General features: G+C 30.4%; 3 protein-coding genes across 3 annotated transcripts in view; 2 read left to right on the forward strand and 1 right to left on the reverse strand.

Annotated features, from left to right (window-relative positions):
- Window positions 1–11,292: 11,292 nt before the first annotated feature.
- Window positions 11,293–39,307, reverse strand: LOC111634354 (lysosome-associated membrane glycoprotein 1-like). The gene is made up of 5 exons (XM_023379110.1): window positions 39,131–39,307; window positions 23,315–23,643; window positions 18,356–18,563; window positions 18,125–18,292; window positions 11,293–11,799 (listed from the first exon to the last, which is right to left on the reverse strand). Exons 1-5 carry the CDS (start codon window positions 39,192–39,194, stop codon window positions 11,654–11,656), a joined length of 915 nt encoding a protein of 304 aa, XP_023234878.1. The 5' UTR covers window positions 39,195–39,307; the 3' UTR covers window positions 11,293–11,653.
- A 9,615-nt stretch (window positions 39,308–48,922) lies between these two features.
- LOC111634358 (mRNA turnover protein 4 homolog) lies at window positions 48,923–52,840 on the forward strand. The gene is made up of 4 exons (XM_023379114.1): window positions 48,923–49,011; window positions 50,695–50,753; window positions 52,458–52,561; window positions 52,639–52,840. The coding sequence occupies exons 1-4, from the start codon at window positions 48,984–48,986 to the stop codon at window positions 52,838–52,840; spliced, it is 393 nt and encodes a 130-aa protein (XP_023234882.1). The 5' UTR covers window positions 48,923–48,983.
- Window positions 52,841–52,849: 9 nt separating this feature from the next.
- The window catches only part of LOC111634351 (COP9 signalosome complex subunit 9), a 50,915-nt gene continuing 31,675 nt past the window's right edge, over window positions 52,850–72,089 (forward strand). The window contains exons 1-2 of the mRNA XM_023379106.1: window positions 52,850–52,957; window positions 65,085–65,176. Coding sequence (XP_023234874.1) covers window positions 65,102–65,176 — 75 coding nt within the window. The 5' untranslated portion in view covers window positions 52,850–52,957; window positions 65,085–65,101. The remainder of the gene's footprint in view (window positions 52,958–65,084; window positions 65,177–72,089) is intronic.

Consider the following 72,089-nt stretch of genomic DNA (forward strand, 5'->3'; position numbering starts at 1 on the left):
ACAATATATTTCTTGATTATATTTTTATGTGCATCTATGGAAATATTGTCTTATGTAACTGTTTAGAAACTCACATCTTAAAAACTAATTATAAAAACTGTGAACATGTTGTAATTATAAAATTTCAAGTAAATTCATAAAAAATTTGTATTAAATTAAAATTGTTTTTACTATTACATGCAGAATGAATAGATAATTACATTACCCATATTATGGAAAATGTACTGAATGAAAAAGTTCCTATTGACTGTCTAAATGATTAATAATGTTTGTTGTTTTATCTGTAAATGAACATACAATTTCTGTATAAGTTTAAATAGAAAGGAAAATTGTTTAACTTGTCAGTGATAAAACTAATAAGTAAACATTTACAATAAATTTCTATATTATTTTTTTAATACTAAATATAATTTTTATTATTTATAATTTCTCATCAAAGTATTTGAAAATTGATATATTGTTAAAAGTATTTCATTTAATTATCGTTTTTTATTTTTTTGAAACATCCTGTATAGTTAAAAAAACTCTAAATAGTTTTAATGTCACATATGGTCACATATCTTTATAAACAAATGTAATAAGAATTTTTGGCAGTTTAAGATATATTTGTCATTAGGAAGTATAACAATTCTAAAATTGCTTTTCTTTAATATTTTGAATTATAATAAATATTTTAAAAATTTATTATTTTTCATATGTATGTAGTTTATGATGGCTAAATCTATTCTGTAATTTTAACAGTGGAATATCATTACAGTATTATATTACAGAAAATTGAAATTAATGGAAATTTTTTACTGAATATATTTATAATTGTTATGCTTCTGAAATAATTTTTACAGTTTACTTAATAACATCTGTAACAATTTTAAGTATTTTTAATGGGTAATGATATAGATTTTTTTTGATATATTATAAACTTTAAATAATTGTGATATAAATAAAATATAATTCTTTAAGGACAATGAATTTGAATTTCAAAGAAATGTCTCACAGTTTTAAATATATAAATTAAAATTTACACATATATAAACTAATATATATATATATATCTTATGCATATGTATATACGTACATGCAATATAATCTTAGAAATATAATACTCTCTCCCAGTTTAAGTGCTACAAATAAATATGTATGAAATTATTTTATGTAAAAAATTTATATTAAGGCATTTAAAAATAATGTAAATTTTACAATATATAAGTTACAATATATTGTATATATAAATAAAATACAATATTAAAAGTGTATTTACAATTTCATATAAAAATGTTTGAACTGGATTTTCCACTGATTCATTGAAAATTTATGCACTGTATACTATAAAAACTAATGATATACAATATACATTCCTTCCATTTCCTGTGATAATTGAAGTGCCAAAATCTGTGATGATAGCTCTCAATTTTTATGATATTTTTTCTCTGTAATTGTTGCTATTTTATGCACAATTGAGAATCTGTGATCATTTTCTTATGATTGATTGAAATATTGGATAAGTTAAGCTGATTGTAAAATTTGTTTTAATTACTTGATTAAGAAAAGATGCATTGTAAAAATATTTGAAAATTAGATATATGTAGTTATAAATATACAGGTTTATATTAATAAAATTTTGAATTATTTTGCACTTAATAATGTTTCTTGTTTTATCTATTTTTATATATATATATTTATGCATCATAATTTATTAAAAAGTTGTATGAATGAAGACTGATACACTATTAAATATAATATTCTTTAATGGTATTTAATGCAATGGAATTACATTAAATACCATTTAGCCAGAACCTATTAAATATTCAGTTTGATCAAAATTTGATTTGCCAATTACTTTGATGTCATGGTTGTTAGAATTTTGAATTGCATTCGTGTTGAATAAAACCGCTATTCTTTTCACAAGTGAATTTTGTAAAGTTAAGAAAAGAAGACATGAATAGCATTTATGAAAATATTTAGAGATTTTTGAAATTCTTTTCAAAATTTAAGAAATAAATGGCATCAATGGAAACTGAAAGTTTTCAAAAATCAACTATACCTTTGACAAACATGTGCATCATGGCAATTCTCTTCTACTCTCTCAGATGAAATTATTTTCAGTAAAAATTGCAAGGGGCATGATTTTTTGATCATCTTGTATAATGTTTATATTATATAGCTTATACAATACTTTATATATATATATATAAATTTAATATTTACTGAAAAATTATAATCACTAATTTCTAATTACATAAGTACGATGTATCATATTATAATGTCCTACAAAGTCATCTCTTATGATTGAAGATAACTAAATGATAGTCTGTTTGATCAATTCCTTTGTTTTGTATGATTTAAGATATGCAGCAACCCTTTTTGTAAGTTCAAAATCTGTATTTCATGATTTCATTTTTTATATAGTGATAGATTTAAGAGAGAACCCTGTTTATTTTTTAAACTATAAAAATTATTGAAAATGAACTGAAGTTTAATTCTTGTTTTGTAGCTTTAATTAAAGATTTCATATTTAAAAAATTATTTGCAAGGAATACTTGCAATTTTTAAAACTACAGTATTACTGTTTGGTATAATTTTGATATAACTGCATAAAAAGTTAATTTTTTAAATAAGTATTTGTATTGAAAAATGAAAATGGCACAATAGTGCTGCTTCGATTTTCTGATATTTGTCTAGTTCCATGCATTCATAAAGAATTAGAATATCATATGCATTTTTTTCAAATAACCATTGCAGTTGCATAAAAATCCATGGATTTTATAACATTCTATTTTCAAAAATACTAAGAGATAATGTTTTGAGGTTACACTGAGAGTTCAAAACCATGCAGAACGAGAAGCTATTATTAGTTTGTTTTTATCATCCATATTGAAAAACGATATAGATACATGAAAATAAAAAAAGGCTTTTATTATGTTTTAAGTTCATTTCATCTTTTTCTATGTTAGTTTCTAAATGATCAACTACGAGAACAGCAATCATCATGAGTGTGTATTAGATAAAAAGAGATTGATTTGTTTTAAAATAATTTTATATGAACTTTTAATAAGAGTAGATCAAAGTTCACTGCTTTGGCAAAAATAACCGGTTTTGATAAAGCATTATTAATGAGATAATGTTATTGTCCTACTCTCTCGATTTATTTTTCAAGTGAAACATTTAACTTAGTGTTGCATTAAATTTTCAAATATTAAACAATTTTCTCGATATTAACGAATAAAATTTGATATAATTAAAAATACGAACAACAATTGAACAAAAATATCTGAACAAGTATCTAGTGAACTTTTAACCTAATTGATAATGCAGCATTTTATCTGTAAACTTTGGTAGCAAATTTGATAAATTGCTTCTGGTTTCGTAAATATTTATTCGTTTTATTCCATATTTGCTGGATTTAATGACGATTTAAATAATAATACATATTTAGGTATAAATAAATTATATATATATATATATATATAAAGNATATAAATAAAATACAATATTAAAAGTGTATTTACAATTTCATATAAAAATGTTTGAACTGGATTTTCCACTGATTCATTGAAAATTTATGCACTGTATACTATAAAAACTAATGATATACAATATACATTCCTTCCATTTCCTGTGATAATTGAAGTGCCAAAATCTGTGATGATAGCTCTCAATTTTTATGATATTTTTTCTCTGTAATTGTTGCTATTTTATGCACAATTGAGAATCTGTGATCATTTTCTTATGATTGATTGAAATATTGGATAAGTTAAGCTGATTGTAAAATTTGTTTTAATTACTTGATTAAGAAAAGATGCATTGTAAAAATATTTGAAAATTAGATATATGTAGTTATAAATATACAGGTTTATATTAATAAAATTTTGAATTATTTTGCACTTAATAATGTTTCTTGTTTTATCTATTTTTATATATATATATTTTAAAAGAAAATTTGTTTATATGTGGTACAGAATTAAATTTTTATGGTTATATTTGTAAATTTCGCATAAGAATCTCCTAAATATTGAGTGGAATGCTCAATATTTAGAAAAAAACGCTCAATATGTATAGCAGTTTTATAATGACGTAACATCAGGGCCGGCCCTAGTTCATATAGGCGAACTAGGTAATGGGCCTAGAGCGCTTGAATTCTGGGGGCGGCATGGCGAAAGTACATGCATAAATTACAATAAATAATTTAAAAAAATGTTTTTTTATCACAATCCTTTCTCACGTGTTGACCCGTGAGTCGCCATTTTGAAAGTAGCGCCGTAGTCTCACGATCGCGACATAGCGTGCTGCATATTGAATAAAAATTAGATACTCTATTTTACATTGGTGTTTTATATTATTGCGAATTTTTTTAAATGGTGCGATGTCAGTCATTTGCCTAGGGCGCTGAATTTGCTCGGGCCGGCAGTGCGTAACGTAACAATAATTTGCAATTGTATTGCGAACTACGCAATATATTGTTAAATAATTTGATGTTACGAATTAATTTTTTAAAATATAAACTTATATTATGCGCTTTACTGGAATTGCCAAAATATAAAACCATACTATACTCGGATGAATCCAAGTGGGCTACAGGGGCTCATGTCTCCCTGGATCCGCTATTGACTAGCGAGGTTGAGGCCGAAATTTTAAACGCGAAAACGTGTACGACGTACGTTCAGCGCCGCTTTCCTGTAAGCCTAGAAGTTTGACAATGGTGTTTGGAATGTCGAGCATGATTCCACTGACTATCCAAACACCGTTGTCAAACTTTAGGCTTACAGGAAAGCGGCACTGAACGTACGTCATACACGTTTTCGCGTTTAAAACTTCGGCTTCAACCTCACTATTGATCGCAAAGTTATTAAAATTTATTTATTATGAAAACCTTTTCTTTTCTCTCTTTCTTCTCTAATATGGAGATTCTGGCTGGTCACCTTTTCTCCGATGAAATGAAAAATGAAAACCTTTAATAATCAAACTTTACTAAACCGTTTCTATTTGTGAAATTTTTTACTTACCTGAAAAGTAATTTTTTTATACTGTACATATTTTACACAGCGTTATTATTTTGAAAATTGCAGGACGTACTAAGTTACTTAAAAATGAAAAGTAATTATAGAATAAATCTTAAAAATAATTAATTATATCCCGGGAAACAGTTCACGTTTATCTCGGAATTCCGGGACAAGCAAAAGACGGGAAATGAGAAACCCTAATTCATACTAATTGCTAGCAATAATCGTTCTCCTATAAAATTTCTCGATAAACAGCTACAAGCAGCATATATTATATCGGACAGTAATATATGGTTAATTTTATTTTCACTGGTTACAAGCGACCCAGATAAAGTAGCCATTTTGTAAAAATGTAGCGCCCTCTATAGTCCATGAAAAACGCGAATAGCTGTTTCAAAGTTCTAACTTATACTATTAGCCTCAAATTTCGCTTCATGGATGGGGCCGAGAACGCCAGCCAATCTTCTCGCCCATCCTGAAATAATTCATTCAATTCTAAATAACCCCCCGTACTAGTCAGTATAGGTAAATATGAATTGATTGCTCGCCAAATAATTACACGTTCTTACGTTTTCCTGCTTATACAGAACTGAAAATCGATTGCTAAACTTTAAAAATTAGCTTGAAGATAAAACCTGAAGATAACATCCCGCTTCACAATATTTCGCTCTATCTCTGCCCTCCCAAAATGAAAATCCAAGCGTCGTTACTGACTTCATATATTTGATAACGATTGAGTGTTATCAGTAAAGATTTACCGTTTAAAGCAGTAATCATTTTAGTCGTTATTTGCTCGTAGTTTAAATTTCTGGCATTTGTCACTTAAATTATAATTAGTAATTTTTAAATTGCTATTAATAACTTGAATATTTGTTTTAATGAGTTACCAGTTAAAACCAGAATTTTCCACCAAGTATAATTATCTTAATGATTACATGATGTAACTAAATATCTTAACTAGAACCGATATTAAGGGGGCACGAATTAAACGTGCAAATCTACATTCACCCTGTACTAGTATGGATGTGGCTACTTGCGCCGTAGATAGAATAAACTCACACAGTCGTACGAGTATACATCATATCTAATCTCGAGTACATAAAAATATCAAATAGGCACTTTACAAAAGGCAGTGGCTCGGGCCCAGTGTTGTGGAGTCGGCAAAACTCGACTCTTTACTATTGGTAAAATTTGAAGTAAAAAATTAGAAAATGGACATTTCGATAAATTTAGATATCAAAATGATATTAACCCATAATGGCCATTTTATAGCTAAATGTTATGCGTATCTCAGTAGAAAAGAAAGGCCCACCAGTGGCCAAGCGGTTCCCCGAACATGGAGTTCGGTCGTGGGTTCGCGCCCCGCCAGAATCGGGCTTGGCCACATGGAGTTTTCCTGGTTTCCTCTACGTTCATAACGCCTAAATAGGGGCCAGTTACCCTTAAAAAGAGCTCCCAGAAGGATATCGCCTAAGACCTGTATTGCGTTGCCGTAACTTAATTAACAAACAAACAGTAGAAAAAAAAAATAAGAAAAGTAAAATCAAGATCAGAATCTAACTGCAACAAACTAAAAGAGCGATATGAAACTGCAAAATGTAATTAATAGGATTGTTTCAGCTTATTCACTGGTTTCGGGGCACGATTGCATCGAGAACTTATGGAGGGGGAATATAATAGCAAAAGTTGCGGTTAGCTTCCCTTAATGGCAACATCACTACGAATAAATTTCACTTTTTATGGACAAGATAGAGGAATGTAAATGTTTGAAAAACGAACAAAAGATGATTTGATATTAAATATATAATGCTCTAATATATCATATATTGTATATTTAATTCTTAGTACTCTATTCAGTTCTAATACTAAACGCCACTTATTGTTGAATTTCAACACGCTTTCATCTATACATTTCGACAGTCTGAATAAACGATTACAAGTAAGGAGAAACATGGTTAGTCAACAGATTAGTCAGTCAGTCATTCTCCTCGACAAATTAGCTATTCATATTAGCATGTCGCTTCTTTTATTTTTAATTCCAATTGCAAAATTTTCTATTAGGCTATTATTTCTCAATTTTCTGTTCAACTTTTGAACTGAGATTTGATAAGCTAAAATGAAAGCAAAATTCAGAACTTAATTTATATAAAGCCGATTATTTATATGAAACCAAAATACAAAAGCATCAAAATGTGATGAGATCATAACATTAAAAGTATTATATATTCAGAATACATTTGCAAGCTAATGATTACGTTTAACACTAACAACAATCATTTTGATTACCTTTATTCCTTATCAACATAAATGATATGTTAAAATGCGAATAAAGGTTTTATGTAAACATTATTTCAATAAACATCCACAGTCATCGATGGATATATTAAAATATTACTAGTAAATGCAAGTAAATGTAATTATGCAAACAATTATTAACGTGATACAAATGGCGACTAGAGGAATGATTATATCTATTTTGCCAGATGAAAGCGAAAAATTAATCTTTGAGTAAGTTACGTAAAATGACACCATTTTACAAATCTGATTAGATAACCCGAATAATTGACTAATTAAATGTTGTAAATTGCTTTTATTTATATTTAATTTCGTAATTAATATTTTATGTAATTGTTATTCTCATTGACAAATCAAAAAAAAAATCTCTAAACAGCACCACTAAAAATGCCCTGAGATTATTGTAGGGAAAGTGGTGCTCCCGAGGGGTGGGCCAAGGAGTCCTGTTACCTTCCAAAGTAAGAAAAAATATTTTTGGAAAAATTTACCAATTAAATTTTTTAAAATATATAAAAACAACACGACACACAATACCTGTATTTATCTATAGCGGTCACAAGATGAGAATTTTATTGAGTTTGCATTAAAAATGTTTTTATCCGTTCAATTCGCTTCCCAAAATTAAATCTTGAGTTTGCCACTGGTGGAGAGAAAAAAATATGAATAATGGCTGTTCTAAAAAATTTTTTCTGTAACTTTGTGGATATAATAGAATCAGAAAACGAAGTTTAACGTTTCAAAATTTTAGAAATATCCACATTTTGTTTGAAATGAAGAAATTTTGTACTGTTGGAACATCAAGTTCACAAACGAAATTTGTTCTCAAACGAGCGAAATTCCAAATCTAACAGTTTTTCCATTTTACTAAGACAGATCGTTTGATTACGAGATATGAGTGATCAATGTCATTTCTGCATATATCTCAGATTCTTGACTTAAAATTATCAGAATGAAATACCCGACTCAAATAAAAAAACAGGATAATTGAAGACTAATGGACAGTGTTAATGAAAAAAAATATTCAGGGACAAAAGCGGCAAAACGAGACTTGATCTACCCGAGAAAACTTATGTTGCCGCAAAGCCACAATCCAGGTACCATGGCTAATGGGTAAAAGTAAAAATGGAATGCAAAAAATTCTCGAACGCAAAAGTTTTATCGATGTACTGAAAGTGTTTTGACAAGAAAACAATCCCTATGATCAAAGCAGAAACACTTCAATAATGAGAACACTATAAATACAAGACAATCCTTATCACATTTTTCCGAGAGACTGCGTTTGAAGCAAAATGCTAAGGGCATTTCGAATGATTGTTTTCTGATGAATATCCATATTTGAAAAATGCACACAGTAATCAAATGGGCAGTAAGTAAATCTGGGGCGAGGGCTTGGTGTCACTTACAACTTTTCCCTTTCCTCTTAAAACTGGCAAGAAACGTTGTGTTTAATGGTTTCCACATAGGGAGAATGTACGGAAGTGTGAGGTTCATAGAGAAGTTTTTCTAAGAATATTTCCAAGACTTTCTCACACAAAGAAAAATGGGTTAGGGGACGTTGGTATAAGTTTATGGAACGCATAGTGGCTAGAGAATGTTTGGTAATCACTAGTCTAATATCTAACTCTGCAAAATATTACCTTTTGGCGTAATGTTTCTCGGTGAAATCATGTTGAATTTTTTAAAAGTCTTTCGGATAAACTAGGCTTGGTTTTGCCGCCTTTAAAATTTAACTTACAGGGAAGTACAATCAAATTGTTTGGCAATCCTAGAAAAATGAAGCTGCTAAATGTTAGAAGCATCAAAATTTGACCAAAATGAGATTTTGTCAAATTTCAACATTACAATATTAATTAACACGAGGGCGATCTACTAAAGGGTTTCCCCAGTAGGGACTATGGCAAACTGAACCTTATTGAGGTGTTAGGCACCAAAGCCGATAAAAATTCAAAATTTTGTGGAGGATAGGCGCCAAAAAGTTATTGGCGAAATCGTTGCTTCTACGATGGCGGCTTCGAGATAAAAATGGTACTGGAATTGTTTAACAGATTTATAGCCGAGATGTTGTTCCTTGCTTTCTTTTTAATAACTTCGCATTCTTTGTGTATCTTCAAGCAGTTCAAATCTTAGACCAAGAATTTTTCAGTGTGCATAAGTAGTCATTATTATATTTTATATATATTATACATATATACTCCGACAGTTCCCGCTTTAGGGCAGGAGGGCCTCTAATCCGAAAGTAATAAAGTTACAAATAAAAAATAGGTTAATTAAAAAAATTATTAAAAATATCAAATACTTTATTTCTCCTATACGTAATTAAAAATGATCTTAAAAACTAAGCAAACTTACAAAATTTTTCATATTTCTTATTCACCATACCTCAACCGAAAACGGTACTTTCTTCCTGCTGCGCGGAAAGAAAATTCCACTTCCTGGCCGAGGGAAGTAAAAAATCGTACACAGTGATACCCCGAACTTACGCGGTTATCGCTCGGTCCCACCTATCGCGTACGTTCGGGGTATTAGGTCTATAATAATATACTATTAGTAATTAGTCCTAGGTCTAATATACTATTGTTTTTCATTAAGGGGCCCTATCTTTGTCCTAGGCCCAGGGCCCCTTACGTTCTAAATACGGCACTGGAACTGTCACTCGCGAACCAGGGACACTCCATTTGGGACTATCTTAGAAATGAGAGGAAGACCTAGGGGCCAAATCACAGAACTCTTTGCGACCCTCTTGACATTTACATCCCATGGCGCCATCTGTTATCTGATGGTTATAAACTATTTTAACTACTAAAAAAAAGGCAACGCTTAGTAAAGGGTGGGGACTTTTATAAGTAAAGATTTCCTAACATTAAGTCCTACCCCTCTCGACCTTTCACAAGTGTTTACTTGTGGGGGGAGAGGGGACAGTTCAGTGTTATTTCGGGATAGCATCTTATCCGCTCCGCGAAACAACTTCCAGACAAACTAACCACTAATTTTCAGAAGCACGTTTTTTTTTGGAAACTCTTGAAAAGAGTATATTTGAACAAGCTGTTTGTGTTTAGGGCTACATGCTCACCAAGTTTGACTGTCTCCGTTAGTATGCTGTAAATTTAGGATCGTGGAGTCAACTATATTAACTGTTTAAAAAACATCCGATCTGTTTTATAGTTACTTTAGTAATATTTAAAATCCGAAATAGATTTGTCATTTATTACATACTCTTCCATTTTTATTACAGAATAGCAATGCAAGTGCATAGGAAAAATACCAGCTTGATTTAATCTAATCAAAATATGAAAACTATAAATACATCTAGATAACTTCTAAATTTATAGTTCAAAAATCACATTTATATTGACGTCAAACTGAAATTTAATCATAACAGGTTTGATATTTTAAGCTAAAGAATGGTCACCGCTCTCAAATTACTCACACCTGTTACTTTATGTAACAATGATTCATAACTTACCTATTCACAAAAATCTTATTTGCAGTAAAAAAAAAAATTTAAGTTAAAAATCTTAAGGCTGTACGATCAAAATGTTTTACTTTGAAACTGTTTATATAAAGAGATTTTTCTAATGTCTTCCACCAATAGCTTTTAATTTAAAAGTTGCCTGTACGTACAGCCATCTGATTTCCATATTAGTTGAACAGAATAATTTAACCTGACCTAAATTCGTTTAACCTGTTAGTTTTTTCAGGACACTATGAACTGAAAACCGATTTAATAATCTTTAATTCACAGATCAAATTTGTTCTATTTCTCCCAACTATAATAATTAAAATCAAACATTAAGTGAATATTACAATTTGCATATAACCAGTAAGAGTTGGAACTTTTATTATTCTGATAACTGCCTCTAAAATACTGAAATTTACAGTATAAAACAATAAAAACTAGATTAGTAGTCAAAGTAAATGGTAAGTATTTATAGTTAAAGAATTTGATGTAAATTTTTGATAAAAATACTGTGTAATCAAATTTATAAAATCATAGGAAAAATCAAGATGAGTAAAAAACTCTCAAAACTAAATTTTATTGTTGTTGTTACACAAAAATTTACAAGGGCAAATGAAATAAAAATTTAAAAAGATTCTTAAATTCAAATATATTTTGGTCAAATTTAAATATAAATTAAAATTATGTGAAGCAAATTAGAATAAATGAATAACCAGATCTTTCAGTTTTTGGAATAACTGGATATCTAAATGACACTTGCCCTCAGACTATGTAATAGTTTAATTGTTTTCTATAATAAAACATTATATATGTTTGTAAACCCTGTAATATTCTGCTTTAAAGGAGCACTGCATGCCTTCAGTCACCCTCTTTATATTAAACTTTGTACAGCAAAAAGTCCACTTCAGACTGACTGGTAGCCTTGCTGACGACTTCGTTGACGTCCCACCAAATAAGCAATTAGCACTATAATTACCAAGACTGCCAAGGCACATCCAACAGCAATGGGAACAATGTCGTTGATCTTCTCATCCCCAGCACATTCTGTTGCTGTTGAAGAAATTAAAGAAATCAATTTTAAATTATGGTAAAAAATCACTAGCAGTTCTGAATTTACAATTAAATTTAGGGCTACCAAGTTTTCATGAAGTATATAATACTTTAGACACAATTGAAAAAGCTTATGTTAATGGAAATTTCAGATTTAAAATTTATTAGAAAAAACAAGAGTAAATTCTTCATATTTTGATCAGTCAAGCTAGTAGCAAAATTTCCAGATGATTTTGCCAACATTTTACATGTATGGTAAAAATTTCAAGCCCCTCCCACACAATTAAATATTTATTTATAAGAATTAAAAATTCTAAATTCATTTCTTTCCTTTATATATATATATATAAGGAAAGAAATGAATTTAGAATTTTTAATTCTTAAAAATAATTTTAAAAAATTTTATAAAACAAATTACTTTCCATCCTCTGTATACTAATAGGGTCTTTTAATCCATTCATTATGGGCTTAGCCAAGCCCACAACAGGATGGAAGAATGAAGAATGGGGTCTGACATCTGGGACAGACTATCCCAGAAAATTCATAGGGTTCTTCCAAATTTGATCCAAAGATCAGTAAGTTGATGTCTTAATGACCAGATGACTGATAAGATAGTTATAACTATTATTTCAACAAAATTATGAATTAGAAAAATTATTCAGCAATTTTCTGGAGCTGGTGCTGAAAAAAAGTGTTCATTGAGTCTGATTTTAAAAAAATTTGTTCAATCAGTAATTACTATCATTTTCAATTACCTTCTCCATATTTATGTTGATTCCTAGCCACAAATTTTAAGTTTTGCTTAAATTACCCTATTTCTAGAGTAGTATTTCAGTTTGCTCCTAGCTAATACATTTTTCTATATCAAAAATATTTGAGGTTTATGTGATATACAAGGTCTGTTCAAAAAGTATCGGACCTTTGGTTGGCAAAAATAAATTTATTGACTTTGAGGTACAAAACCCTAATCCCCTTCAAAGTAGTCTCCTTGGTAATGTATACACTTCTCCCAGCGTTCCTGCCATTGCTGGAAACACTGCTGGAACGCATCTTTTGGAATGGTTATCAGCCGGTCCGTCGCATTTCGCATGATGTCTTCTCTCGACTAAATTTGGGTTCCTTTTAGCGGCATTTTCAGCTTGAGAAATAGCCAAAGGTCACACGGAGCCATGTGGAGAGAGTACGGAGCGTGACGAACCACAGGAGTATTGTGTTTGGCGACGAAAGCCCGAATCAGATGCGCAGAATGGGCGGATGCGTTATCAAGATGGAGCTGCCAAGTTTTGATCGACCACAGATCCCATCGTTTGCATCGCACTGTATCGGAAAGACGACGAAGGACCTCCTGGTAGTACTCCTTTGGGATGGTTTGGCCTTGTGGTGCGTACTCACGACACACCACCCCACGAGAGTCGAAAAAACTGTCAACATGACCTTTGATATTGCTGCGGACCTGCCGCGCTTTTTTTGGCCTCGAGGATCGTCCTGCTGAATCTTGCGAATGGTTTACACTCGGGTATCGCCAAGGTTTTTGGCAAAATTTGATGTAATTTCGCTGCTCACGTAGTTCAGTCATTTTCCAGCTTAGTGAAATCCGACGAGAGCGCACTACATGACCTCACTCATACGCCGATTGCCAACGACTGACGCTTTCTGCAAACGGGAAAAAATTCAGGGCTGTGCATGACTGTCCCCTCCACAACTCCACCGAAGGAGGCCTCTCTCGCATCATTGGTTTACGCGGAAAAAAATAAGGTCTCCCCTCCACAACTCCACCGAAGGAGGCCTCTCTCGCATCATTGGTTTACGCGGAAAAAAATAAGGTCCGATACTTTTTGAACAGACCTTGTATATATCTACATATAGCTAAAAATGTACTATTTTATTTCAAAATGTTTACAAGGTGCCATACCAATCTTACATGTATTGATGGTATAAATGTTTGAAAACATTTATGACAAACATCACTCTTCAGAAGTTTAGTGTGGTTTATTGGACTGACTGATTTTGGAACAAACCTCAAATTTTCAATCCCTTTATTTTCTTTCTTTTAGCTAGTTTAGAAATTTATAATCATTGAAGAGCAAAAAAATATATACAAGATCAAGTACTTAGTAACTCAACAGTGCATCTTTGAAAAATTCACCTATCAGTCATTACAAATGAGATAGTGAGTCAGCCATTAAGTAGGAAAAATTATCGTTCTTTATAATGCCTAGTAGTAAATCACATTATCAATTTCACTTTAAATAATAAAGAAAGTTAAGTTACAAAATTATTTTGCAATCAATCAAATAAAATTCTGGAGATAAATTGATTTTAGGGAAAATTGTTTACTCTAGTCACCTGATTAATCTAAGTTTGATACAACAAAAAGTGGGTGTCTGGTATCTTGAAAGAAATCAGTCCCCACATTTTTACTCAAATGCAATTGCCAGCAGCAGACATCTAAATTTAATCAGTTTATTAGACAAAGCTCAAATGATACCATTCATGTCCTACTATAAAATATGATTTCTTTGAATTTAAGAGTTCCTTTTGGAGTTGGAAGCATAGACTAGCCTTATTTGAAGAACAAGAGTACAACAAAAATTTTTTTTTTACAGCAGTGCTACCTTCCTGAAACTAAACTAGTTTTATACAATATAATAAATCTGTTGACATTTTTTTTAAAATCAAAAACTAAGAATAATCAACGTTTTGCATTTTCTTAATGCATACTATCATGTTATTGCTATGTGCTAAATCTTCCCTTCCAATAGCTTTCAAAACTTTTAGAATATTGCAAGAGATTGTTTTGACTTGATTGGACAGTCTAATCAGTTTGAGCCAATCTTTGAAACAATGTCGTACATACTGAGACTAGACCAATTTTATTGTAATTTAAGTTTGAAAAATAATGAATACAAAGTAATACAGAACCTAAAAAATTTACCTCAGAAAATGAAGGCATAACTAAGAATTAAATTGAAACTTCAATAATTTTAATAGGACAAAACATATAAAACTACTTGTTATATATTTAGTCTTCTACAAGGACTTTGCTTATTAATAGGACATTACACTGGTGTTTTGGCTTTAGCAAATAGAGGAAAAAGATCTTATTTAGGGGGAAAATCTTTATTGATCACCTTGTATTATACCTGTATTATACAATATGATCATTCCTCATAGACTAAATATTTAAACTACTTTTAGATTCCAAAAAAGAAATCTTCAAAATGTACCAATAAAAAAAATTTGTATTATAAACCAAATTCAAAGCTTTGAATTTCTAAGTTCCTAGCAGATATTTCATCAGAAAAAACTTATTCTAAAAAAATTGATAGTTTCTTCTACACAATAAGCAAAGTAAGCTGGAATTAGTCAATGATTAAAACTTCATTTTTAAACTAATTTTTAGTTACATAAAAGAAATTTCAGTTCTGTTTAGTACATGCCATGACTTCAATTGAATGACAAGGTTTGATTATGAATAAAAATATAAAAACATCTTAATACATTTATCTGAATAAAAAGCATTACTTTAAGAATATGTATGTTTGTTATATATATATAACAGTCATTGCATGTAAACATATAACATGGCATATAACACAGCCATGGCATGTACAGTACTAATGCTAAACTAAATTTAGATAGTTCAGTGTTATATAAATATACATATTTTCTTCTACTTTTTAAACACTGAACTGTGTTTAAAAAGTAGAAAAAAAAATATGTATATATATAACACTGAACTATCTAAATTCTTAGTTTAGCATATAATTTTATGTATATTGTCCTCTGATATTTAGAGCTTTTAAATCTAAACCAGTCATTTAAATTTGGTGTAGTGAGTGATTAGTCCTATCAGTTACTTTGGTAATAGAATGCTACCTTGAATATGACAGCTATGGCCTGCACAATTGCTGGTAAGATGGTTAATAAAAAGCAGTAGATAAACTATATTTTTTTTATATTATTTTCTTAAAAGAATTAAAGATTTACTTTAGCTATTTGGTGGGATAACCATATCCTTTGTCTTAGTTTGTTCCCACGTGTAGAATGGCAAGTAACAGTCGTGTGTTGTAGCACCATCTGTTATCAAATTTTAGTTATTCACTAATTTTTTGCTAATTGTTAAAAATGTTTGCAAACTATTAAAAATGTACCGTCATTAGTGTTGTAACGAATAGTATATTCGGCCTCAGGCCGAATACCCGGCCAGGAGTGTGGCCAAATAGCCGAATATTCGGCCAAACTATTCGGCTTAATTAACGCACGTACGAAAATTGGCGCGCAAACCGCATTATGGCAAGGATCCTGCTCTCTATTGGCCTGCTGTCACTACAGTTCGCCAATCGCATTAATTCTTGGCAGTTGCAGCCGACAGACAAGAGTGTCGTGGAAGTATGTGATAAATGATGATATCAAATGACCTACACTTGCAAATAACGGAAAAAGAACAGAGGAGGATCGCGAAGTGAAAATGTGAAAATAAATATGAAATTGAGTTGATAACATAATCAAACAAGTCGAGGCAGCTTATTGGCGCGAAATTCGAGCCCGTCAATGCCAAACAATTGTTGTCATAGACTTCAGAAAGCTAAATGCTTGTAATGAAAGTCACTTAGCGTGCATGGGCGAAAGCCTGGGGCCGTTCGGGCTATCAAGCTGTCTCGAATCTGTGAAATCAAAACTGACTTATATCAACGTCCTATCTGTCTCTCTTCTCCGTTATCACCAGGCTGAGTCACATAATTGTAAAATGGGAACTCTACGACGGAAAAGTGACGAATCGAAAGTATTGTGAGCGTGTATTATGATGTATGCACAGGCATACATGGATTAAAGCGATAGAGGTAAGAGAAAGGGAAGAGCAAAGACGAGCGCTTAAAAAGAAGGATAGGTAGGGTCAGACCCTCAGATGTGCGACGATTCTCGAACGAATAGGTGTGTACGTGTGCTGATCTTTGTAATTATAAATTGTGAATACATGTGACTAATATTTTCTTTATTTTGTGCATGCTACAAGTTATAAATAAATATAAACAAACAACACTAACTCGATAACATTAAATCTAAATACCAAAATGCTTAATTTACTGTGTTTTTGTTATTTATTACTCCCGTTTTTAGGTATTCGGCCAAATACCGAATAGTAACCGAATATTCGTTACATCACTAACCGTCATCCACAATAAACGCACGCAAAGTTTTAGCTAGATCAGAAATTGGGAAGTAGATGAATTGCAACTTTTTAACTGGACAGACTGACAGTTAATAAAAAGCTTAAAATAGTAATTATGTATTCAAACTTTTAGATAAGCTTGGGGAAAAAATGTCATGTTCTCTATGATCTGTATTTAATGAATAGTAAACAGAAAAACAATATTTCACAAATTGATTTAAAAATTTCCATCATGAAGTACTAAAGGAATAAACTTCCAGCATGAATCTTCAGATAAAGAGCAAGTTTGAGGAAGCCATTAAAAAATCTTTGCTAACCCAACCTATCATTTGTTTAACATGAAAAAAAGCAAGTTCAAAATACAAAAAACAAATTAATAAGCCATCTTTTGTAAAAGGGGTCAAAATGCTATAGTTAAGGAAGAGTTCACTACTCAGACCTAGGAATGACAAGGAATGCAGAGGAAAAAAAAGATATTCTCCCAATGCTGTACAATATATAAGGGAGAACTAACAGGACCAGAAGATATGAAAGAATAAATACCAAGAAAGATGAAGTTACCATGGCCCTTTCAAAACATGTTTATATGAACAGTGAAGCAGAATCAGTGAAGCCAGAATTATGATTCTCAGAAGAAAACATACCAATGAGAATAAATTGAGGGAGAAGTGATAGCAAAGAAAGGGATATCAGGTAGGAAGGAAAAAACCAATCCCTGACTATTACAAAAGAGAAAGTTCTGAAAGCAAATTTTTATAGTTCTTATAATTTTATTAATTAAAAAGTGTGTTATATTAAACCGAAAAAGAATGACTTAATAAAAAAGTATATTTTCATTATAAAGCTTACAATGTTCTGTTCAGGCAAGTATGAAATTGTTTCTTTTTGAAAGAACTTAGTCTGTTTTAATTCATGAAACTTTCAAGTATTCCAATGATAATTTTTATCTGATGTGCTGGATAGATAAAAAACAATGTTTAGTACAGAAATAACTATGATAAAATTTATTCTGGAAAAACACTTCTAATAAAAATCTGTAGACAGAATATTTTCTGACTAAAGAGCTAGAAAGAAAACTTTAAAAACCAGTGTGAAAATCATACAATGAAAATTAAAAACAAACTAGCTGGAGAATAAAATATCCATACAAACCTTCAGAAAATTTATCTTCTTTTGACTGTCTGAAAGCTTCCACTCTAAGATCCTGCATAGATAACTCCACATTTTTCATATCTATTTTTGTTTCAATCTTACAGAGAAAAGATTTGCCTGCAGATGCTTTAAACTCAGTCAGGTTTGTTGCAAATACTGACTCCATCTCTAACAATATATTATTAATTAAATAAAACAAAATTTTAAAATATAGAAATAAAAAAAACTTACCTGATTGTTGTTTAGCATCTGGAAAATCTCTTGGATCCATGAAATATTGGAAAGTAAATGTTGTTGCAGATATTTCATTGCTTTCATTTTTAAAGAAAATTTCAAATGTATTATTTTGTCCAAATGTTAGTTTTATAAGAGCATTGTCACAGGTATTATTTTCTACAGTTGCATTTGTTGGTAAATTAAGTTTAGCTGTAACATTATTCTGAAATAAAAAATTAAAGTTGTTATATATATAAAAATGGACAAGTATGTCCCTATATTTCACTTTTTCGCCAAAACTACACATCGCACGTGAATGGTGTTTGTATGTGGTGGTAGCCCCAAGTCTCCATTCGTGCATAGGGGTGGTTGCGTCTCGATAGCTATAAGGGTGCGGGAGATATGAGGCTAAAAGTNGTCAACTTTCCCATCTAATTGTTATAATAAAGGGTGGCCTCCGATCTAATTCTGACCAAGGGCATTTTTTCTATTGAAGCTGTTTACATTTTTCCCCCGACAACTACGTTAAATTCGTGGATTTCACACCGGCTTGCTTATTGGGCTGTTGTCTAGTTTGCCAAAATGATAAATAGCGTAGGCCATCTAAATAGGTATACATGTAAAATAATATGTAAAACTTGTTTAAATTTAGAAAATAATTGTCAAATAAAAACAGTAGAAAACATGAGAACATTAGAATAAATTAGTTTTCAGCTTATGAAGTTTATATATTTACTAGCTGCAAGGACCCGCTTCGCTGGGTTTTTATTTGTTCGTACATTTGTATGTAATATAGTTTTTTTTATATATAAAAGACTGCTTTTCTAAGTAATCTAGAATCTAGCTGCAAGGACCCGCTTCGCTGGGCAAAAAGTAACGATAGTGAAGATTAAGATAATTACATTATAGCTAATCTTACCCGTTTTCACAGAATGCAAGAATTAGGTCCCCTGTTTCCAGACTAATTAGAGAATTTTTACATTTAGTCAAACAAACTATTTTCAACGTTTCTGGAACGTTTACAATTGTTCTATAATCGAACCAATATTCAAATTTATATATATATACACACTATATACATACACACACACAAACACAAATCTGTATATTACGTAAGTAAAAGAAATCTAAAATATTGTCATTTAGATAAATATTTGTCAAGTTTTATAAACAAACTCCAAACTGAAATTTGTTATCTGAAATATCTTAAGTTTTTTTTACTTGTTACCTTATAAAAAAAAATAGCCCTATTATCTGAAATGTTCCAACCATTGATTTGCTATAGACTAGACTAAAGCAATAGTAAGTGCACAAGCTTTTAAATACTCTATGTACTATTCATAAAAATATCATTGAATTGCTAGCCATTTGAAACAGATGTCACAATCTTGACTTGAGACATGCAAGTTTTCTAAAAAAGGAAATTAAATTTCTAAAGTTTAGAATTGCATAAAGTTATTTATTGCTAATTTTTCTTTTAAAAGGATCTATTTTAGAAACCCACAAAAGTGTTGAGATCACAAATGTTGCAAAAGAAAAAAAAAAGTAATTTTTGATAATTAATCTTGTAGAATTGTATGTCCAATTTATGCTATCTCAAACAAATTTAAAATCAGCTAGACTTCAAATTTTTCATTCTAATTATCAAGTTAGATACATGGAGAGTGACTTTTTACAAAGTAATAGAGTACTTTAAATCAGTCTTAGAAACTACTGCTGTAGTGCAATTCTTTAACATTTCAGTTGCACAAAAGATTTAAACACTTTCCTCACTATTAGATTCAATTTTATTTTTTTCACAAATAAAATGCAGACTGCATGGCTTTCAGAAATAAAGAATATTTAGAAGCAACTTTAAAGTGTGGGAAAACTAAAAACATTCAGCTCTAATAGTTAAGTCTATCGCAACATCCAAATTTTATCAGTGGAACCATAGTGTTCCAAGAAACCAAGTTGGAAACCACTGCATATAGTAAGATAGCAGTTTCAATATTACCTACTATACAAACTAGATAATGGGTTTTTGATAGCAAGCAATGAATTATTCACTTGTCAGTTAAAAAAACACCACCACTTGCTTTAAAGGGGAGATGATATAGTTTTCAATCATGTTAGTTAATGCACAAATTAGTGTAAAAAAATAAAATTAAACTTTTTAGTTTTTAGTTCTTATTCTGTATTATTTACCAACTGAAGATTATATCAAAGGCTAAAATAGAACAAATACAGCTCCACGGAAGTCTGCCTCAGTTCTTTATATAAAATCAGATTATACATAAATTTCAAAGATCAACATTCAAGACTATACTAACCAAAATGAATTTTAATATACTGTTAAAGTTTAAAAAGTACATGTTTCACCAGTTGCATAAGCTTTATCAAAAGTTTTGGGAAGTTCTGAAGTCACAAAACAGGCAATTTGTGAAACTATTCAAGCAATAACTTCAACAGTAAATATTTAAAGTCAATACAAAAAAAATCTTAGCAACAAGATGGATATATGATATGGTTCCTTTGGAATTTAGTTATTTCTACATCTTTAAAAACTTACATTAGGAAATTTTGCTAAACATTACCAATTCAAAGACAATGGAGAAAATTCAAACATTTAATAAAAGCAAAGCTGATTTAGACTCATCTAGATATTTATTTAAACAAGCATCATTTAAAAAAAAAAATATTAAAGTTTTGTTGACAGTTTATCCTTTATAGGAAGTAACTATTTTTATGGGTTGATCCACATAATGATCATCCAATAAAAGATTGCAGGTATTTAATACTTTACTGTTCTTAAAAACTTCAGAAAATAGTTTGTTGATCTGATTAAGTTTAATAGTTTATTCAGTTTATTGCAATAAATTTCCTGCTTTTTTTTAATAAGCCTTAAGGATTTTTAAAACTTAGTTGTTAGGTTGTTTTTCTAATAGCCATTTAATAAACCTATAGAACTTCAAAGGATTTTTTTTGTACAAGACTTAATTTTTCAATATAGGTCTATTCTTAAATTTTTTAAACCCATTTTAAAATCTTAATCTTATACTAGATATTTGAATAAAGCTGATTTTGATTGTATTTGTATTGGTATAAATATTTAAATTAATTCTACATATTTTAGNATTGTAATTAAACATAAAAAAATACTTAAAACTGGAAAAAACAAAAATGCATTAATTTTAAAGAAAAAGCTTCAAACTTTATTTTCCATTGTCTCGCCTTTCTGTGAAATCTGACACTGATGAGTCAGTGTTTACAGCTGGATGACCTTGAGAACAGCTGGTATTGGATTTCCCAGGACATTCTCACAGAAGCTCGGGAGGCGATGGGTTTATAGTAGGGTGAATACTAGCTGGCTGTATACTTTTAAATATTTTTAAGATTAAGTGCTTTAGTTCCCGGCAATTTTTAATATTAATGTAATTAAACATAAAAAATACTTAAAACTGGAAAAAACAAAAATGCATTAATTTTAAAGAAAAAGCTTCAAACTTTATTTTCCATTGTCTCGCCCTAGATATTTGAATAAAGCTGATTTTGATTGTATTTGTTTTGGTATAAATATTTAAATTAATTCTACATATTTTAGAATATTAGATTTTAATTTTCTAAGTTCCTGAAGAGGTAAAATTAAGGTTGGCCATTAATCATAATTTTATTTTACAACTTTTGGTTTTAGGTATCAACTGACAGTTCATTTTTTTTATCTTCCTAAAGTAGCCACACTTAAAGAATTTTTGAAGGTTTCTCAATTAAAAGAAATGTAAAAACAATTCAGATTATTTTGGATAAAATCTTAAGATTCTAATATTAAACTTATTGGAAATTAATGACAAGATACTCTAAGTTCTTTAAATACATGACATAATTAAGTTTTTTAGATTGTAAACATTGACATTCTACAGTCACTTTTTTTAACAAATTTATTGTATATAGGTCCATTTTAAGATGACTAAATCAAAATGAAATCAGTGAAATTGGCAGTTTTTCATTGAAATAGGTTTTGGATTACCAGGTTGTGTGAAATGTTTAAACATCTTTGACTATTTATATTTAAATCAACATATTGTATAAAGAGTCAAAGCTGGATATTTACTTTGTGTCCAGTATTTTTCTTGGCAATTTTTTAAAATGAAAAACCTGTCATGCTTAACTGCTGTCTGACAAGATTTATTCCTGATAATCAGGGGGAAAAAAACAAATCAATGTATAAATGTCCCAAATGATCTATAATATAGCATGACTAGCAGACCCCACCATGCGTTGTTGTGGCTCAAAATTTATAACACTTCCCCGTGGGGGGGAATTTTTGAAAAATTTCTTAGTGTACATTCTCTTGACGTACCCTATTAAAACGCAATCAAAAATGCAAAAACCCGCATCTAAAATAGTATAAATAGAAGCAGAGTTCTTTACCGTAAGCCTTAATCCTAACCATCTTCCTTCAGTGGGGTTGAATTTCAACATGTATATTGTATAAAAACACGTGCGTATTCGAATGCAGCGTTGTGTCAAAATTTCAAAGGAATCGGTAGGAACAAACAATTATTTATATAAATAGATAGAAGATGATCTGCTTTGGTTCATTTTCACAGAAAAGCAAACTTAGGGCATCGTACTTGTAGCGTCATCTGTTGGACATAAAAGCCTTAACCTAGATTATATCTTTTAATTTATATGAATGTTTAACAGAATAATGTATAGCCTATGTCCACCCTGAAGTACCATTCTAAATATTGGTGAAAGAATTTTTGAAATTGGGTAAGTAGTTTCAAAGATTACCTGCTGCATACAAACTTACATACTTACAAACAATACCTCTTTATATTAGTAGTATAAATTGAATTTTAAGTTTCAAATAACAATAGCAAATAATTCAAATTTAATTTGTCAATTAAATTTTTTAAAGGTTAGTTAAGACTTATGTCAATAAAACCAAATGAAAAAAGCAGTTCTAAGAAAAGCTTAATGTTAACTTACCCCACTGATTTGTTCATATTTAATCCTAAATTGAATGGCAGCTTCCAATTTTATACAATTAGTGCCATTTACACCATATACAGTCCAGCTGCCTGTACTTGGATCATTAACAGGTGGAGGAAGTGCCGTGGTAGGAGGAGCCGTGGTAGGAGGACTTGAAGTTGTTACATTAGTAGCAGCAGTAGTAGTGGTGGTGGTGGTGGTGTTGGTGGTGTTACTGCTGGGGGGAATTGTAACAGGTGTTTCAGATGTACTAGAAGAATTAGTTTCAGTAACAGCAACAGTGGTATCTGGAGAATTATTTGCAGTTAACTCTGTTATCTGTCCAGCTGAAATTAAATTTAAGAAAAAAATTTAAAATAGAATACTACTTTCATTTAAAACACAGTTCAGTTTGAACTGTTTTGTTTTAAAATAAACATTTTTGCATTATTTTGACACTACTTCAATATCCAGAAAAATTAATATATAATTTACATTTTCAATAATAAAAGATTAATCAATAAAGTAAAAACCCTGACCTAGTCTGTTCTGAGATATTAAATTTATATGCATGCAAGTTTTTTTTTATAATCCATAAAAATTCTAAATTGGAGTAATGATCTAAATCACTGATAAATTAATATCATAAATAGCAGTGCAGAAGAACAATTAATATATATTTAGCAGGAAAAGTTAAGTTTATTGCTTGTGTTGGCCAGCATGTTAGCTATATTGTACATAAAACTAACCATTTAGAGAATATAGGCTATATTAAAAGCACCTATTTAAAAAAAGTGCTTATATACCAAGTCAACTGTACTTGAAATAAGATTGAATAATCTGAAATTTCCAGTTAGAATTTAATATTAAAAAAATTCTATGAACATTGAATTCTTTCCACGAGAGATTAAAACTTTAGATCAAGCCTGTCTAGCCATTTTTAGAAAGCCAATTCCGTTCACAAACAAGCAATTTATTGTGACATCATCACAACGCCAACCTGCAATTTTTACACAGTTTTAATTTATTTAATTTAAAATATGTGCTCTCCATCTCAAATTAGTAGTGGCTTGTCCCTGTACATCATACTTTATCTTTAACAATAGTCATGCCAGTCATCAAAACTCTCCCCTGAAAAGTATTAAAATTTCAATGCCGACTTCCGGTTTGCATTAGAAGTTCATATATATAGTTAATCAGTGCCTCATGCCACTAAGGTTTCCACATCTGTTCTGATCTTAACTCTGTTCAAGATTAAGTGCTTTAGTTCCCGGCAATTTTTAATATTAATGTAATTAAACATAAAAAAATACTTAAAACTGGAAAAAACAAAAATGCATTAATTTTAAAGAAAAAGCTTCAAACTTTATTTTCCATTGTCTCGCCTTTCTGTGAAATCTGACACTGATGAGTCAGTGTTTACAGCTGGATGACCTTGAGAACAGCTGGTATTGGATTTCCCAGGACATTCTCACAGAAGCTCGGGAGGCGATGGGTTTATAGTAGGGTGAATACTAGCTGGCTGTATACTTTTAAATATTTTTAAAAAATTAATTTTTATTGTGATTTCTGACCCCCACGACTTAAACGTATATATAATAAAATACATTAATTAAAAATCATCGGAGGTCGTTTTTGATATCAGAAAGTAGCTTTAAATAACTTTATTGAAGGAAAATCCGTGTACTAGAACTTCAGAACGATGAATAAAATTTGATATCAAACTCCCATTAAAAAACAATTGTTAATCACGCGTCATTAAAGGTAGATTAAAATCGCGATAAAATTTTTTCGCACGGGTAAAAGTTTTTGAAAAAATTTGGAGACCTAAAAAACATCAAAAATTGAAGGAAAAAAATTTTTAGGGGGCAAAAGGACCGAATTTTCTGTAATGCTATGTAATCTGCCCGAGTTAACTCAGGCGAGGAACAGAAGGACAGACTGACAGTGGGAATTTATAGGTCTACAATTTTTCAAATTGCAGTCCAACAAAATCAAATGAAGACAGTAGTAGGATTGGTTATTCAACATAGATCCTATTAAATAATACTTTAAGGGTTAGCTATTCTACAGTGATTTGTAAAACATTTGTTTTCATAAAATCTTCAGTTCTTCATATCTAATATAAATCTGAACTAAAAAAATCCGCCTAATGGTAAGCAATTATCAAAATTAATTTTACCGTAAGGGCATCAAAAATTTAAGATTATAAATAATAAAACATGTAGACAGTTTAGAATATGAACATAAATATTAGATATTTGGTTTAGCCCTCCTAAACTAAAAAATTTTTAAAAAGTTGTTTTTATTAAACTTCATGGTGGTAAGAGAAGTCTTCTCCAGTCAATCATTTCAAACAGTAACAGGGAAAACCATGCAGACCCTTTTGTAAAGGTATACTATGTTGGGATGAGCTGAACAAATGGTTCAAATAGCTCATTTTGAAATAGCTTGAAGAGGTGGCAATGGTAGTATAATGAAAATAGGACAGCATTATAAAAATTGTAGCATGAAGATTTAATTGAACCTTTTAGCATATTCCAAGATAAGGTGGGATCCCAAAACAGATCATCAAATATGATATTCTTTACTGCACAACAAGCAGTAACAGTGTACCACTGCATAACACAAATGTAATGAGTGGTTGAATATTTAGGCTCAGATTAGCAGTGATATGGTGATTAGGTTAACACTTAAATAAGTAGCATTTTATATTATCTACTAAATTGGATCACTTACATATTCATGATCACTGCCAACCTAAACTTAAAAAAGCAATATGGGAATTGTTGAATGTGCAATTATGTAGCAATGCACTACTGCACAACATTTGGATATGACCACACATTCTTGCAATTGTGTGTGGTCATATCCAATGGGTCTGTTTCAGGATACCACTTGATATTTTAAAAGTGCATTACACTCTTATCTTTTTTAAATTTTTTCATGTGCTACAACTTTGTAATTGATATTACCATTTCATTACAGATAATAGCCCTCTCCGACAGAAGGGCTGTAGGGGGAACAAACAGACTGTTTTTAACAGGGTTTTCCAACAGTTCATAAAACTAAAATTTTTCATTTTTTCACTAAATGTAGAAAAATGCCTTTAATTATGTGGTAGGTTGTTGCATGCATATATATGTTGCAACTGGATTGTTAATTTAGCTGCCTTATTATAAAAACAGCTAGATGCTTTGTAAAGTGGCAGAAATCAGTATTAAAATGTGAATTATGCACTAGGATTAGGAACAAAAATGTTAGAAGTACAAAAAACACATTATATAATCAAACTTGTGTACATTAACTTGAAAATTATGAAGTAAGTCAATTACTTGCTTTTAAGAAATATATTTTAAAATAAATGACCAATGAACAGTTGATTAGTTAAAATCTAAGGTTACTTTATCATAAATTAAGAATTACTTTTGTAAAAATCAGAACAAAGATTGTACTAGTATGTCAACCTACCTAACTTTTAATACAAAAATCAGAAAACAAACCATTAAATTTCTTCAACATTTACAAAATACCAAATGTATCAAATAGATGTGTTATTAATGCAAAAATAAACTAAATAGGCATTTAGATCTGCAAAGAACATTTTTAAAGCATATGCCTCTATTAGTGTGACACCAATTTTTCATGGGTTTGCATGAGCACTTTTGAAATCAACTATCAAATAATGACTGATCTTTATAATGATGAAATACCAGAATCATGTCTGACTCCATAACCACTTTTTATAGTTATTCTAGATTTAGTCCCTACTTTGTAAACTGGTTTATGAAACTATTTTTTCCATATTTTTAGTACCTAAATGACCACAACCTATTTGTTATATTAAGAAAAATACTTTTTCCAATATCTAATAGGGAAGATTCCTTAGCAACCTTTAATTTCTTTCTGCACTTCTGTTTCAATTTGTATATTATACTAGCTTTTTTATATAAACATCTGATCCATAATCAATTGCTTTTGGATAATCTGCAAATAGCATGAACAAATTTAAACAGGAACTGCATTGATCAACCCTACTAGTTTCATTTTGACACACTGGATAGGTTAGACAAGGTGATAAAATACCTTTTCTAACCACAGAAAATAATGAGTTTCTAAAACCAAATTATCAGAACTGTACAATGTCCATTAGAAAACATTCAGTATGATATTTCACATGTCCTTTTACAACTTTTTGATCATTGTTCATGTTATGTAGCTCCTCAGTTTCAATAGATGAAAGAATACAAATCAAGAATATTAGAATTTTGTACATCAGTTTTAAGCTCACTACCCAATAAGGCAATCTGCCAATGACTGATAATTCATTTTACTCATTCCACAAAACAGCACCCAATTGACCATTTGGTCAAATTATTTTCATGCATCCAAGATCTAATGAGTAAGCATATTTTCAACATGTTATAAGATAGTATAGAATGTAGTAACTATTTGCGGATGTTGAGGACTGCCATGCACAATTTCACACACCGACACATTTACAGATTATTTGAGGATTTTTGCAGTGAACTTCCAGTCACTCATTCTGTAGGCTATATGCAGCTCCAAACTGTAAAAAATTTTAACAGTTCTACAGTTACTCTAGATGGCCACTTGAAGCAGTAGCAAGACTGTTACTGTCAAGATAATGCTACTAGCCATTTATACTTTCCATCTGGTGCTGACTATAAATCAATTAAATCAACTCATCCATTTTCTATAAAAATCTTTAGAAAAACTGTTGGTCACAATACATTTCTTAGATATAATTACATTTGATTTTGCAGGTGGGATAAAAGCAACAAACTTCAACTGCTTTTTTTAAATGTATATAAATGTTTTTTATACTGTATCACAGTATAAAAAACATATATACATGTACCATGTCCACAGGATTTATAAATTTCCATCAATACATCAAAATATAATTCAGTGCATATGATATGTACCATAGAATTCTCAGGTAACTTTTTAAAAATAAATACAGTCAATGAATATCTCATCATACTTTGAACTGCATTAAAATTCAATAGACATCCATTGTGCACCAGAATCTAAGGCCATTGTCTAAAATTCTCTAATCCATAGTTTCTTCAAATTTCCATGCTGTTCTGCATAGAACTCCATTAGGTGTTGAAATTAATTTTAAACCCACTATAGTCAGATAAACTTCACACTTATTTGTTGTAATATCCAATATTTATAGCAGAACAGACATTAACAACATATTAGTGAATGTCTCTTGGCACCTCGAGTGGTAAGAATCTGAAGTAAATATAGCAACCTGATGCCTCATTGTAAAGCAGCTACTTGTTTGGCCAGTTGTATTGTAGAACAATATCACAATATATCATTCAATCCAGCAGGATTTGGTTTAACCTCTCTGTAAAGTGGCTGAACATTAGCTTTGTTATAAAAAGGCACCATTTAATCACAACGGCTAGGCATTTTGTAAAGCAGCTAAATTAAGAATCTGACTGCAACAAATATTGAAAGGGGTCAATGGAAAAAATTTCTTAAAAAGGGGTTGATACATAAAAAGTTCGGAACCCCCTTGGTTTATTCCAAGTCCAACAGTATAACTTAATTATTCCAAACTAATTAACTATCATCAAATAACTATCTGGAAAGAAATTTACCACCCTGTATCACTGCCTCATTGTAGGTAAGCACTCCCAATTTCTAATTCCTTGTTTCTACTAGGAATATCCACTCTAAAGTAGAAACAATATACATCATCTAGTTTATATAGTGTTTAAAATTTAATAAAATTTGTTTTTACAAACTTGATTTTTTTACAAATTTGTAAAATTTTATTTTAGTGAAAGTAAAAAGTTTATATAAAATTATAGCATTATAAACATGTCTTCTTAAATATTCAATACTAACAGTAATTCAATTACTCAATACTAATTGCATGCTTCTAGTCTACCATAATAGTAACTAAATCTCTTAATGATGTTGTCTTAGGGCTTATTACATGCAGACCAATTTTCAGATTTGTTTTCAACATTCTTATTTAGATTTGTTTTCAACATTAAAAATACATTAAATCTGAAAATCGTCTCCATATATGATAAGCTGTAGAAGAGCCTTGAAGATAATAGTAACAATATAAACAGTGTTAAGTATTACAGTATTAAGTCTTTCTAAAATACTTTTAGGAAATTCATAGAAGCATCTAATTATTAATAGTTCTTTATCAAAAACTGAAAATCAAATGGTAGCTTCCATATTAATTTTGATTATAAATCCATTTAAACCTATAAGAGCATTTTTGATTAAATAGATAATTCAAATTTTCTGTGTGTCTGTCTCATTAAATTTCTACACAAGTTAACTTATGGAAGCTTAAGCTATTGTTTGAGATTTTAAATTTTCACATATTCCACTTTCATAATATATTAATTATTTAAACCAGTGTTTTTCAACCTGTGGGTCGCGACCCCCAGGGGGTTGCAAAGCCTTACATGGGGGGGTCATGGGTGAAAGAAAAAGACAAGTGTTTGTAGGTTCTACACTACAATAAAAAAACTAGAATTTCAGTGAGAAGGCTGTGCCTGTTTATTTTACAGTACAATTGGTTTTTCGATCGATATTTAAAGAAAGAAAATTAAATACGTAGTTTTTAAAATCACTGATAGAGTTTAAATATGGCCCGGGGGGGTCGCCAGAATTTTTTAACTTGTAAAGGGGTCACGTATTCAAGNGGATCTAGAAAAAAACCTGAAACCATTGTACATAATTAAAACTCAATCATTTTTAAATTTATTGAATTTTATAATAAGTTTTACATAAAGGAATTTAAATTTTCTACTACAATTTAAATTTTGTTTTCATCCAAGAAGATACATATGCAATATTATAATGATTCACAATATGACAGCATTTTCCATAGTATTTTATTAAACTTTTTGCACCAGGTGCATGCACACATACACACATTGCTATTTCATTTGCAGTCTTTACATTTTGTTTTAACAGAGGGTAAAGAATAATCATTAACAATCTTGAAAATATATGTCTTTTGTGGGTTATTTGAGACTCAAATCATGCACATTTTAACATGTCACAAAAAACTAATGCACCCAACCGGTTGTGAATTGAAGACTGTATTTTAATAGCATTTTCACTATTGGTGTTGATATAATTTTTTGGTAAAATTTTTATTACGTTGTAGTTTAACCTGTCTATTAAAATAAACAGTACAAGGCTGACAAAGATGAGCATGTTTTGATGAGAATTAAATTTGTAGACAAGCTGTTCTTGCCAAGAATGTCATATTTGAGAAAATTTGACCACCCTTTGAATTTACTAAAAAGCTTCATTTTTTATAAGGGGTTGCAATAGTTCAACTAAGTCTATAAAAACCTACATTACATTAAATAATAAAGTGATAACATTGTTATAGGCTACATTACTTTGTTACCTTTTAAAAATGGAGCAATCAATAACCTTAAAAATTGTATATGAGAAATTTAAAAAGATTAAATTTAAAAAGGTAAAAAAACCTTTGCATACAGCGTTCAAATAAAGAAAATATAAAAAAAAGGTACTGCATATTACAGCTTAATCTATTTCAAACATTGTTTATGGAAGTGGCATGCCGTCCTTGGAAGCGGTGGAAGTGCCTCTTCCCTTGTATTTTCTAAAATATAAAAATACATATTGTGTAATTACAGTAGACCACCCCATAATACGGGTTCCTATAGTTCAGATTCTTATATGATGACAAAAAAATTGCGACGGTATCTGTACAAACATAATAAAAAAACTCCTATAATTCGGTAAAACATCACCGGGAGCCGAACTACTTTCTGCCGACCAGTGCCACACTACGGAGAGTTTAATATCATCTGTACAGTATGTAAATTAGGTACTGTAAGTCTAATACAGCACTAATTTTATACATTTCTTGTGAAAGAAACATTTCTTATTCAACGGCCATAAAAATTATTTATATTAATGATGTCTCCAAAGTTCAACGAAGTTTTCGTAGAAAAATAACTTATCAGAAATTGCGCCCGCCGTTTGGTGCGCTGCTCCGCGACGAAACAAGCTTAAGCAATGGAGACGAACAGTGCACACTCGGTAAGTAATTCTACAATTTTTTGTTTATAGCATAGTTTATACGGATTATTTCCCCCAAAAAATATACGTATTTTGGAAATGTTGAGTTGAATTAGTCTAGGAATCGATTAATTTTATGGAAGAAAACCTTTCAAACAGCCGTAGTCTGTAAGCTTCACACGTGTCGGGCTGTGATTGGCAAGGACTTGTACAAAATGGATTCATAAAGAACGAAACGTATCTACCGTGTTATGGGGGGGGTCAACTGTATTTTCATATTTTAACATACTTTGATTTAATTAAAATTAGTATTATATTATAAATTGCATTATGTATCTTATTACAAATTTCTATACTACATGTAAAAAAAAGTTAAGANAATGTGGGTTACTTTTCACAAATTGTTCAAAAGATGAAATATTGAGGTTAGTTTCTATTCATCTAAAACTCTGTGTATTTGAAAAATTATTTTTTTAACGTCAATAATTTAAATCCGTCAGATGGCGGCGGAAAACGAGCGGAGGATTTTGTTACTCATTGAATTTCTATAGTGTTTTTTTGGGAGAATAAGTTCGTTAAAGGGTTTATTTCACGGTAATATGATGTTTTTATAATATGAATTAATGAAATTATTATAAAATGCGGATTTTTAAAATAAAGTATTAATTGGTAGTCACAATATAATGATACAAATGCAACTCTAAATGAGACGGTTGGTCTATGCAGACACGAGCGAGCGAGAAAAGACGAGACGCGATAAATATCAAACCCTGTCAGATATGTGCGAGAACCAGAAATTCGCTCTCGCCAGCGAGATTTCTCGCTCGCTCGCGTCTGCATAGTCGCACCCTTAGAGCTGTATATCATGCCCATAGGTATAAAAAAATCAAAGGAACATATGTCTACATGTGATCCTATGTGAGATAAAGCCTGTTGTCTAGGGGGTCCAAACCTCTCATTCAGAACTGCAGTTTTACTTAAATATAATTAGCAGGTTAATTCAGTAATGAATCCAAGACTTAACACCCTCAAATCAAGCAATTTTGACTATTTACAAATAACTAAATATATTATTTATATTGTTAAGTAAATATTTAATAATCTGTAGATATTTCAAATTGAACAAACAGACTGTGAATAGAAACCTTTGAACAGTTTGTGTGGATCATATAAATTGCATTATGTATCTTATTACAAATTTCTATACTACATGTAAAAAAAAGTTAAGATTGCTATTGTAAGATTGTTCGTATATTCGAATATGGGACAGCTTCCACCTGAACAGTGTAAAGCAGCCAGATTATACTCATTTGCACATGCACTTTACAGAGCAACAACCTCACGCAGTTCAGCTGGTGGAAGCTATACACCAAAATATCGTATAATGCTTCCAATGATTCTATCCAGACCGGTTCTGGGCTGTTAGCCGCCCGCCTGCTAGATATTTGGCTGCCCTTGCCCCATTATATGAATTGCAAGTAGATTTATAATTTAACCCAACAGATAGGAGTTTACTGGTATGTTTTTATGATGATAGTTCTTTATAGTAGACAGGAGGTTAAAAATCTTAAAAAATCCATTAAAATATTTGATATATTTATTCTGCTCTCCCATCTTGTACTTAGGATTTCAATGTTAAATTAGTGATATTACAATTTGGTGTGTCCCATCTATAAGAGGATGCAGGAAAAAACATGTACAATTCTTGTACAATGTTAAAAAATTTAACTTACTTTGGCAGTATCATTTACAACTAAATTTAATGAAATGAGATGCACAAGGTACCAAAAAAACGGTAGAAGTTATTTTCCTTAAATTTACAATTTGCCATAAAAATTTGTCTTTCCACTTCTTTCTCCAAGACTACAAATACGGAGGTGCCATGCAAAAGCAAACAAATCCACAAAAAAAATCAAAGTTGAGTTTATAATTGATTTTTTTTCCTTCAGCCTCGTTCCTATCTACTGTTATAGTTTGTTTCATTCAAAAAAATATGCATCCAACACCGAGCTTTGAAAATTGAAGTTCTGTGCAAAAAAGAACATCTCTTTACATGTGTTCCAAGTAGAACAAAACATATCCATTGCAATCTGCCTCAGCCAATGAACTATGAGTCAGATGACTTCCAGAATGCAACAGGTGGTTGTTTTTGTTGTTCTGGTGGAACAGATTTTGATATTAAAATGTTTATTTAGTACACATTTTATTACACAGTGTATTTCAGTGTTATAATTGAGTGGAAATGGATGAAGATGGTTTGATAAGTGTAGAAGGCAATGTTGGATCTAGAAAAAAACCTGAAACTGTTGGAGTACGAGCAAAGAAGAAAATACAAAAATACAGTGCTCCTTTGGGATGAGATTTGAGAAGCCAGTCGAGCAACTACCTGTAGGGCACCCTCTATTAGCTGCCAAGAAAAAAAGACATTGAATCACTTTATACCATGAAAAACTTTCATCATTTAACACAAGTGTTACAAAATGGAACCAAGCCTGAAGCAGATAACCCAGAAAAAGATAAAAATAAATGGGAACCTGTTGACTGTTTGGGAGAAGACATTGTTCATCCCTATTTTGTAAAATGCCATGTTTTTTGATAAGTCAAAGTAGTAACCAGTATAACAAAGTGAAAAAGAATATAGTGGCCAGGCAAAAGAAAACATATCCACCCTGTCCAAACAAAAAGAAACATGTCCATATTTTAATGTCTCAATTAAATACTAACTATAATCCTAACAAAAACTGCCTTCAAATATTGATGTTAATGAAAAATAATAAATTTTTAATCTTTGCATTTCTTTAAATAAATTCAACAACAGTTTTTTACATTTTTCCAACAATTGTTTAGAGTGGACTTGTTTGCTTTTGCATGGCACCTCCACAAATATTCAAGTACAAAGTAACCGTTATTTAACTACTACTTAAGTAGAAATAAATTAAAGATATTAGAGAATTAGAGACATAAATAAAACCCTGCTGAAAGAGCTGGAATTTTACTTAAACAAAAGCTTAACGAAACCAATCTCTAGTGAGTACAGTGGGGGACTAATTTCATTGCAATGTTAGTTGTAATAAAGACAAATTTTTCCAGTTTAATGAATACAACTGAAAAGTTGTAAATTTTGGCAATTTCCATTGACACCTGGTCATAAAACAAATTAGCTCTATTGTTCGTTATTTGTTTTCTATTAAGTTTAACATATACAGATTTTTACAACTATGGTGAGAAATGTTTAAAATTTACAACAACCCTGTCGCATCCTTTGAGGTACAATAGTGATGAGACAAGAGGCATTTGACATTGGTATCAGCACCCTCGGAATTTGATAGCCTATGTGCATGCACACCTACCAGGACCATATCTCATTCCACCCATTAGCAACTCATATGGAGCTATTTGACTAAGTGGATTTTCTTAAGATTTAAAAAGTAAATAATATTTTATGTTATTTTTAAGTACGTTTCTTTACAAAGCTATATTTAATTATAATTTTCTTTAAAATTATATTCATACAATTGAATATTTTGTACCAGGTGTATATATATATACACACACACACACACACACCACACATTTTATTTCACCTAGTAATTTTTTTGATTTTATTTTTAGCCCTTATATCATGGCTAGCGATTCAGAATGTAATTGTGATATTAAAAATACATTTAGAGAAGTCTACGGTTTTTACTGGCTTATCGAACAAACAAATAAGAATGGTCCCTAAACCATTACTGATGCACAATTAACTGATTGCCCCTGGAAATTAGCTTCTTACAGAAACACAGCTTCCCTATCATCAAAAAAGTCATGGCACACCACTGGTTTATGGAAAAATGTTTTTTTTTTTTTTTATTCTCAAACAGAAAAATCAGTTTCCAAACAACTTTTAGGAATGAATTAAAGTTTGTAAACAGATTCGACTGTTAACGTTTCCTTTCTGGAATTGCATAGTAACAGGAATTTTAGACCAAAAGCATTTTCTGAACTGAACTTCGGTGTTATATTGATCTGAAAACCTTAGATGGATTTACTACCCAATTGAAAATATCTTGGAGGATCATTAGTTAAATCTGCAGGAAACTGCCAACAGAACTAAATGAATATCATAAGCAAAGTCTATTACAATAGCATCTCTTGGCTCTAAAAATTACAGGGGTAACTCACTAAAAACAAATCTTACTTTCAACATAAGATTTTACAGCTGCCATCAAACAGTAATGTTAATTTGCAGCTGAATTTAATTACAATTAAATCTTAACATATTCACTGCTGTTTAAATTTTAAACAGTTTTCTTTGAGATTCAAAAACAATTTTAGAAGCTTCACATTTAGTGAAGAAACTTCACTAATCTATAGTAAACTTTTTAATGATGTAACGAATATTTGGTTTTTATTCGGTATTGGGCCTATTTTTTGCTATTCGGCCAAATACCTATAAACAGGAGTAAGAAATAACAAAAACACAGTAAATTAATCATTTTGGTATTTAGATTTAATGTTGTCGGGTTAGTGTTGTTTGTTTATATTTATTTAATTTATTTATAACTTATAACATGCACAAAATAAAGAAAATAATAGTCATATGTATTCACAATTTATAATTACAAAGATCAGCACACGTATACACTTATTCGTTCGAGAATTGGTGCATATCCGAGGGTCTAACCCTGCCTATCTTTTTTAAGCACTCGTCTTTGCTCTTCCCTTTCCTCTATCACTCTAGTCCATGTACACCTATGCATACATCATAATACATGCTTACAATACTTTCAATTCGTCACTTTTCCGTCATAGATTTCCCATTTTACAATTATGTGACTCGTAGTCTGGTGATAAAGGAGAAAAGAGACAGATATAACTGACATATATCGACATCCTAATTTCACAGATTCGAGACAGCTTGGTAGCCCGAATGATCTCAGGTTTTCGCCCGTGCATGCTAAGTGACTTTCATTACAAGCATTTAGCTTTCCGAAGTCTATGACAACAATTGTTTGGCATTGACGGCCATAAATTTCGCGCCAATAAGCTGCTTCGACTTGTTCGATTGTGTTATCAACTCAATTTCATAATTTATTTTCACTTTGCTGTCCTCTGTTCTTTTTCCATTATTTGCACGTGTAGGTCATTTCATTGTTATCCACATTTGATATCATTTATCACATACTGCCATGACGCTCATCTGTCCGCTACAACTGTCAAGAAATAATGTGATTGGCGAAGCATAGTGACGTCAAGAAATAATGTGATTGGCGAAGCATAGTGACAGTGGGCCAATAGAGAGCAGGGTCCTTGCCATAATGCAGTTTGTGCGCCAATTTTCCTACATATGTTAATCAAGCCGAATAGTTTGGCCGAATATACTATTTGTTGCAACACTACTATAGATACAAGTTTAATATAATTTGCTTTTAAGCTTACTTATAACATGAAATTATACCATATTGAAATGCTATTGATTCCACACTTTTCCAGAAAAATGGAAACATTTAAATCTCTTATTTTAAATATTTTTTTAATTCTAAAATTTAAAAATTCTGTAATTTATAATGAAATAGGTAATTAATTTCTTAGAACTTTACTGTGTATTTCACACAATACTTCATAAAAAAAAAAATATATATATATAATGAAATTATTACAGGACTAGTGTAATACAACATCAAGATTAGTTTAACACTGTTGACAAGTACTTTTTCTGCATTTCTTGGACCATGCAGACAAGTACTTAACAAAAAAGTGCAATTTCATGATCTTGACTTTGCACTTCATGGTATTTGAAAAGTGATTCTAAAAATTATGTAAAGAATTTATTCTGGTAAATTTTCACAATAAGACAAGTTTAAAAAAAAATTGAATTTTAACTGAAATCCTAGATTTAAATTTTGATTTAATGAACAGTTAAATAAAATTAAAGCTTTCTTTAGAAGTAATTTTTAAACAGAACTACTTATGTAATAGTTTACATTGCACAATATTAATTTCAAAAAAGAAAAAAATTTATTCTATTGTAGATTTTATCTGAAACAATATTGGTCCAGGTTATCTTAGATAAGGACTATCATATTTATATTAATTCTTCCCTTGCAACTTTTAATTTGGTTTAACAAAATTCACTTGATTGGAAATTTATTACACATATCAAATGAATAGATTACTTATATTTAAATCTTAAAATAAATATTCAAATTGAGAAATCAAATATATTTAATGGTTGTAAAGTTTGAGATAAATACAAAACGCTAGATAGATTCCAAAATCATTTGCTCAATTTGGGAATACTAAACTTATTCCAAAGTGAATTATGGAAAAAATAAAAATTGTATAATTTTTATTTTAAAGTTGCTACCATCTTTTACCAATCTCCCCAGTAAAGAAGATTAAGATTATTTTTATATTGACCTAAATATATATGTTTTATTAGGTTTCTCATGCCTGTAAGCTGTAATTACTAAAAAGTCATGTCAAATCATCAAATGAATTTATAAAATTAAGTAGCTTATTATTTTATTATAAAATGACTATTTTAGCAAAATCTCTAAATTCAAAAACATTTTATATGCACAAGTTTCTTAAATTATTAGCAAGAGATAGTCTTAAGAAAAATTTAGGTTGTGGCATAGATATTTGGACTCAACTTACAATTATTATTTAAAAAAAAAAAAAAAACATTCTAGGATTCCAACTTGACAGTTAAAGCTAAGTTTTATATAATATAAAATTGCATTAAGGCTTCTATATGACAAACATTTGTACTAATGAAACTTTACTTATTCTACATTTTGTACTTAAGGGAAGCATTTAAAAAAAAAAAAAAAAAAAACCAAACTTCAAGAAAACAAAGTTAAATTTATTCAGATGACTTCCTTGTCTATTAAATGAAAAACTATTATCTTTCATTAAATATTGATAAAAAGTTAGGGGAAGCATCATTTATGTGATAACATTGATATTTTAATTATGAAATCTAGCCAAATTAGAACATTCATCTAAGCCCAAGTCTTCTTTACTTTTAGCAATAAAACAGAAGTTATAGCATAACAGCTATTACTTTATTATAGATATACATAAAACAGCACTTTTCCTCCCTTTTTCAAAAGGGAACACTAAGATATACTGAAATAAAAAGATCTAAAAAGTAGGTTTTGCATTTAAAATTAAATGTAAAACCTACTTTAGATCTTTTTACTTCAGTTAATATGCTTAAGAATTCATTTCCTTATTTTTCAGTTTCATTATGTAGTTCACAGTACAAATTCATAAAAAAAAATTATTTGGGATTACATTATGATTATAAAATAGGATGGAAGTTTTTTTTTACCATGAAATATATCTGATAATTTCAAAATCTAATTTGAACTGTAACCTTAAAAAGCAAAAATACATGTCACATGATAACCTGATAACAAATTACAACACACATTAAGTTTACAATACAAAAATTCAAACAGAAAACTTTGAATTTTTATTAAATTAAAAATCTTTTATTAGACGATAATAATAATAAAGCTATTAAATAAGGATAATTAAAAATAAATGCCATATTTACATTCAGTTACAATTAAAAAAGTAATCTGTGTCAATCTTAAATGGCGTAGTCACATGAGCATTACGCATATATAAATTTATATTTGCTTACGTTTTAAACATGAAAATTAGCAGAATTTTTAAAGCAAAAAAGTATATACGAAAATGTTCTATCGAATGAACGGAATTACATTAGAAAATTTTAAAATTTCGAACTATACGCAATAAATCACTTACCAAATATTAAACATCCAAGAACAAATAGTAAATAAGATTTCATTTTGCTAGAATATAATTTCATCTTCCCTACATAAACTTTTTCTAACTTATAAATTTGCGCAAGAAGGAGAACAACTTTGTACCCTCTCTCTTATATGTGTAATAGAATTGCGGCTTGATATTACCGGATAAACGTCAATACCCCCTAACTGTTGTTTACATTAAAAAATTTTTAATTAAATTATTATTCTTGTTTTAACGAATAAAAATTTTTAAATAAAANGGGGCAAAAGGACCGAATTTTCTGTAATGCTATGTAATCTGCCCGAGTTAACTCAGGCGAGGAACAGAAGGACAGACTGACAGTGGGAATTTATAGGTCTACAATTTTTCAAATTGCAGTCCAACAAAATCAAATGAAGACAGTAGTAGGATTGGTTATTCAACATAGATCCTATTAAATAATACTTTAAGGGTTAGCTATTCTACAGTGATTTGTAAAACATTTGTTTTCATAAAATCTTCAGTTCTTCATATCTAATATAAATCTGAACTAAAAAAATCCGCCTAATGGTAAGCAATTATCAAAATTAATTTTACCGTAAGGGCATCAAAAATTTAAGATTATAAATAATAAAACATGTAGACAGTTTAGAATATGAACATAAATATTAGATATTTGGTTTAGCCCTCCTAAACTAAAAAATTTTTAAAAAGTTGTTTTTATTAAACTTCATGGTGGTAAGAGAAGTCTTCTCCAGTCAATCATTTCAAACAGTAACAGGGAAAACCATGCAGACCCTTTTGTAAAGGTATACTATGTTGGGATGAGCTGAACAAATGGTTCAAATAGCTCATTTTGAAATAGCTTGAAGAGGTGGCAATGGTAGCATAATGAAAATAGGACAGCATTATAAAAATTGTAGCATGAAGATTTAATTGAACCTTTTAGCATATTCCAAGATAAGGTGGGATCCCAAAACAGATCATCAAATATGATATTCTTTACTGCACAACAAGCAGTAACAGTGTACCACTGCATAACACAAATGTAATGAGTGGTTGAATATTTAGGCTCAGATTAGCAGTGATATGGTGATTAGGTTAACACTTAAATAAGTGGCATTTTATATTATCTACTAAATTGGATCACTTACATATTCATGATCACTGCCAACCTAAACTTAAAAAAGCAATATGGGAATTGTTGAATGTGCAATTATGTAGCAATGCACTACTGCACAACATTTGGATATGACCACACATTCTTGCAATTGTGTGTGGTCATATCCAATGGGTCTGTTTCAGGATACCACTTGATATTTTAAAAGTGCATTACACTCTTATCTTTTTTAAATTTTTTCATGTGCTACAACTTTGTAATTGATATTACCATTTCATTACAGATAATAGCCCTCTCCGACAGAAGGGCTGTAGGGGGAACAAACAGACTGTTTTTAACAGGGTTTTCCAACAGTTCATAAAACTAAAATTTTTCATTTTTTCACTAAATGTAGAAAAATGCCTTTAATTATGTGGTAGGTTGTTGCATGCATATATATGTTGCAACTGGATTGTTAATTTAGCTGCCTTATTATAAAAACAGCTAGATGCTTTGTAAAGTGGCAGAAATCAGTATTAAAATGTGAATTATGCACTAGGATTAGGAACAAAAATGTTAGAAGTACAAAAAACACATTGTATAATCAAACTTGTGTACATTAACTTGAAAATTATGAAGTAAGTCAATTACTTGCTTTTAAGAAATATATCTTAAAATAAATGACCAATGAACAGTTGATTAGTTAAAATCTAAGGTTACTTTATCATAAATTAAGAATTACTTTTGTAAAAATCAGAACAAAGATTGTACTAGTATGTCAACCTACCTAACTTTTAATACAAAAATCAGAAAACAAACCATTAAATTTCTTCAACATTTACAAAATACCAAATGTATCAAATAGATGTGTTATTAATGCAAAAATAAACTAAATAGGCATTTAGATCTGCAAAGAACATTTTTAAAGCATATGCCTCTATTAGTGTGACACCAATTTTTCATGGGTTTGCATGAGCACTTTTGAAATCAACTATCAAATAATGACTGATCTTTATAATGATGAAATACCAGAATCATGTCTGACTCCATAACCACTTTTTATAGTTATTCTAGATTTAGTCCCTACTTTGTAAACTGGTTTATGAAACTATTTTTTCCATATTTTTAGTACCTAAATGACCACAACCTATTTGTTATATTAAGAAAAATACTTTTTCCAATATCTAATAGGGAAGATTCCTTAGCAACCTTTAATTTCTTTCTGCACTTCTGTTTCAATTTGTATATTATACTAGCTTTTTTATATAAACATCTGATCCATAATCAATTGCTTTTGGACAATCTGCAAATAGCATGAACAAATTTAAACAGGAACTGCATTGATCAACCCTACTAGTTTCATTTTGACACACTGGATAGGTTAGACAAGGTGATAAAATACCTTTTCTAACCACAGAAAATAATGAGTTTCTAAAACCAAATTATCAGAACTGTACAATGTCCATTAGAAAACATTCAGTATGATATTTCACATGTCCTTTTACAACTTTTTGATCATTGTTCATGTTATATAGCTCCTCAGTTTCAATAGATGAAAGAATACAAATCAAGAATATTAGAATTTTGTACATCAGTTTTAAGCTCACTACCCAATAAGGCAATCTGCCAATGACTGATAATTCATTTTACTCATTCCACAAAACAGCACCCAATTGACCATTTGGTCAAATTATTTTCATGCATCCAAGATCTAATGAGTAAGCATATTTTCAACATGTTATAAGATAGTATAGAATGTAGTAACTATTTGCGGATGTTGAGGACTGCCATGCACAATTTCACACACCGACACATTTACAGATTATTTGAGGATTTTTGCAGTGAACTTCCAGTCACTCATTCTGTAGGCTATATGCAGCTCCAAACTGTAAAAAATTTTAACAGTTCTACAGTTACTCTAGATGGCCACTTGAAGCAGTAGCAAGACTGTTACTGTCAAGATAATGCTACTAGCCATTTATACTTTCCATCTGGTGCTGACTATAAATCAATTAAATCAACTCATCCATTTTCTATAAAAATCTTTAGAAAAACTGTTGGTCACAATACATTTCTTAGATATAATTACATTTGATTTTGCAGGTGGGATAAAAGCAACAAACTTCAACTGCTTTTTTTTAATGTATATAAATGTTTTTTATACTGTATCACAGTATAAAAAACATATATACATGTACCATGTCCACAGGATTTATAAATTTCCATCAATACATCAAAATATAATTCAGTGCATATGATATGTACCATAGAATTCTCAGGTAACTTTTTAAAAATAAATACAGTCAATGAATATCTCATCATACTTTGAACTGCATTAAAATTCAATAGACATCCATTGTGCACCAGAATCTAAGGCCATTGTCTAAAATTTTCTAATCCATAGTTACTTCAAATTTCCATGCTGTTCTGCATAGAACTCCATTAGGTGTTGAAATTAATTTTAAACCCACTATAGTCAGATAAACTTCACACTTATTTGTTGTAATATCCAATATTTATAGCAGAACAGACATTAACAACATATTAGTGAATGTCTCTTGGCACCTCGAGTGGTAAGAATCTGAAGTAAATATAGCAACCTGATGCCTCATTGTAAAGCAGCTACTTGTTTGGCCAGTTGTATTGTAGAACAATATCACAATATATCATTCAATCCAGCAGGATTTGGTTTAACCTCTCTGTAAAGTGGCTGAACATTAGCTTTGTTATAAAAAGGCACCATTTAATCACAACGGCTAGGCATTTTGTAAAGCAGCTAAATTAAGAATCTGACTGCAACAAATATTGAAAGGGGTCAATGGAAAAAATTTCTTAAAAAGGGGTTGATACATAAAAAGTTCGGAACCCCCTTGGTTTATTCCAAGTCCAACAGTATAACTTAATTATTCCAAACTAATTAACTATCATCAAATAACTATCTGGAAAGAAATTTACCACCCTGTATCACTGCCTCATTGTAGGTAAGCACTCCCAATTTCTAATTCCTTGTTTCTACTAGGAATATCCACTCTAAAGTAGAAACAATATACATCATCTAGTTTATATAGTGTTTAAAATTTAATAAAATTTGTTTTTACAAACTTGATTTTTTTACAAATTTGTAAAATTTTATTTTAGTGAAAGTAAAAAGTTTATATAAAATTATAGCATTATAAACATGTCTTCTTAAATATTCAATACTAACAGTAATTCAATTACTCAATACTAATTGCATGCTTCTAGTCTACCATAATAGTAACTAAATCTCTTAATGATGTTGTCTTAGGGCTTATTACATGCAGACCAATTTTCAGATTTGTTTTCAACATTCTTATTTAGATTTGTTTTCAACATTAAAAATACATTAAATCTGAAAATCGTCTCCATATATGATAAGCTGTAGAAGAGCCTTGAAGATAATAGTAACAATATAAACAGTGTTAAGTATTACAGTATTAAGTCTTTCTAAAATACTTTTAGGAAATTCATAGAAGCATCTAATTATTAATAGTTCTTTATCAAAAACTGAAAATCAAATGGTAGCTTCCATATTAATTTTGATTATAAATCCATTTAAACCTATAAGAGCATTTTTGATTAAATAGATAATTCAAATTTTCTGTGTGTCTGTCTCATTAAATTTCTACACAAGTTAACTTATGGAAGCTTAAGCTATTGTTTGAGATTTTAAATTTTCACATATTCCACTTTCATAATATATTAATTATTTAAACCAGTGTTTTTCAACCTGTGGGTCGCGACCCCCAGGGGGTTGCAAAGCCTTACATGGGGGGGTCATGGGTGAAAGAAAAAGACAAGTGTTTGTAGGTTCTACACTACAATAAAAAAACTAGAATTTCAGTGAGAAGGCTGTGCCTGTTTATTTTACAGTACAATTGGTTTTTCGATCGATATTTAAAGAAAGAAAATTAAATACGTAGTTTTTAAAATCACTGATAGAGTTTAAATATGGCCCGGGGGGGTCGCCAGAATTTTTTAACTTGTAAAGGGGTCACGTATTCAAGAAGGTTGAAAAACACTGATTTAAACAAACATTTTCATTAGAAGTTTTCAATAACTTCTTATAATTAATCTTGTCAAGAAAATTTACATCTATTTTAGCAAATTTTTGTATAGTATACAAACTAGAATATACAACAAAAATTCAAAGTAAGATAATACAGTAGAGCGTCGATTTTCCGAATCAATTGGGGACTGGGGTTGTCCGGATAACTGATTTATGTACGATAAAATAGTTTAACATATCCGATGTCAAAATTTTTCTCCGTTGCGTATCGCTTCGCGTTGAATTTTCGTCGATGTTAAACCTAACAAAGACTATTGTATCATTAAAAATTATTTTTTTTATTTTGTACAAACAAAATAAATATATTGAAAAATATAAAAATAATAAAAAATTATACTTCAGATGTTAATTTACTATCAAAAACAAAATATTTGAGTAGCTCAAGACATAGCCGAAGATTGAAGTGCCACAGCACTGGCGAAAATTTAAATTTGCCGACTGGAATTCTTTCGGATGATTGACTTTCGGAAAATCGATGCTCTACTGTATATTATTTTGTCAACTTTAGGAAGATTTCAATAAAGCTATTCAATAAATAATTTAGTTGTGAAATTAAATTTGGGAAGTGCCTTTCATTTGATTAAAAATGTTAATTTCATAATCATCCAAAAGATAATTTTGAAACAGTCATTTACTTCTAGGAGATTGCATCAGGTAAATTCCTTAAAGTCCTCTCTTATTCTTTTAAAAAAAATTTGGCCAGACAGCTTCACAAGTTTTCTAATGATTGATTTACATTAGAAAAAAAATATTACAATATGTAGTATGATATGTACCATAGAATTCTCAGGTAACTTTTTAAAAATAAATACAGTCAATGAATATCTCATCATACTTTGAACTGCATTAAAATTCAATAGACATCCATTGTGCACCAGAATCTAAGGCCATTGTCTAAAATTCTCTAATCCATAGTTTCTTCAAATTTCCATGCTGTTCTGCATAGAACTCCATTAGGTGTTGAAATTAATTTTAAACCCACTATAGTCAGATAAACTTCACACTTATTTGTTGTAATATCCAATATTTATAGCAGAACAGACATTAACAACATATTAGTGAATGTCTCTTGGCACCTCGAGTGGTAAGAATCTGAAGTAAATATAGCAACCTGATGCCTCATTGTAAAGCAGCTACTTGTTTGGCCAGTTGTATTGTAGAACAATATCACAATATATCATTCAATCCAGCAGGATTTGGTTTAACCTCTCTGTAAAGTGGCTGAACATTAGCTTTGTTATAAAAAGGCACCATTTAATCACAACGGCTAGGCATTTTGTAAAGCAGCTAAATTAAGAATCTGACTGCAACAAATATTGAAAGGGGTCAATGGAAAAAATTTCTTAAAAAGGGGTTGATACATAAAAAGTTCGGAACCCCCTTGGTTTATTCCAAGTCCAACAGTATAACTTAATTATTCCAAACTAATTAACTATCATCAAATAACTATCTGGAAAGAAATTTACCACCCTGTATCACTGCCTCATTGTAGGTAAGCACTCCCAATTTCTAATTCCTTGTTTCTACTAGGAATATCCACTCTAAAGTAGAAACAATATACATCATCTAGTTTATATAGTGTTTAAAATTTAATAAAATTTGTTTTTACAAACTTGATTTTTTTACAAATTTGTAAAATTTTATTTTAGTGAAAGTAAAAAGTTTATATAAAATTATAGCATTATAAACATGTCTTCTTAAATATTCAATACTAACAGTAATTCAATTACTCAATACTAATTGCATGCTTCTAGTCTACCATAATAGTAACTAAATCTCTTAATGATGTTGTCTTAGGGCTTATTACATGCAGACCAATTTTCAGATTTGTTTTCAACATTCTTATTTAGATTTGTTTTCAACATTAAAAATACATTAAATCTGAAAATCGTCTCCATATATGATAAGCTGTAGAAGAGCCTTGAAGATAATAGTAACAATATAAACAGTGTTAAGTATTACAGTATTAAGTCTTTCTAAAATACTTTTAGGAAATTCATAGAAGCATCTAATTATTAATAGTTCTTTATCAAAAACTGAAAATCAAATGGTAGCTTCCATATTAATTTTGATTATAAATCCATTTAAACCTATAAGAGCATTTTTGATTAAATAGATAATTCAAATTTTCTGTGTGTCTGTCTCATTAAATTTCTACACAAGTTAACTTATGGAAGCTTAAGCTATTGTTTGAGATTTTAAATTTTCACATATTCCACTTTCATAATATATTAATTATTTAAACCAGTGTTTTTCAACCTGTGGGTCGCGACCCCCAGGGGGTTGCAAAGCCTTACATGGGGGGGTCATGGGTGAAAGAAAAAGACAAGTGTTTGTAGGTTCTACACTACAATAAAAAAACTAGAATTTCAGTGAGAAGGCTGTGCCTGTTTATTTTACAGTACAATTGGTTTTTCGATCGATATTTAAAGAAAGAAAATTAAATACGTAGTTTTTAAAATCACTGATAGAGTTTAAATATGGCCCGGGGGGGTCGCCAGAATTTTTTAACTTGTAAAGGGGTCACGTATTCAAGAAGGTTGAAAAACACTGATTTAAACAAACATTTTCATTAGAAGTTTTCAATAACTTCTTATAATTAATCTTGTCAAGAAAATTTACATCTATTTTAGCAAATTTTTGTATAGTATACAAACTAGAATATACAACAAAAATTCAAAGTAAGATAATACAGTAGAGCGTCGATTTTCCGAATCAATTGGGGACTGGGGTTGTCCGGATAACTGATTTATGTACGATAAAATAGTTTAACATATCCGATGTCAAAATTTTTCTCCGTTGCGTATCGCTTCGCGTTGAATTTTCGTCGATGTTAAACCTAACAAACTCTNCTATTTATTAAAAGTCCAAATGCATTATTAAAAAACTGCAAAATTTGGTTAGTCTTTTATGGTTTTATACCCTTGCTATATTAATTATATCTACATACATATATGTGTGGTTAAAGTGTACCTAGGTATCCCCAATGGAGGCGCTTCCGACTGTTTGTGTTCCCGACGGACTCCTCCCGGAGGGGAGCCACCGGCAGGCCGCCGAGTGTCTAAAGTCAGTAATTATTGATTCACGGTAGTTCTTGAACAAAATAAAAATATAGTTAATCTAACCTAACCGAAGCGCCGCCATTGGGGGTAGTTTAACCAACAATCCTATTAATTCTTTCGAATCTTTAAAACTAGGGTAAATTTAAGTGAGTTATAACCTTTCTTTAAGGGCCATTATTATAAAAATTATAAATTTTATTATAGCTTACATATTTCCCTGTTCTGTTGTACAATCACCAGGAGAAAGATATTCCATACTGAAATTCAGATTTGTTCACAAAACTATCAAACCACCAACACACGTGTAAATTGCAAATGATGACGCAACTTCGCCACCTAGTGTCATTTGAAAGCTTTATTTTGGAGACGATTTATTTTATGAAATTATTATATATTTAGTGATATGTATATTCTAATTTATTATTGAATAAATATTATAATATAAAATATTAAATTTGTTTAAAAAACTTTTAATGAATTATTAATTATCACGTGTATTTTTTTATAACTCTCTCCGCTCTCTCTCTCTCTCGTTTATATGGAGACTCTCTCCGCTCTGTGAGCACTAAGAGGAGCTTTATATAAACCCGTGGTACTTAATCCGTGGTCTGCAGAACACGGTTGCTTCGCGAAGACACTTTAAGTGTTCCGCAAAAAAATTCAAATATACAATTAAAAGTTGTTGCAGAAGAAAAATCAATACAATGTAAAATAATTTTTGTATGGGGATGTAATCAGCAAACACCAATTACGTCATTTAGTAAACCGAGCGTACTCTTGATTTCAAAAATGTTTGCCACTCTTGCTTTAAAGCTGATAAATAAATATTAATATTATAATATACAGTATATTAATAAACTTTTGTTATCTAATTTAACTTAAGCATATTTAAACACAAATTCTTGAATTCCATTTATATTACGTAAATATCAATTAACGCGGTTTTTATTACAGTAATTAATTTGATTTAACTGCAGAGTGTACCGAAAAACGAAAATAGTATCTTTCCCGCATGCGTATTGAAATCTATTTTAAATAGCAACGTCATCGATGATTCGTGTCGTGACGACTAATGACGTCTGGCGATCTCGGCACCACTACTTCTGAATTGGTAGTCCTGTCATTGATTGATCGGGTGGTCGACTTTCTTTAATTAATATAAGAAGACCATCTATGCTTTTCTAATTTGTGGTCGGATCTTGCCGAGTGGTTTGTTCGGAAACCGGAGCAATTATGAGTTCGAAATTCAGTTCGTGAAGCGAATTGTTCGAAAAATGAGGCGTTCGAAAATCGAGGTTTGACTGTAATTGTGGCATCGTGAAAGTTTAGATAATCGTATCTTGGACTCGATTCCGGGCTCCATAGCGGCAAGCCGATGCTAAGTTCGGCCTACAATTCTTCATTAATTTAACAATTTTCACTTATAAAAAACGTGAAAAAAAATTTACATTTAAAAATTTTTTGCAAATGCATTATTTAACTTTATTAGGAAAAATAAATATTAAAAATAAAATACTGTTAACATTGATTTTTGTCATATGTCCGCCCTCTAGTGTTGGTTTAAATTAATAGAACACACGTGTTTCATACTAAATCTATTTTTCGTGTAATTTGTTAAACATGCCGAAATCCAAAAGAAATAGACAAAGTAAGATTTGATCATTTTCGTTTAAAATAATTTGGAAGGTTGAAAAGAGGAATATAACTGCTATACTATTTAATAAATATTAATTTTTAGAAAAATCTAAGTTAAAATATCTAATGAGCAATTTGAACTTCGTTAGTGAATTCGTAATTCGCTTTACTATAATTTTACCATCATTTGTATTACTGTATTTAATATTGAATAGAAGTTTATAAGAATTTTTGCTTTCACCAAGTAACAAATGGTAATTATATAGAATCGGTACATGGGGTCGTTTTTAATTTTTTTAAAGAAACGTATTTGTAGACATTTCCAAAACACAGTACTTAACTCACATTCATATTTGTAACATTATTGGGAAGATTGCAGATGTGAATGATGTTGTTGGAACCTTAACACAGCTGTAGAGCATGTCCATAGGAGCAAAAGTCAAAGAAACCATACCTCTAAATGTGGCCCTTTGTGAGTTAACAATCAGTACAGTGCAGTTATCAGACATTCTAGCAATATTTATCATTAAAGAACAAAGGAAAGTCTGACAGCCAACTATTTCCCAGATATCGTCTTCAAATATAGAACCCAATGGTAGCAGTTTCAGTTGCCATCTTGCTTGTGGACATCATGCTTGCAAGCAAGTTATGTTATAGGCATGGCAATCAGTGCCTATAACAAATGATAAATGCATTAACTTCTACTGACTGAAAATTGTTTTTACCTTGAACCAGTGCTACTGCCTATTCTCCATGCTCTGCATCATCAAAGCTTGTTATTGCTTGCCTTGACTGATGCTCCACATGTAGTTGTGCACTGAAGTGAATGACACTGTTGGGACCTTGACACAACTATAGAGCATGTCCATAGGAGCAGAAAAGTCAAAGGAACCATACCTCTAAATGTGACCCTTTGTGAGTTATAGCCCCTGAATTAAGCCACATGTAATTGCCAGTTGCACTCCACAAAAACTATCGCATTTAACTATTTAGTGCACACAACTATACCAACTTGAAGTAGCCCACTTGACTGTTTGTGGATTACTTGATGTCATATAGTGTTGGGGATCACCCCTACTGAGTACTGAGGTGTGAGAGATTGATCGCCTTGACTGATGCTCCACATGTAGTTGTGCACATCTGCAATTGTACTACCTTATTTATATCATTATGTATTACACTAAAACAAAATGACAAGTTTTCACTCCAAAAATGAAGTATTGAATGCAATTAGAAACATCATCATCATAGAATTTGTTTCTCTGAGATTTCTCTTTCTAATCTAACTGTACAGTAAGGACCTCATGCATTTTTCCATTTCTTTAGTATAAAATATTTTGTTCATCAAAAATAATTCTTTTCTTTCATATAACCATAACTGTTGTAAGATCATCAATATTTTAAAATGAATGCTAGTGAAACATCTACTTATTGAGAAGGAATGAAGCACCTGAATCTTCATTATGTTTTAATTAATCTCTATTAATGAGAAATCATAAAGTTTAAGAGAGTCTTATCTTTTGGATCAAAGTTTTATAGAATGTGTATTGATTTTACAGCTAAATAATTTACATATAATACTTATATGTAATTCAACTTTTGATATAATAATCTAAAATATAACAATAAATTATCCTTTAAAATAACTTTTTACATAATAATTTATAGTAAATATTTTTTTGAAATGTTTTTACAGTTACTCTTACCAAAACAAGAAAGAAAGGTTTAGAAATGAAGCAGCATTTGATAGAAGAAGTAAGATTTCATTCAATGTATCTTTCATTATTATAATTATTATATATAATTTATAACCATAAATTGCTTTCAGATTTTGAAAATGTAAATGTATCACTCCCTATAAAGTAGTAATAATATTTGGATTTTTATTATTTTGTGCTTACCATAATGTTATGCATGTAACCTGCAGCAGTGTATAATTCAAACTGGTGTATACCCTGCAAACTGAAATAAAATTTTTAAGCCACACTTTTGACAAATATGTACACTAATATGCAGTTTGGAATTCATGCATAGGCAGATCAGTTTGGGAGCAACAGGGGGTTAAATTACAAATAAATAGGGAAAATAAAATTTATTTATATAAGACATAAAATTTCATGGTATACAACATTAATTGTATAACTACCTTCACAATCAAATATTCATTTTTGCATGCAAATTAAGTTGATAACATTTAATCAAATGTAGCTTTTATTTTTTTCCCATTGTAAGAGTTCTTTGCTTAATTGACATTGGTCATCCTGACTAAAATTTAATTTACAATAATCCTTCTATTAATAACATAAAATCAATGAAAGAATGTCAATCAATTAAGTTATTTTTAGAAACATTTTTATACTAGACAAGGGAAAGTTCAATAACCAGAATGGCAGGGGGAGTGTCAATAAGACAAGAGCAAACTTTGGAATATTTTTGCTTTTAATTATTTTAAATGAAATTAAACAGCAAAATAGATGCAGTAGGACTAATTTTCATTAAGCTAAATGTAATTCAAGTGCAAATATCATAAGAATTGGAAACAGATTTTGCCTTAGTGTATTCTGTATAGATTATATTATAATTATAATTATAATAAAGCTAAAACAACCTCAAAAAAAATAACATAGAAAAAATGTTAATGTAGGTGATGTAGGTAAATGTAGCAATAAACTCTCAAATCCAATGACAAGGATTTGAGTGTTTATTGCCCAGTTTTTATTCACTATAAAATACTAGTACAGTATATGACATGAACATTTTGTTTTTAAATATTTGTCTGAGACACACAAAGAGGAAGGAATTATCATATTTGTATCAGTTTTTAAATAAAAAAGTAATTGATACATCAGTTAATTAAGTGTGGATTGATGTACAGACAATAAATGGGAGAGAACCAAATGTGAACCATACATACCTTTGGTTGTTTGAGAAAATTGTGACAGTAGATGAATGTCTGAAGCCAGCGAAGGTTTTATCATGTTTTTGTAAAAACTCTTGGTAAGACAAAGGAAATACTGTTGGATGAGTTTATTGTTGAAAGTTAAAATCAGCAGAAAACACACGTCATTGCATAACCATCAATTGACTTTTAAACACATCATATTATGGTAATATTTTAAATTTATGAAAATATTGAGTTCTGATTATAAAAAGATGATGTAAATTGACTCAATATATTTTTTTTTATGTAAAGAATGAAGAATTACTAATTTTTGATGTTGTTTTTTGGGATCATGCATATTTGAAACTCAAAGTTGTTTGAGTAGCAGGATTATGTCTTTCATTGAACAATTAATTAATTTCTCAATTTGTTTATCATATAGGGAATAGTTTTGAATATTTGTAGTAAAATATAATTATTATTTAATTTGTAATATATGAACTTGATATAAGTTTTTATATGGATTGAATAATCTTAAGTAATATGAATTAAAAATATCTATTTTATGTACGTTTTAGATTCAAAAATGTGTTGACAGTTATGCTCGTGTAGTCCTCTTTTCTGTTCGCAATATGAGAAATAATACTCTAAAAGATGTCCGGGAAGAATGGAAACATAGCAGGTGATTTAAATGAGTACTATTTCATCATCATCAAATTAAAAACCAATGTCTAATCAGTTTATTTAACGAATATTTAGATTCTTCTTTGGAAAGAATAGAGTTATGGCAAGAGCACTTGGAAGGACACCTGAAGAAGAATATAGAGATAATCTTTATAAAATCAGTGAAAAATTGAAAGGTCAATGTGGGTTACTTTTCACAAATTGTTCAAAAGATGAAATATTGAGGTTAGTTTCTATTCATCTAAAACTCTGTGTATTTGAAAAATTATTTTTTTAACGTCAATAATTTAAATCCGTCAGATGGCGGCGGAAAACGAGCGGAGGATTTTGTTACTCATTGAATTTCTATAGTGTTTTTTTGGGAGAATAAGTTCGTTAAAGGGTTTATTTCACGGTAATATGATGTTTTTATAATATGAATTAATGAAATTATTATAAAATGCGGATTTTTAAAATAAAGTATTAATTGGTAGTCACAATATAATGATACAAATGCAACTCTAAATGAGACGGTTGGTCTATGCAGACACGAGCGAGCGAGAAAAGACGAGACGCGATAAATATCAAACCCTGTCAGATATGTGCGAGAACCAGAAATTCGCTCTCGCCAGCGAGATTTCTCGCTCGCTCGCGTCTGCATAGTCGCACCCTTAGAGCTGTATATCATGCCCATAGGTATAAAAAAATCAAAGGAACATATGTCTACATGTGATCCTATGTGAGATAAAGCCTGTTGTCTAGGGGGTCCAAACCTCTCATTCAGAACTGCAGTTTTACTTAAATATAATTAGCAGGTTAATTCAGTAATGAATCCAAGACTTAACACCCTCAAATCAAGCAATTTTGACTATTTACAAATAACTAAATATATTATTTATATTGTTAAGTAAATATTTAATAATCTGTAGATATTTCAAATTGAACAAACAGACTGTGAATAGAAACCTTTGAACAGTTTGTGTGGATCATGATCTTATTGTTTTAAAGTTTATATTATAATGATAAAGATTTGTATAGTTGTAATTTATTAATATATTGGTTTGAAATAACATAGGTACTTAGTGATGTACAGAGAGTGTTACATATACGTATTAAAGTTTACATGACTATAAGCATCAATATTTAATATGTTTTTGATGAGTGTTTATTATACTCTTTGGCATCATTATCAGAATAGCTATTTGTATCAGCTGTCTTTCCTTCAATGTATTATATCTTTGAGTATGTCTTTTCTTATTGTGTCCAGAATGATACTGTATAGGTGTTTTTTTGGATCCTTCTTTCTTTTTGGATTTCACCATATTACATTTTTATTAAGCTCACTGCCTTCTTTTATTTGATATCATTCACATTTATTTCTATGAATGCATGAGTGTCGTATTACTTATCTTCAGTACACATTTTGAATGTAAAATTAAATAAATGGCATTATCTTTTATAACCTTAACAAATGATTAGTGTTTCATCATAAGTTAATTGTTGAAATTTAATTTTTTTGTGCATTATTTACTGTAATTGCATAGAGATTTATGTTTAACACTTTAATTGTAATATTTTTTAATATTCATATTGAATATCATTATAAACAACAAGATAAAATAGCAATATAAACTTAATACTCCTCATTCTTGCTAATCTGAATCAATTTTTTTCTATTTTTTCATTAAATGTTCCAGCCAAAAAACAAAGAAATTATGCAATACAGGTATACCTCGACTTATGTCGTTCCCGATTATACATCATTTGTCAAAAAAATATATGGAAAAATAAAAATCAAGTTTAAGTCATTTTATTCGACTTTACGTCTATCCGCCACAAATATTGAAGTCGTAATATCACTAGAAAAATGTTTAATGCACATAAAATCATATTATAATATATACATTTACAAGTATAGGCCTATATTGTATTTACAGCACATGCATTCGTAAATTTAAATGACTTTTTTCTGTACTATATTAAAAACTAAAATTTATTTGTTTGTAAGCTTAAAATAGATCCTTATTCACCATATATTATTAAAAATGCATTAATATATAAAATACAGAACGGGAATTGGTAATTTATGGTTTAGCCTAATGGCAAGTAGATTCGGAGACAAGTAAATTTGACTTACGTCATTTTTCGACTTAAGTCGTTCTCCTGGAACCAATTACCGACGTAAGGCGAGGTATACCTGTAATTTTTAAAAATATGTCAAATTTGTCTGTAGATCTTTTTGACTTGCTTTTTTCTATATAGAGAGTCACTCTGAAATTTGTGAGTGCTGGAAAATTTAAGTACAAAAACCAGTAGATACTAGAACTGTAAAACTTTAGTAACCTCTGGCAACAATGTACTTTCCAAATTGGATTTTACAAAGGTGGAAAGCTTCAAGCCATTCATTGAAAATATTCTCTGATAGCAATGTCAATCTCATCTTTGGATGCAAAACAACAACTGTATAAACTTTTTAAGATTAAAAAATAACCAGAGTGACATATGGCTGGATCAAGAGAGTAAGGTGTAAGTTTCATTACTTTGATGTTATTTTCTGCAAGAAACTTAATTATTGTTATAAACTTATGAGAAGAAGCAATATTGTGGTAAAGCATAATGATCTAACATTCAGTTCCTGAAGCAATTCTGGCAGACATTTTTGTGTATTCCAATTGGCTGCAATGTCTTTTGGCTTACTAACTTGATGGCTTTGACAAGCCCTGTACTCCTCAAGAATACAGCATACATAACTTTATTACTTGTCATTTCACAGTAGTTGGTGTAGAATCATTAAAAAGCATACTACACCCTCATATCCTCCTGATGTGTAGGACATTGAAAAATGGTATGTACTGTACATTTTGTCACCTTGTACAGTTTTGGAGATGATGCAATGACTACCACAATTCAGTAACTTTTAAGTTTGCCAACTGATTTTAACTAGTTCTTCCTTCACTTATGTAGCAACTAACCATTATCTTTTATATCAACTGTTTATGCCTGATCTTGTATGTAGTTGCAGATGTGATGCCAATAACAGCAAGCATCATTTGATAGGTACATCAATTATTGTCAGTTACCATTTTTCATATGGCAGACACCTTTCTGGGACTACTACTGATGCAGGTCTGACTGTGGTTTTCATTATGTAGAGAATTGCAAACTCCCATGGAATTCTGTAAACCATCTGAATAGAATGGCTTAAAACTGTGCTTCATTGCCAAAAGCTGACTGCAACAATTTATGCATTATTCTTGAATTAATCTGATATTAATTTCAGAGTGACCTTCATACAGAACTTTAATAATCCAAACAATTTCATACAATAATTCAGATTAGTGAAAATGCATTGATGTTCTAATATTGAAAATTAAGAACATTTTTCTAAAGTTTTTAAGAATTTTATTTGTTTAGACCAGTGTTTCTTAACCTCTAACAAATCGTCACCCCCTTCAATAAAACCATTACTTAGTATCGCCCCTTCAATGAAACCGTTACTTAGTATCACCCCTTTCACTTCAAAATTCCGATGCCGAGGGCCGAGGCTAACGCCAAATTTGTACTGCATTGAATAGACTAGTGACTAGTATAATGTTATTTGTTTAATTATTGTACGATATAACGAATAAAATATCTAATTATTCTTAATATAATGTTTTACTGTATCGCCCAGAAAATTGTTTTTTGCCCCCCAAAATATAAATTGTTACTAATTGCCCCCTCAACATGGAAAAACGCCCACATGGGGGCAATATTGCCCCTGTTGAGAAACACTGGTTTAGACAAATATATAAAGAACAAAGTATTATTGTATTAATAAAAATTATCATTGTTGGGAGTTTATCCTTTTGTACTGTACATATAGGGTGTAGCCATGTTCATAATATGTAAATTATGGTGGTTAGTAGTATTGCTTGTCAGATGATGGTATTGATTAGTCAGTTGCTATTTTGTTCAACATGGAAAGGTAGATCACAGAACAACACATCTTTGTGTAGAGACTTATTTCAAAAATAATGATTGTGTAGTTGTTATGTAGTGTATTGAAGAATAAACCATTACCTTAAAACAATATACAGTCAAACTTCTACATAACAAAGTTGCTAAATCCTGAAAAATATTTGCTACAGGGAAATTTTGTTATACAGAAATTACACTTTTTGGTAAATAAAGTATTATTTTAATGTAATTTTAAGTCAGTTTACATTTGTGTGTTAAAATACTTACAACTTAGTTTAACTAAATTTTTGTTTAAAAAATTTGTAAATTTTTGTTGCATAGAACAATTAAACAATGTTTTCACCTCGTTATATGCTTCACACTTACTAAGAGCATTAAAATTGCTTCATCTACATCGACATAAACACAGGTTCTAGCATGTTTTGCTAAACAGTAGGTCTTACATCATTGGCTAATTTCAAAATTGATTTGTGATTTCTTATTTTGGTTGATAAACTACTCACGGGAATTTCAAACTTTGCTGAGATAGTTCCTATTAACTTTACATAGCATTCAATACTATAAAACAATTTAGGTATGACTCATCTCAGCCATCTACACAAGTAAGACTTCATTACACTTCCTCAGTTAACTACTGTGCTGTTCACAATAAAAGTCACCAATATCAATATTCATTATGCAGGCTGCACTGATTTTACCACAGGGATGTGTTTCCAGAGGAAGCAGTATAAAAGAAATTGGTGCAAAATTATTCTGTTATACTGTACAGCAGTGTTTTTCAACCTGTGGGTCACGACCCCAGGGGGGTCGCAAAGCCTTGCATGGGGGTCGCGGATAAAAGAAAAAGACAAGTGTTTGTAGGTCCTACACTACAATAAATAAAACCACAATTTCAGTCAGAAGGCTTTGCGTTTTTATTTTAAAGTACAATTGGTTTTTCGATTGATGTTTAGGTCTCAACAGAAAGAAAATTAAATACGTAGTTTTTAAAATCACTGATATAGTTTTAATATGGCCCTGGGGGGGTCACCAGAATTTTTTTAACTTGTAAAGGGGTCGCGTATTCAAGAAGGTTGAAAAACATTGCTGTACAGTACAGTAAATTTTTTTCAATAAAAACAAGTTAACTATAAGTTACAGTATTAAATTTATATAATGAATGTAAAATGAATATAACCAAAATTTCATCTGGATTGGACAAAAATTGCAGGAGCTATAAGGAATTCACACACACACAGATGACAGCTTTTATATTCTTAGTGTGTGTCACATAGCAGTGCATAAAATAATTTTTTCATTAAACATACTTTTTACAATGACTATCGACAAGTCTAAGCTATCCAGTTCCATAGAATAACATGTAAAATTGTGAACAAGTGAGACTAGTCCTTCATCTTTTAGCAGAAAACTGGAAAGTGTTAATCAAATAAATTGTACATATGATATGGATCCATGATTAACATTTTCTCCTGTGGAATGTTTATTGATGTGGAGCATTAGCAAAGCCTCTTATGTTCCTTCTCAAAATCTGTTTGATTTATTTTGATTAAACTTTGCCATTTTCCAATAATTGCGAGAAATCCAAAAATTAATAAAAAATGGGAGTCTATGACTTCATTTCCAAAACATAAGGTTGTAGCATGAGCATGTGCGACAAAGAAATAATGCACAAATTGCACGACAAAGTCGTGTAATGTTCCACGATCACTAGCACACCTTCAATGGGCTTATAGAATTCAGTTTATTTTCAAAATTTAATGGGCCAATTTTGGTAGAATTTTACCATTTTCCATTAATTGTGATGAGGAATCCAAAAATGTGATGAGAGTCCATTTGAATATAAAAAATCCATGAGAGTCCATGATTTCATTTTTGATGCACAGAGGTATTAAAATGACAATGACCATGTTCTCTGATGCAACTGAGTGCATCTAATGGAATTTAGGCCTATCTCAAAAATAAAAACAGCATTGTAAGTCCCTAATGGAAAATTGGTGCAAAAAACAAACAAAATACAAGAACAAAGCAATTGATAGTGATTGCTTTGTTCTTGGATTGCCTCTTCCTGTTGGCAAGACCATGGATCATGTCTTTCATAGCTGGCAGATACAAAGATTGCCTTTTCTATACCTAATAGGTACAGTGATTGCTTCTTTCTTTCCAGCTCTGCCTCAATTCTATTGTGATATGATAAAGTAGTGTAATGTCTTAGTAATAATCAAATGATAATGCTAGATTCATTATTGGACTATAACCTGGCTAATTAATACTAGCTAGTCATAAAGTAACTTGACCAATTAGCAACTCTCTTGGAAGCAATCAAAGCAAGGAATATGTTGAAACTTTTGCAGATAAGTTCAAGATGACATGTGCTCAAGACACATGAAAATAGGGGTAGAACACACAACATAGTTACAGTTAATGTAACAATTACTTTGTTAAAACTTGTAGTATTTAGATTGAAACACATACAAAACAGCAAATCCAGTTTAAAAGTCCATTATATTTACTAAAATGAATGTTTGTCTGTTTTGAATGTACATCATCAGGTTACATAAGCCTACGATGATGTCCATTCAAAACAGATGAAAACATTTGTTTTAGTAAATACATTGGACTTTTACAACTGGTTTTTGTATGTGTTCCAATCTAAGTTAACATAGTTAATCATACAGTATATCAAAAATTTCTTATGTAAACACTGGAAATTCAAGATGTCATGAGATTCTGTATGACAAAAAAACAACATAAGGCATTGTAACAATGTATGTAGAGTGAAAGTCAACAGAGATATTGGTGCTTGAACAATGAAAAGTAAACAAGCCAACACTTGCAACAGAAGACACATACATGTTCACAGATGGGATGGCAGCATTGTAACTGAAGCTTATTGTGATACCAACTGTAGGTATTCAAAGTGTTCATTCTCCTTTTTCTGCATTGGTTATGCATTTCATGGAAAAGAAGTTCCAATTCCACTGCTTCTTTTTTCTGTGAAATGTATAACTAAAGCAGAAAATGAGAGAATGCATGCTTTGTCTGAATTCTATTTGACAAATGCTTTTATATCCTGCAGCCGACATCATAGTTAGCTTCATCAATGTGCTGCCACCTCATCTATGAACTTGTATGAGTTCTGTTACAGGTGTTGGCTTGTTCACTATTTATTGTTCAAGCACCAATATCTCTGTCATTTTTTCATTTTATGTACACTGTTCCACTACCTCATGCTCCTTTCTGTCACTCAGAATCTTATGACATCATGGTGTTTGTATTGGAAATTTTTGATATATGGTTATGTTAACCATAACCATGTAGTGTGTTCTACTTCCATTTTCATGTATTGCGAACGCATGTTATCCTGTACTTATCCTGCAAAAGTTTTAATGGATTCCTCACTTTCTGCACTCCCAAGATTACCACTAGTTGGTCAAGTTAGTTGTGGGTTCAGATATCACCAACGGGCTGGCCACATGGAGTTTTTCAGGTTTTCTTCACATTAGTAACACCTAAATAGGGTCCAGCTTCCCATAAAAGTCTTTCTGGGATGCATCCCCTCAGCAAAATCTCACGAAATGTTGCCATAACCACATAAACTAAACTTATTCTAATGAGCAGTTATTTATTGTGACATTGTCACAATGTTCTCAATTCTTTTAGTGGTATCTTGCCTCCATATATCATACGTTTCCTGTTAGCAATAGAGTGTGCCGATTATCTATCTAACTCTGTTCAGAGAAAAAATTTTGAAGTAACGTGACTTTCAGTCCAAACTGGAATATAGTTAATCTGGGTTTTCCGCTCCTAAGTTTTCCATATCTGTTATGGATTTCATCTATTTAACTGCTTTTTCAAGATTAAGGAAGGACAGCTGGATGACAGTTGGAATAATTTATTAGGCTGCAATATTTTTCAAATTGCAGCCTAATAATTTTTCTATAAACACGATATTTACAAGAACATACTTCCCATGTAGTTTATACAATTTGTTGCAAAAATATAAACATTTTATCATCTCATAAAAGTAATTATTGTTGCATTTTTATAAGATGTTTTTTACTTAAATTATATGAAGTCTTTTGGCATTAAGGTTAGCAACTTCGATCACATGAGGAGCCATCACAACCTATTCAACACAGATCACTTTTCAAATATTAATAGTAGACCAGTATTAAATATTAGTTGTAGACTATCCTCTCTTCCAGGGACGACTACTTTTGGTTGAATTACTCCAATCCCCTTCCATAACAGTCCCTTCTTTCTTTCGTACCAGAGGTTTGGTGGCATTCAGATAGGAAAATTACATAATACAAGGTTACTAGCCTGCACAAAATATGTTTTAAGTGGTATTCAAGGGTGGTGAGTTTAAATATTTGGTCTGTTTGTCACAAAATTTGATTTGTTGGCAGATTACCATTTGATATTCAGCTGTGAATGGTACAGTTTCTTAAGAGTTAATAGGAAAAAATATGATATCTATAGTATAATAGAAGGGTTAAAGTACAAAATAATCTAATAATCTTAATTTTTTTTGTTGTTATATTTTGCTTAGGCAATGCCAGACTCATCTGCTAATTAAGGTATAAATTTAATAAATATATACTTTTATACATGGATTATACAGGATTTGTTAATGAATAATAATGGCTTTTTTTTTTTTTTTCAAAGCCATGTAAATTTATGTTGTATTAATAACAGGATAAACTACTTATTTTCAATTTTAATAATTCAGCAATTATAAAATATATGTAACTGTTAATTAGAAAAAATAACTAATTGAAATGTTGAAGAAGAAAGTGTATTTGGGTAGTAAGTCAAATGCTGTTTCTATGTCAATGTGACATACTATATGGAATGTGAGGGTCAAGGAATTTGAACAAAGCTGGTCAGAGAAAGGTATGTAATTTAAAACAAAAATTTGAGTAGTAACCATGTGAAGTTAACAATTAGAATTAAATTAATTTCGAATATTCTGAAAGAAAAGATCAATGAGAAGGACTCAAACTCACAATTTCTGCTTATTATGCATTCATATTGCCAATTATGCTACCTGGACATCCATCTAGTCTTTGATTCTAGATCAGCAGTCCCAACCTTTTTTCATTAACGTACCCCCGTGACATTTCCAACTTCCTAACGAGCAACGCATGCGCAAATCTCACACTGCCTGTTTGTAGAAAGTGTCGCCATTTTGAATTTTATTTTGACTTGGTTCTCGATCCCCGAGTACCTACAAGTCTGGTTTTTTTATGCGCGCATGATTTGGGCACCTAATACTTTGTGCCAAATTGCAACTTTTGACATGTACTCCTTCATACCTCTATGCTGGTAACACAGCAGACAGTACGATTTTATAAACAAGACATAGTCTTGTCAATAAAAAATTAATAAAAATACTGAATAAATAATGAAAAAAATTACCGCTTGTAGAGAAAATCTGGAGAAACTAGCTATGTCCTTTTCCTTGCTAACAATAAAAAATACTTTTTATAAACAAAAGAATACTTTTTCAAACAACACGTGGGGATATTGTTGAGAGATAATAATAATAACGGTAACACTCCCCACCATCAAAAGTCCGTAGCATAATCACTAATCACGCATAATGATATCCCCACTACCATTGGCCAAATGCACAACATTTATTATCTGTTGCATTGTACAATTGGCAGCATAAGTTTTTATTTCTATTTTTGCATTTTGAAATGTTTAATAAAGTTGGTGATTGTTGCAAGGAACATTTTTTACCTAATAATTTTTTAATACTATTAATTTGTGATACATAATATCAGTGTCATAACTAGCCATTCCTGCGCCCTGTGCAGGAATTTGCATTTAGGCCCCTTAATTAATTAGTTTTGGGAAAGTAATAAAACAAATACCTGCTTTTTGGGCCCCTCTTCCAAATGGGCCCTGTGCGAGTGCACCTGTTGCACCTGCCTAATTACGGCACTGCATAATATATTATTTTTTCTGCCATAATAAGTAACTTTTTTCTGTACCCCTAAACAACCTATCGCATACCCCGGGTTGGGAATCGCTGTTCTAGACCAATTAATTTAATCATATAACCATACAAGTCACTTTTTGCACTGACTAGATGATTACACACCATGATAATCCATTGTATTCAGCTTTTACCCCATTATAGCATATATTTAATCATATAGTAAATCAAGCCAAAATCTGTATATTTATTAAAAGCAAAATGTTCTGTCCTCACTGAAACTGAAACCAGGGCCATGTTCAGTAATGCAGAATTCTTGCTAAGTCTAGTTATGCTGCGATGTTGAACTCATTTCTAACTACTGCTTGACTCCTCCCACCTCTAGAATTCTAGCTAGTTCAGTCAGCTTCTTTTATCTATGCTAACTTCTACTAGTGACATCATTATTTTTCTCTCCTCGTACGATTTGCAAGATGGCTGCTCATGTTGGACTAAACATATCTTATTATAACTATCATAAAATTATTCTCATTCTAAAATGACTTTGAAATTAAAATTATCATATGTCGGTATAACAGATTCTGAATACATTTTAACGGAAAATAACAATTCATTTCATTGATTACAATTAATAATTGCTTCATTAATTTCATCACGATCTGATGCAGCTTCCATTTGAATAGTTGTATTGGTTACTTCATTCTTTTCAACCAGTTCGTTTGCGACAATTGTTGCAATCATAATTTTAACTTTGTCCACCATTTTGCCTAGTTGTCTAACTAAGAATAATTGTTCGATGATGCTCAGAACATTCTTAGCTCCAGCCACTAAGCCATTCAGAATTCTAATTTAGTTGTTCTGCATTACTAAGCACAGCCCAGCACTTTACAAAGAACAATAGGGTGTAAGTAGATCATAATGGTTGCCTGTGGGATTTATAATTCTTTTCTCGAAAAGACCACCCATTAACATTCTCTGTGGACTAGCATGAATTTATGGAAAGGGAAGGAGGAAGGAACACAAAAAGACTTCACTTTTGATTCAGGCTTGGAGTTGAAGAAATGGCTATTTGTTTGTTTGTTCCTATTGATACTAATATTATAAAGAGGTAAAGTTTGGATGTAGGAGGTAATCTCTGAAACTACTCATCTGATTTCAAAAATTCTTTTATCAATATTTAGAATGGAACATCAGGGTGGACATAGGCTGTATATTATTCCGTTAAACATTCATATAAATTAAAAGATATCATCTAGGATGAAGGCTTTATTGTCCAACAGATGGTGCTAACTCCACAAGTACGACGACCTAAGTTTGCTTTTCTGTGAGGATGAACTAAAGCAGATCATCTTCTATCTATCTATATAAATAAGAATGTAATGTTTGTTTGTTCCTACCGATTCCTTTGAAATTTTGACACAACATTGCATTCTAATGCACATGTGTTTTTATATAATATACATGTCGAAATTCCCCCCCACTGGAGGAGATGGACAGGATTAAGGCTTACCATGAAGAACTCTGCTTCTATTTATACTATTTTAGATGTGTTTTTTATTGCATTTTAATAGGGTACGTCAACAGAATATACACTAGAAAGGGATTTTTTGATACCCCCAGGGGAGAGGGACAGGATTAAGGCTTATCGTGAAGAACTTGGCTTCCAGTATACTATTTTAGATGTGGTTTTTTGCGTTTTTGATTGCATTTTAATAGGGTATGTCAAGAGAATGTACACTAAGAATGGATTTTTTGAAAAATTTCCCCCTCCCCTATGGGGGAAATGTTATACATCTATAATGGATAGATTTCGAGCCACAAGAATGCGTTGCAGGGTCTGCTAGTAGCAACTATTCTTTGTTTGATTTTTGAATAATAACTTTTGGTTATATACCGAACATAGATATACAGATTTAGTTTAAGTTTTAGTTTTTATATTATTTTTAATAATTTTTATCTGTTTATTTATTAAAAGCAAAATGTTCTGTCACAGTCACACACAAATAATGTAAATTGAAAAATTAATTTGATTTATTTACAATTTGAAAATTTCAAAATAACTTTAACTTAAAATAAATTTCAAAATAACTTTAACAAAATAAACTGTGTAAATTTCAAATTAATTTTATTTTATTTTTGGTTTTAGTTTCAGTGTAAAGGCCAATGTTTTAATTATTATTTAATTATTTTTAAATTTAATTGTTAATTTTAGTTTTAATTAATTTTTGATTTAGTTTATTTAGTATTAATTTACTTTTAGTTTTTGTAATTATTTATTTAATTTTGNTCCCTTAAACTCAATTATTGTCTCCTTTTTTAAAATTTTAAGCGCATTAACATTAATTGAACTGTCGAGCTATCTAGTTAAATATTAATAATAAAATGAAATCACACGTGAATAATCAAATGAATTTGGAGTTGTCATGGAAATTTTCATTGATTAGTTTTAAAATAGTTTGTTTACTGAATTAATTCATTAACATTGACTTCTTATTTTAAATAAAATATAAATGGTCTCTATGAACAATTATTTTGGAGATTTTTATTTTTAGTTAAAGTATAAATATAATGTAAGTATTACTTATATGACTTAGATGATAATTGAAATATGTGATACAACTATAATTTATTTCAGAATTTGTAAATATACCTATGATGAAACCAGGAACTGTAGTTGCAGATGAAATGTTTCCTGAAGGAGCTGGACCATATATGGATTTGGATGAAGTAACCTCTTGTTTTTCTGTTTATTCCATATTAAATTCATATACAAATTTTTTTTCACACAATTTTTCTTTTATGTAATGCACAATGAATGTATAAACCAAAACTGGAACAAAAAAAATAGGAACCCCCTCTCAAGATTAGGAACCCCCAATCTATAGAATTTCATGTATCAACCCCTCTTAAGAAATTTTTTTTTCATTGATTCCCTTAAATAAATATACACTTTATTTTTAATACTTTTTTGTATTTGTAAAATTTTGAAAATAATAGTAAATATTTTCAAGAATTTTTAAATGATTATAATTACTGAATTACTAAACAATATTAAAATATTATGTATGCATATACAATATGTATTTAATTTGCTCATCAATTTCTTTCAAACTTTCATTGACTCCTAGGTGATCGATATTGACTATGTTGGGAAACCCTGCTGTAGACACAATACCTTATTATTCCAGCAAAATGTTTATTTAATTGAACTAACATCTTCAGCCATCATTTAATGGTCATCTTCAGGTCACAGCTCTGAGATAGAGAATAAAATAAACTTTTAAAATGTTAAAACGTATAACCATTTTTTGGAACATATATTTTTTTGTGTTTGCTGGAATAACAAAGTGTGTATCTCGGGCCGCTCTGGAAAATTTAAAAATATTGCCACCATTTTCCCATATTTAAATTTTTGCCCCACTTCAAATTATTTATTTCCACCACTTTTTATTACTAATTTATGCAGATTCTGGTAGCCTTTTAACTGATGCCTTTCAGATGATCAGTTTGGCATCAGGAAAGCAAAAGTAACTAACATATTATGCTGTCACAAGGAACAGGCCAGATATTCAGGTCTCCTATTCGAATGATACTTGGTGAGTATGTAACATTAAACACAAATAGTTTCTTGTCCAAATAATAGGATCCACTTCTCAAGCATTTCCAATAAGCAGGCCTCTGAAAATTGAGTGTTTAGCTTATAAGTCTTTGGAAATTTCACATCTGAGTGCTGATAGCCAAATGGATAAGACTCTAGGCACTGGAGCTAGACAATATAGTTTCAAACCAACACTATTACTAAACCTTTAATTCTGGTAACATAGCATTTAATATAATATCAAACTAACACTTTCAATCTTACCCGGGATCTGTTTCAGGTTCTTAAACAAATTGTATTCCAAAAACAGAATGCTTAGAACCAAACATTTTTTAAATGCATTAAATTTTAAAAATTTGGAACATAAATCAAAGTTAAACCTAACAGTGGCATTTACGCAAATTCAATATATACATATAAGGCCACCCATATTTACTTATTATTTGATGATCCTGCATAACCATAAATAATATGAGTTGTTTAATCGTTAGCATTGCCATGGTTCTCACATAAGTACTGCCAGGCATATGATATCATATTACTGTCCTTAAAATTTGCACTCACCTGTCTGGCCAGCCTGTATATTTCTAGGTCCTCCAGGGCCCTAATGTGGTTGGTATGATGAAAGGACCATTTTATTAGCCTCATGTTAGGTAGGTCTGTGGTGTAGGTGGTTAGGGCAGTGGTGTGCCTTTTGTTGTCAATGCCTACTTGTGTTCCCAGACCCTTTTTTGAATGGAATGTTTAGTGGAACCTATGTACACCAAATCTCTCTGGAATCTGTCATCCCTCACCAGAACAGTGTACACACCAGGGGCTCTAAGATTATCAGGTTTGTCCTTCGCATTTCTTAATGTGTATATCGATTGGAACCTTTTGTAAGCTAGTTTGATAACTGTTCTGCCTGCTATTTCCTTATCTAAGTGTTGGTTGTATTATCTATTATGGTGTGTCTAGAGTTCGGTCCAGATTCCCAGTTCCGTTGGTAGTCCTTAGGGTAGTAAGGTGCTGTGCCTGGCCTGTTGGAGAAGGTGCATGCTAAACCAGAAATTATGTTCCTTCTGTATCTGTGCCTTATCGCAGTGTCCTTGAGATGTTTAAGCTCTCTCACTGTGTCCTCCATTTGGAATGGTGAGTAAACACCCGTCTGGTTAATGCACAAAAGACTGCAATTTTATATGAATAAGGGTTGGCTGAGTTTGCTGGTATGAACAATGGCAAGAACCAGGGTGTTTAATATACACCCATTTCTACCCAACCCCTGTTGAGACAAATGCTGATGTCTAAGAAGTGTGCTAGAGATAATTGATATTATATTAAATGCTATGTTACCGGAATTAAAGGTTTAGTAATGGTGTCATTTGTATCAGTAATTAAACTAGAAGATATCGTTAGGTTCAAATCTTTGAAAGTATAGTAACGTTTTGTCTTTTTTTATATACATAACATAATTTTATTATTTTACTGTATCATTAGCATTATTATGATTATTATTCTTCATGTTTAAAGTTTATAAAACAAGAGATTAAAAATTATGACTTCATTTCTTGTTTACAAAAACTAAGTCTCTGTAGATTTAACTCTCTTATGTTGTTATATAAAACTTTAATTTCTTTATGTTTATTTTCACATATTTTCACTCCTGATTATATACTGTCCTTACAAGTGAATAAGCTTCAGATGTTACTGCAATGGACAAAAACAAGTGATATGAAAATAGGGTAGCATAGTTCATAGTTGCAGCATTTTATTTTTTTCATTGTTAATATTATGGACAATTTCCTTGTGCTCTTATGTTTGTTATATTTCAAATATCACAATACCACCTTATCTGGAAATAAAAACTTTTCTAACAACAAAAGACTTGTTTTTGCTAAAAAGTAAATGACATCACAATTTTTAATCTTGTTTTATAAGCTTTAAATGTGAAGAATAATAATAGTAATAATAATGCTAATGATATGGTAAAATAATGTTACACATAAAAAAAATCTGAACTAAAATTCCAAAGATTTGAACCCACATTGTCTATATTCAGTGTCTAGCGTCTTATCCACTTGGCACTCAGACGTGAAATTTCCAAAGATTTCTAGGCTAAACATTCAATTTTCAGAGGCCCAGTTTTCGGAAACTCTTGAGATGCAGATACTATTATTTGGAGAAAGCTGTTTATGTTTAATCGCTTTAGTTTCCAGCAATTTTTAATATTAATGTAATTAAACATAAAAAATACTTAAAACTGAAAAATACCGAAAGAAATGCGTTAATTTTAAAGAAAAAGCTTCAAACTTTATTTTCCATTGTCTCGCCTTTCTGTGAAATTTGACACCGATGAGTCATTGTGTTTACAGCTGGATGATCTTGAGAACAGCTGGTGTTGGATTTCCCAGGACATTCTCATAGAAGTCTCGGGAGGCGATGGGTTTATAGTAGTGAATACTAGCTGGCCATATATTTTTAAAAAATTAAAATTTTTATTGCAATTTCCGACCCCCGACTAACGTATATATAATAAAATCTATTAATTAAAAAAATAACTATTGGAGATCGTTTTTGATATCAGAAAGTTGCTTTAAATAACTTTACCGAAGTAAAATCTGTGCACTAGAATTTTAGAACAATGAATGAAATTTGATATCAAAATCCCATTAAAAAACAATTAAGTGTAAATCATGCATCATTAAATGTAAATTAAAATCACAATAAAATTTTTCGCGCAGGTAAAAATTTTTGAAAAAATTTGGAGACTTAAAAAACATTTCAAAAATCCAAAAAAAAAATTGGGGGGCGAAACGACTGAGTTTTCTGTAACGCTATGTAACCTGCCCAAGTTAACTCAGGCGAGGAACTAAAAGGCTACATACTCATAAAGTTTCATTCAAATCAGAGATCCAAATACAGTAGAGCTTCGATTATCCGACCCCCGATTAACCGTCACATCAGTTAACCGACCATTCTAGTCAGTAAATTTTAAATGTCTGCTGGTGATGTGGCACTACAATATTTGGCTATGTCTTGGCTACTTTAATATTATTTTTTTAAAATTTTTGCGTGTTTTAGCTGGCAGCACTGGCTCAACCATTGAAGGGAGGCCAGTATTTAAATGAGACTTAATTTTCTAATTATGAGTGGTTGTTTGTTTTGTGAGCAATAAAATAATTTAAAAATAATTTTTAATGGTACAATAGCAACGATTATTATTTAAAAAAAATTTGTTAGGCTTAACATCGATGAAAATTCAACGCGAAGTTGGTTAATAGCAATATACTAATATACTAATTACATGGGATATACTAATATACTATACTAATAATGTATTTTTTTCAGTTATCCGACCAACCTGAGTCCCCAATTGAGTCGGATAATTGATGCTGTACTGTATCTGGCACTCTGTTATCAATAAGAATTTTTTTTGAATAATTCTTTAATGAATAATTTTGAATTTGATCTCAATGTTTAAACAGTATTTCACATGTTCTGTCATGTCAAAATTCTTGTTTTAGTCTACTGAAAAAAAGATCAAAGTAAAAAAAGCCACCCCAAAAAATTCCCCAAATTTTCTGCTAGTTAATAAAAAATTTCCGATCTGAAAACTCTGGGGAACATTGCACAAAAACTGCCTTTGGTTCTCACTGTTATTTTCTACTTTTCTTCCTGAACTTGTCATGAAATTGCTAGGTTTGTGGTGCATGTGACTTCCATTGCACAGGAACTAGATGTTCTGGTGTTTTTTCTGAAGTGTGCTTTGTAATTCAATTTCATACTGAATGTTGAAATAAGTGGACTGGGGTTTTTATTGCCAGTATTATATTTTTATCACCACTTTAATAAAACTATTGCCAAGTGGCAATTTTGGTGCTATGCAGTGTGACCCCTGGTATCTCTATAGATACACATTGATATGAAATATCTACTATAATTCTATGTGAATAACCCATAAATTGTCTATGCTTGAAAGGAGGTATGAGCTATATGCTGATGTTAAATTCTAATCACAAGTTAAAACCAAGGCTGTGGAGTTTTGGTGTTTTAGTCGGAGTCATCAAAAAATCCGCCAACTCCGACTCCTTTTTTTACTTCCCAACTTGTTATCTATATAAAATGGAAAAAGTATTAGAATCATGTCAAGTTTGACCCTCCGAATTTTTTGTAAATCTACATGTTTGGAGACCTCCTGAACCCAAAAAATGTCAAATAAAGGAGGAAAATTCATGTGTGTTGGCATCTAATTTGTTTCATTTCTTTATTCTCTGTTCTGTGATATTAAACAATATCTCAGAATGGGTAAAGTTTAAGAAACTAAATTTGGCACAGTAGCTTGTTTATAAAGGAGCATTAATGCTAATAAATTTTGGTTCTTAATTAAAGATAGAAAAGATGGAAACATAAAAGGAGTCATATGTCATATCTCCAGTGTGGTTGGACTTAATGATTATTTTACTCGTTATTAGTGTTCACAATTTTTTATACAATTTGTCTCTACTCTCAAAATTAAGCTTTTTGTTATTTTATAATAGTACAGTAAAACCTGTTAAAGATGTTCTCGCCTGAGATGTTAGAATGTATATGGGAGCATGATTTAGTTCAACCACTTTGAAGCTTAATAACTCCTGTGTTATACCATCTGACTCTGATTTAAAAACCACAGAAATTATTAGGCTTCAAACAGGGTGAATAAAATTGTGCCCCACACAAACAGTATAACGTCCATACATACAGAAAAAAACCAAATCTTTTGCATATCTCGACATTTCAAGGTGTCCTGAGTCCAAAACTGTAAAAATTTAGGAGGGGTCATTTTTTGACCAATTGCTACACTTTCCCTCTGTTATATATAACAGCTGGAAAAGTAAAAATTATCGATTACATATTTATATATTGATTGTGTCATTACTTAGAAGAGTCTTTTAGCTTTGGAATAAAAAAGTTTTTACGTTCTATTTTATTAGAGCTCTATTTATTGAATCTTTTATTCTGAGGTCACATGATGACATCAGACTTTCCATGTCTGTTTTGGTAACAAGTCCATCCCAGGTCTGTCGAGTCAGTAGATTTTTAGACGACTCCACAGACCTGGTTAAAACAAAAGAGCATTAATGGTTTGAACAAATATTAAAATTGTTGACTTGTGACAAAATTCTAAAAAGAATTGATGATGCATTACAAAATTAAAATATTAAAACATGAAACTCATGACAGAATTGTGTTTAAAAGATTATTACAACATTTTGAATAAAATTAAACAGAAAATATCAATAATAAAATTATTTTCTGTTCAATTTTTTTCAAGTTTATTTTATAATTACTGTTGGACAAAGAAAATTTAGCATTTTTCTTTTGTGATTAATTTTATTTATTTATTTTTACACTAAATTACATAATTGGGACAGTTTATATATATCTGCAATGGAATTACAGTGTGATCTGAGTAGTTTGCTAACACATGCTCATATTGAAAGTTATTTAATAAAATTTTACACAAATGTTAGTTTAGTTAATGTAAAACAGATCTCTGCATTACAGTTTAAAAAATAAAGCAAAAGGATAATGTCATCTCTAGTTGCAATTTTAAATTAAATTTAATAATAAATAAAATTATTAAAATTAATTTAAAAATTATTGTAATTGTTAATTAGTGTTAATACAAGAATATTATCTTTATCCATCTGTCGTTTTAGAAAAATTATTTTATATTAATTAATAATAGTTTCCCAAACTGTAGTCTAAATAATGTGGAAATTAATATGATTATTATAAAATATTTGGATTTGATTTTTGATGTATATGTACAATGATTTACAGAAAACAGAAAAAGCAATATTCAAAAAAGTAACCACAAGTTTTTGTGAACTGTATAACAGTAATTATCTTGCTTTCAACAGGCAGCCATATGATGCACAGGGCATTCAATAGGGTGGGTTATATTCAAAGGTTTATTTTCATTCTTTCAATTTTCCATTCAGTTATATACCACCATGGATTATCCACACAAAATTACAGTACTTTGTTTGAAAATATTAAAGCATTGCCATTATTCTTTTT

This window comes from Centruroides sculpturatus, unplaced genomic scaffold (genome assembly GCF_000671375.1).
Source record: "Centruroides sculpturatus isolate CEXI.00-Female unplaced genomic scaffold, Cexi_2.0 scaffold855, whole genome shotgun sequence".
In the NCBI taxonomy this organism is placed as follows: domain Eukaryota; kingdom Metazoa; phylum Arthropoda; class Arachnida; order Scorpiones; family Buthidae; genus Centruroides; species Centruroides sculpturatus.

What these genes read in the sequence shown, in the direction of transcription:
- LOC111634354 (XM_023379110.1), bottom strand. Translation starts at nt 39,194, where the DNA reads ATGAAATTATATTCTAGCAAAATGAAATCTTATTTACTATTTGTTCTT. An exon ending in TCTTGGATGTTTAATATTTG is followed by an intron (nt 23,644 to 39,130) that starts GTAAGTGATTTA and finishes ATTTAATTTCAG; the next exon opens with CTGGACAGATAACAGAGTTA. An exon ending in AGAAGATAAATTTTCTGAAG is followed by an intron (nt 11,800 to 18,124) that starts GTTTGTATGGAT and finishes TTTCTTCAACAG; the next exon opens with CAACAGAATGTGCTGGGGAT.
- LOC111634358 (XM_023379114.1), top strand. Translation starts at nt 48,984, where the DNA reads ATGCCGAAATCCAAAAGAAATAGACAAA. An exon ending in AGCAGCATTTGATAGAAGAA is followed by an intron (nt 50,754 to 52,457) that starts GTAAGATTTCAT and finishes TGTACGTTTTAG; the next exon opens with ATTCAAAAATGTGTTGACAG. An exon ending in GAAGAATGGAAACATAGCAG is followed by an intron (nt 52,562 to 52,638) that starts GTGATTTAAATG and finishes ACGAATATTTAG; the next exon opens with ATTCTTCTTTGGAAAGAATA.